The sequence below is a fragment of the Somniosus microcephalus genome, chromosome 3 (genome assembly GCF_052327205.1).
Source record: "Somniosus microcephalus isolate GS21.2 chromosome 3, FLI_Smic_1.0, whole genome shotgun sequence".
Lineage (NCBI taxonomy): Eukaryota > Metazoa > Chordata > Chondrichthyes > Squaliformes > Somniosidae > Somniosus > Somniosus microcephalus.
In genome coordinates, this window is record NC_140989.1 from 287,910,426 (window position 1) to 287,982,514 (window position 72,089).

Consider the following 72,089-nt stretch of genomic DNA (forward strand, 5'->3'; position numbering starts at 1 on the left):
TCTGCTCGTTCATTTATACGCATGCCTGGAAATGTCATCATGTGGACGTCAATGGGCGGTTGAGTTGTCTTCCCCCCTCCCCTCTGAGTTTCAGTTGCAATTTCTGACTTCCCGTTTTTCAGGCAAGATATGAGTGGCTGCTAATTGAAAATCACACCCACAGTTTCATGAATTCAGTTCATGGGTGACTCACGCAAGTTGCTAACAGAAAATGTTCTTGTGATGCAACTTTTAAAAATGTTGTACTCAATACAGTAACATGCTAAAATACTTGGGGGGGAAAATTCAGTTGATTTGCGCCTAAGAGGGCGTTAACGGGGTGCAAAGCAACTAGCGCCTGGATGTGGCGCTGCTAATGCCTCCCGCAAAATTCAGCGGGAGGTTAGCGGCGGTGGTAACCATTAGCGCTCCGCGGTGCTGCGCCTCCGGCGATGACGTCATCGCTGTGCGCAGCGCCCCACTCATGCCCCGCCTGCAATTTTCAGTAGCGCCCCCTGACTTACCACCAGACGCTATGTCCGACAGGGCCAAGAGGGCCTACTTGTGGCTGGGGCGGCGCAAATTAAAGGGGAGGTGCCGGGCAGCCATTTTTGTTGCAGGCTGCCTGCCAGCACCTGCCCCCGTTGCTGTCGCTGTCCTCCTGTGCAGCCCCCCCCCCCCCCACGGGGTGCCGGCTGCGCCCATTGACGTCCACATGATGCAATTTCCAGTAGCGCCCCGCCTCCCTCTTGGGGCGCCACCAGTGAATTTCAGCCTAAAAATAGCACCCCAGCGAAGTTAGCGCCCAAAGGAGGCATGACCCAATTTTTCCCCCTTGGTCCCCTTCAAAGAAATACTGTAGTTTATAAATTCTGCAGACCTATTTGAGGGGCAGAAGAGTGGCAGAGTGGGACTTCTGTCTGCTACTTTGATCTGCTGCTGACCTCATCCCCAATCCAGGGAGAGGGGAAATAGAGTAATTTACATAATTGGAGTCTGCACTGGCGCCACAAAGTTCTTCTGCTCCACATAAGCGGTGGATCTCTGAACAGCACCATGCTGCTCCGAGAGAGAGAACTCAAAGCCTGATTCAGGTCAAAGAGAAAGGTCGGCAAATTTGGAAACATTTTCTTGGGATGGTGTATGATCCCCATAGCAATGGCAATCGGTCCTTCTGAATGCCTCCAACCAGACAGGCCCCAAAAATGTTCTGCAGTATAACTCCTTTCCCTTCTGAGGGAAGTTTATTCATTATTTTATCACTGGGGTGACACAGGGCAGATCAAGGTGATGCCCCAAATTATAGACCCCTGCCAGAATCATGCCCCAGTTGCGACCCCTATATTGTGTAATATCTGCCCTCTTGTCTCGAGCAAACATGCTGGGGGAGAAATTGGGTATGTAGCGCCACCTATTAGCACCTAAAGAGGGCAGTCAGTGACTCTAGCGCCACTGACCGCGCCTCCTGCGATATTCAGCGGGGGCGCTAATGGTGGCGTTAGCCTATTGCACTGCACCGCCACCGATGATGTCATCGGTGTGCTTAGCGCCCTGATCGCAATATTTGGTAGCGAACGCCGCTGTAGTGCCGTTCGCTACCCGCGCCCGGTTCACGGGGCCTTGCTGTGCCGGCAGTGGCGCAAGTTAAGGTGGAGGTGTGGGGCGGCCGCCTGCCAGCACCTCCGTCCCCGGCCTCCTGACCCCACCCCCCCCGCGCCATTGCTGGCTGTTTCCCGAGAGCCCGGCACTTCCCCTCGGTGCCGGGCTCTTTTGCCGGCACTCGCGATCGGGGATCGCGCTGTTGCAGGCCCCTCCCCCTTAACAATGGAAGGAAGGCCTGCAGTACCGCAGCGTGCCGTGCCGCAGCGTGTGGTGCTGTGGCACATTACGCTGCGATATTCAGTTTCAGCGCCCTAAGAGGGACGTGGAGCGCCTCGAGCCTCGCCCCTTCTCCCTCTAGGGGCGCTGAAACTGAATTTCTGACGTTCGTTAATGCTCCGAACGCTGCGCAAAAATCAGCGCCCAGGCGAACTTGGCACCACTTTGGCGCCTCAACCCAATTTCTCCCCCACTGACTTTTAATGAGAATGTTGCAAACTGCAAACAAGAGAAACCACAAACAAAAATTAAGTTTTTGGCACATACCCACAATAGAGTAGCCTACTGAAAGCCAGGTTGACACTTGAAGAGCAGCTTTAGGAACTTTTGGAAATGTACCTCCTGGATCACCTGCTTGAGTTTACAATCCTAATCATGATCCAATACTGCGTGGATGGACGTTGGCGAGTTACTGAGATTTGAAGGTTACTTAGGTTACATTGGGCTTTCCGTTACAAACAACAGTGTATGAGCATGTGAATACATTCAGTATCAATTCCATAGGATAATGCTATAGTTAATGGCCCTGAATTTGTGCATCCTAATGTGGAAATCCCGAAGTTACGGTCAGTCGTTCACTGCTCCAACACTGGCTGCACTGTGAGCCCCCACACAGCCGGCAATCAGTGTAATCTGTCAAATCATAGAAACTGACAAAATCTTTGGCTCTTCTGTGTTAATACTGCTGTTAAATACCCCATTAAAAGTTAGACCCTTTTGGATTAGTTGTAACTGGGGTTTTTACAGCGTATTGACTGCTAAACAAAGTTTCTGAGCCTGAAAAACTAATTTTAATTTTGTGGAGTGTCAAATTTATCAATTTTAATAAAAGTAAAGGGCTGGATATTCCGATCCCTACGGGTGGGTACGCGCTGTGTACTCACCCATAGGGACATTGGAAATGCCGGTTTCAGGCATGCACTGCGCATGCGCTGGAAACCGGCATTTCCGATCTTCGGATGCCTGCCTTGGAGCAGGGCCTCTGCGGGCGGAGAGTTCCGCTTTTTGGAGGCCCTCCGCCTGCAGAAAACACTTACAATTCTTGCGCCTGGTAAAAGCAGGTGTAAGGCCTGCTTTTACCAGGATAAGAGTTGAAAAAAGTAACTAAAAACTTTTTTTGCACTGATTTATCATTTAAAAATACTTTAAAGAAAAGTAAGTTTACTTTTAGCCCTGTCAAAAACTTTAATTATTTTTTTCAAAAATTTAAATTTTTGTTTAAAATAGTTAATTTATGTAATTTCAAGTCATTTTAAAAATGTGATTTTTAAAAAAAAATTATTTGAAGTTTTACTATGTTTTGAGGGTGATCTCCATTCATATATTTGACAGGTCTTCTTGTCAAATGTATGAAGGGAGATTCCCTTCTCTGATTGGCTCCCCATGGCCCGCGTGATCCCAGGGACCCTGCTAACTACCTGCGCCCCTGGGATACGTGGGCCCTGCACACTGGCAGTTTGGAGAGGCCCAGCAGTGGAACTCTGCGCCTCCTGGGAGTCCTCAGGTAAGGTCGCAGATTTTTCCAGATCGCAGCCCTCCGCCCGCGGGAGGCCTGCGGTCGGAATATCTGGGCCAAAAAATGTTTAAGAAATTTTTTTTTTTAAATGATTTTAAAGTTTGTTTATCTTTATTTCAGGTTTGCCTTTCCCCCATGTGAGAGCCCCAATCTTTGTTTTGCTCTCTCTTACATTTTTAAAAAGTTAGAATCAAAGGAGCTTACTCACTTCCTGGTTCTTGGTCTGTGAGAATTCTGCATTTTAATTGGCTGCTTAGACAGCTTGTTGCTGTCACAATAGTTTGCCTTAGGGATTCTCCATTAACTTGCATTGATTTCAATTACGCGTTGGAAACGCCAAACTTCTCGCCACAGAGATCGCATGCTCTTTGTGGGAAGCTTACTTCGGGGCCAGCGGCAAACGCCTTTGCTTCGCTGCTGACCACAAATTATGGGCCAATATTGTTTTGTCAGCTCTATTTGTCTTGTAACCACAAATCATGTGCATTTTTAAAAAAAAAATAAAGGTTAATGTAACATTCTCAATTGAAATATTAGAACTAGTGAGAAGCAATGACAATCCTGTGGCCATGAACCAAAATGAATTACTTTACTGAAAACTGCTTGACAAACCTTTAGTTCGGTGTTTGAAAAATACTACAAGTGATAGCATAATTTGGATTAAAACTCATCATTGTGTCACAGAACTAAAGATACCGTGCCTCCTATATGTAACCTCATGCCAAGAAAGTGACAGACACTTAAATTGTTTTGTGACTAAAATGTGAAAAGCATTTGGTGGGGGTTAATTGGTACTATTTAACAGCTTTTTATGTTCATGGTACTAACATCATGTTGCATTATTTGACAACCAAATTACACTATGAATTAGATCAAAAATATACAGCTTTTTCTAATAAAATTTAGGGGGAGAAATTCGGTTACGCCCCGTTTTGGGGTGGTAACCGAATTAGCGCCAGCCATTTAACGCCCGGTGCAGGAGTGCTGCCCTGGCCGCTAAATTGGGCTTACTGCCCCGGCAAGGAAGCAGAGTGCTATCTCGAGCGTTCCACTTCCTCTCAGGGCGGTGTCTGGGGCGCAAAGCATGGTAGCGCCGGAACACTATGTGGCTGTTCCACGTAGCACTGACGCGTTTCATCGCCCCACCCTTTCTATTAAAGGGGAGGGATGCTGCGCTCTCTGCAGGCTGTTTGACAGCCTCCACTAGCCCACCAGGGCAGCGTGGTGCCGTGGCCGCAGGCTAGCACCAAGACGCCATGCCGGGCTGCGCGGTGGCCACGGCCCACGCCAAAGGCCGTTACAAGGGACCGACCTGGAGGTCGGCCAGAGCAATGAAATGGCTGTGCGGGGCGCAGCCGGGCTTCCCATTTAATTACCGCCTCGCGAGCGGAGTTCAGCCCTGTTCGCAACCTGTGAGGCTGTCGCTGACATTGCCCGCGACAGCTTCGCGGGGCGCAGCCGAATTTCTGCCGCGGGGCAGTAAGGGGCCGTGATGGGGCGCTAAGGGGTTGCGCCACTTGGCGATGACGTCATCACCGGCGGCGCAGCACCGCGGAGTGCTATCGGCTACCACCGCCGCTAACCTCCCGCTGAATTTCACAGGAGGCATTAGTGGCGCCGCGCCCGAGTGCTAGGGGATTTGCGCCCTGCCTGGGGGCGCTAACGAGAGGTGCAAACCAACCCAATTTTTCCTCCTTAATACATAATAGGGTAAAGGTCTACAGGAAAGATAGGGAAAATGTTAGAGGGGTTGAGTAGCCTTAGTGATTAAGGATGAAATCACTTCAATGATAAGAGAGGCTATAACGAGAGGTAAGCAGGCAGCGGAGACTTTATGGGTAGAATTAAGAAATAGGAAAGGATTTAAGACTGTAGTGGGAATTGTGTATAGGCCCCTTGGTAGCAGTTGTGAAGTGGTAGAATGAATAAATGCAGAGATTAGACAAGCATGTAGTAAAGGCAGAGTGGTTTTAATGGGTGTTTTTAGCTTTAATGTAGATTTTGATAAGCAGACTAGCTCATGTCAGGAAAAAGTGTTCATGATTGTTTTCTGCAACAATATGTCCTAAAACCAACAAGGGGGCAGGCCATATTAGATTTAGTAATGAGTAATGAGCTAGAATTAGTTAACAGCCTAACGGTGCATAAACATTTATCTAATATCGAACATAATTTGATCGAGTTCAACGTTGTGTTTGAAAGGGAGAAACGCGAAACAGCGATTAAGATTCTAGATTTGGGTACGGCTGACTTCAACGCGATGAGACAGAGACTATCCACAGTAAACTGGGTAAATCTGTTAATTGATAAAATGACAGAAAATCAGTGGGAGGTGTTCAAAAAAGAATTTAATGTGATACTGAACCAGTTTATACTCCTGAGGGGCAAGAGCTCTACTTGCCAAAAAATGCAGCCATGAACGACTGAAGAACTGAGGGACAACATAAAACTAAAAGGAAAAGCATACAAAAATGCAAAAACTAGCACAGATCCTGGTGACTTGGAGAGATACAAAGAACAACAAAAGGTGACAAAACAGATAGTAAGGGCTACAAAAAGGGAGTATGAAAAGAAACTTGCGAGGAATATCAAAATTAACATTAACATTATTTACAATTATATTGGGAAAAAGAGGGTGATCAGGAGCAATGTGGGCCCAAGGAAACTAATACTGAATCTTGGGACATCCCAAGGAAACTCATAATGAATCAGGGACGGAGACTCACCAAAATTAATGTAAGCAAAATAACAGTAATAAAGAAAATAATGGCACTAAAGAGTGACAAATCGCCAGATGATTTCCATCCCTGGGTTTTAAAGGAAGTAGGTGAGAACATTGCAGATCCCCTAACTATAATCTTCCAAAGTTCTCTCAATTCAGGAACCATTCCTCTAGATTGGAAAATTGCGTATGTCACACCGCTATTTAAGAAAGGTGAGAGAGGGAAACCAGTGAATTATAGACCGGTTAGCCTAACATCTGTTGTCGGGAAATTACTAGAGCCTATAATTAAGGATAGAGTGACTGAACACCTTAAACATTTTCAGCTGATCAGAGAGAGCCAGCATGGACTTGTAAAGGGTGCGTCATGCCTGACAAACCTAATTGAATTATTTGGAGAGGTGACTAAAGTAGTGGACAGTAGAATGTCTATGGATTTTATACATATGGACTTCAAGAAGGCATTTGATAAAGTCCCTCATAAGAGCCTGTTAACTAAGGAAAAAGCCCATGGAATTGAAGGCAAATTATTGACCTGGTTAGGAAATTGGCTGGGCGGCAGGAGACAGAGAGTAGGGATAATGGGCAGGTGCTCTAATTGACAGGATGTGGCTCTGTGTTGGGGCCTCAACTATTCACTATATTTATTAACAACATAGATGATTGGATAGAAAGTCACATCCAAGTTTGCCAATGACAGAAAGATAGGCAGCATTGTAGGCAGTGTAGATGGAAGCATAAAATTACAAAGAGATATCAATAGATTAAGTGAATGGGCAAAACTGTGGCAAATGGATTTCAATGTTGGGAAGTGTGAGATCATCCACTTTGGACCTAAAAAGGATAGAACAGAGTCCTTTCTAGATGGTGAAAAGCTAGAAACAGTGGAGGTCCAAAGAGACTTGGGGGTCCATGTACATAGATCATTAAAATGTCATGGACAGGTACAGAAAATAATCAAAAACGCTAATGGAATGCTGGTCTTTATATCTAGAGGACTAGAATACAAGAGGGTAGAAGTTATGCTACAGCTATGCAAAGCCCTGGTTAGACCACACCTGGAGTACTGTGTTCAGTTCTGGGCACCACACCTTAGGAAGGATATATTGGCCTTGGAGGGTGTGCGGTGTGGATTTACCAGAATGATACCCAGACTCCAAAGGTTAAATTACGAGGTGAGATTACACAAACTAGTGTTATATTCCCTGGAATTTAGAAGGTTAAGGGATGTTTTGATCAAAGTTTTCAAGATATTAAGGGGAACTCATAGGGTAGCTGGAGAGAAACTATTTCCGCTGGTTGGGAAGCCTAGGGGACATAGCCTAAAAATTAAAGCCAGATCTTCCAGGAGTGAAGTTAGGAAACACTTCTATACACAAAGGGTGGCAGAAGTTTGGAACTCTCTCCCACAAACAGCAGTTGATGCTAGATCAATTGTTAATTTTAAATCTGAGATTGATAGAGTTTTGTTAACCAAGGTATTAAGGGATATGGGGCAAAGGTGGGTATATGGAGTTAGGACACAGATCAGCCATGATCTCATTGAATGGCAGAACAGGCTCAAGGGGCTAAATGGCCTACTCCTGTTCCTTTGTTCATAGGAGGGGTGTGGGCGATGGGGGGTGGAGGTGTAATTCAACTTCTGCGGGGGTGCAAAACTGGCAGTAGTGGATCGGCCACCCGTTATTCACCCTGCCTGATTTTTCTTTCCAATGACTTCAGTGGAAAGGAAAGTTGGATGTGGTGTATAATGGGCGGCCGACCCGATCCGATATCGCCTGTTTCATACCCCCGCAGAAGTTGAATTTCACCCAGATGGTCTCTCAGTTCTCATAATTTTCTAAAAGACCAACATGGCCAGTGGTGTAAATGTTTAATAGCCCAGTGGCTCAGTGGGTAAATACACCATCTCATGTTGCACTGAACCATGCAATGAAGGTCCTAGGTTTGATCCCTACTCTGCACTGAATTAGCTGATTTCAGCCAGAGCAGTGATAAGTTACAGTTGGCCTCAGTGACCCTTGGATAAGGTGGTGGGCTGGGGTGTGGGTGGAAATCAGTGAGGGTTCGTCCTTCTGATCACTATCTAGTAACTGCTGCTGGAAGTACGTTTGTTTGAGTGCTATATCAGGCTTTACTGTAATATTCCCTCTAGGAAAATAATCTGCTAACAACCACTGTACAGGCTCAGACATGAAGAATAGCTAATTGCAACTGTACCTCAAAAAAAGTTATTGCTTTCAGGAGAGTTGCAATAAGGAGGGAAAATCAAATGCAGGGGTGGGAGCATAAAAGGTATTAATTAAATATTTCCAATCAGACTCTGAGATTCTTCTGGCTCCTTCCCCATCCCCAAGGTTAATCTAAACCAGGTTCTCTGACATCACACAGCATAGCAGCAAAACCTAAAACACATTTATAATTTTTGTTTTTTGAAGATTGTAAAGGTCGTGAAAGGTGTTATGTAAATGTAAGTTTGTTCGTTTCTTTAAAGATACCCTGCAGTTGGAATACTCGTAGGAGGTTGAGCTATCAGAGCTGTCATGTCAGAAACAAAAAGATTCTATTAACGCTGCTGTCCCACTGTAGTTAATAGAGCTATTTGACGTGTACTTTTGAGGCTGAAGTACAAGGATGGGCAATATGTCGCAATTTCATATTTATTTGCAAATTTGAATATTATAATTATAAATTAAATCAAAATTCAGAAATTGATGACCACGGCCATCATTCAAATTTATCCTGAAGCAAATAGAAGTTTGATTATACTGAGAAAATCTTACATTTATATAGTGCATTCATCAGGATGTTTGAAAATGCTTTATAGCCAATAAATGTTTTGGAATGCCATCATTGTTGCTTTGTATGGAAATGCAGCAGCCAATTTGCACACAGCAAGGTCTTGCAAACAATCTGATAAATGACCAATTAATCTGTTTTGGTACTGTTAGTTGAGGGATAAATGTTAGCCAGAACAATAGGAGAACTATGGGGAAAGAGCAGGGGAGTGGGTCTAATTGCATAGCTCTTTCACATAGACATGATAGGCCGAATGGCGGCCTCCTGTGCTGTATCATTCTCTTGCTCATAGAGTAGTGCCATACAATCTTTCACATCCACCTAAGCAGTCAGATGGAGTCTCACTTTAACATCTCATCCAAAAGACATCACTTCCAACAAGGCAATAGTCTTGTCAGCCTAGATTATGTGCTCAGGTCCTTAGAGTAAGGCTTGACTCATTAACCTTCTGACTCAGAGGTGAAGTTGCTACCACTGAGCCAAGCTGACAAAGTAAAGGTCATTTTTGCATAGACTGAGCACACCCTGCTTAAAAACTTCCAGTTTCGATGTACTGCTGAGCTTCTGAATCCCTAAATAGGTTGCACTTTAACATCTAGCCAGGTAAAATTGCTAGGTGTTAAACAGCAGCTAGCTAAACTGGAGGCTTTTTATTTAACAACAGATGGGAGACTCAGTGGCTGAGCCCAGTAAACATTTTAAAAGCTGTCACCAGATCAGAAATAAAAAGTGAATCTGAGAGCAGCTCGTCACTCTCCCAGCACAGGATTTTGGCCTTGTGGCTATTAATCCCGGGTCGCTGAATCAGCCCTATTTCCAAGATGGTTTTGTAATGTTTTAAATCATAGATGGAATATCGGTGGTGTGGCGGGGGGGGGGGGGGGGGAGGTGGTAGCGTGGTGGAGGCAGCTGAGGTAATCTTCTGGAAGCTGCACAAGGGCACTTTTTGTGTAAGAATTCATTTATTATAAAGGAAATGTCACATGAATAAGTCATAAATAAAAGCAAGCTTACAAATTAAAATAAAATAATTTTGCTGCAGAATTTCAGGATTTTGCTCCAATAAAATTAAATGTGTCCACCCCAATAACCCAACCTACTTTAAGTGTTTTTTTGCTTTCTCTTGCTGGAAAGTGAGAGAGAAAAAGGAAACGAGCACTGCTGAAACCACTAACAAGAATTGATATCTGTGACCAAGCAGGCTGAGAGAACAGAACTGATAATGAAGCAGTCAATGCCCACATGCAACAAGATCTGGACAACATCCAGGCTTGGGTTGATAAGTGGTAAGTAACATTTGCGCCACACAAGTAGCTAAGCAGGCAATTAAAATGGCCAGTGCGTCCCGGTTACAACATGGACATGCAACACTATCATTTAAATTAGGTTCCAGATCATCTGGGGCGGGCAGACACCTGTGCCTGAAGTCAGGTAAGTATAACTGATTGGGGGGGTGGGATGTGGTGGTGGGAAACTGTCACCAACCTCCCCCTCCTCCCCCACCCACCAGCAATCTTGCCCCTCCCACCCTAAAATCGACCCTAAAGACTTTATTAATTTCCTACTTGGTAGAGTGTTTACTTTCAATTCATTTTTTACCCAGATGGCTTTAATTAAGGTTAAAAGATTTATTTCTCATTTGGAAAATGTAATATTGCAAAGGAAATACATGTACTTGTTGGCTATTTAAAATAATGACCTCATGTTGGAGGTATTGCGCCAGAGTGGGATTTCCGCCTGACACCCCAACCTTGCCGTGACCTGGACCCATTTTCGTGGGTCAGGGGTCGTTAAGTATGCAGCTGGATCACAACGATCCACCATCACAAAGAAGCCTGCCACTACAAGGCTAAATAAACCAGACAGTACTGCAGTGAAACTGACATGGCAGCACCTGAAGAAGTGGAGGCTATTTAAAGAGATTGGTAGAGCCCCAAAGAGGAAGAAAGGGATTTATTTTCTTTTTATGGCCTCTGACTTGACTAAGGCCTAAAAGGTATGTATTTGGTGCTTCTATGGAGGGAGAGGAGAATAGGCCCTCTCCCTCCATCCAGTGACTTAAGGGGCTTGTTGTTATTACCCCAGGGGCTACTGCCATCTTTCTCCTGGCAGTCCCTGGTGTCGGTGGAGATGGCAGCAGTAAGTAGAGAAATTGGATGAGTTGCGAGGTCTCGCCTCCTCACCAGCATTTACATCTTTCAAGTGGTGAAGGGACAGCTGTCAGCCTACCCAGCCGGGGCAGGGGTGGTATCTTATGGTTAGGGCAGGATGTAACAATGGGCCTTTCTGCCCAAGTTTCTGTGCTATCCCGCCCAATGTGTGGCAAGGTCATGGAAGGAACTCCAGCCCGATATGTTTGTTACCCGAGATGATCTAGACCAAGATGGAGCATTATAAACTTTTTAAATATATTGTTGAGAAACTTGGGTGAAGTGCCAAGGCCCAAACTGCAGGACACCACCATGGTTGGAAAGAGTGGGAGAGATGTGATAAAGTAAGTAATAATTAGATGATGTCTTGCTTGGATTTGCAAAATGCAGATTGTGAGAGGAAGGAAAGACCAAGGAAGTTGAAGAGTTCTGGGAAATAATCATTTTCAATCAGAGAAAGTACAAGAAGTCTTGATTTGAACACAGTGAGGAGGATGTGTGTGTTGGAGTATGCATTTAGAAATTTGGGGAAACAAAATAGGAATGTGCAAAAGAGCAATAACCATAATAAATAATTTGACTTGAATATATGTTGAATGTGACTATTTCAAATGTATCATGCTGACTGTCACTTCTTATCATGTATAGTAAAACATAAGGAGCATCATCATTTGAATTTCTTCATATACTGTAGATCATGATTCATAGTCATCTTAAAAATAAGGCTGAAATCATCTCACACTTTATCAGGTATTTATCTCAAAGGGCTTCCCAGTGGCTCAAGTTGTAAATTTAACACACAGACCAGGAATATTACAGTTTGATCCCCACTCTATTCTGAGTGAACTGATCTCAGTTGGAATGGTAGTAAAGGTATTACCTTTTGCCTAAAGGCTCCTAGGCTAGGGAGAAGAACAGTCAGCAAAAGTTAACCCATTTCCAATTGCAATAGAGTGATCCTAATTTGAAAGGGTGCATGTATGGATGTTGGTTGAGAACAAGACTGAGCTTGGCAGTAATGCCCTCGGTCACCACTCGCTGTTTGGGTTCACACAGGAAGAATGAACACTTAAGCAAGATACCAGGGGGGAGAAATTCAGTTGGTTGCGCAACCCGTTAGCGCCTTAAGAGGGCGATAAGTGGGGCACAAGGCGGCTAGCGCCCGGGCGCGGCGAGACCTGCGCCTCTCGTGAAATTGAGCGGACATTTAGCGGCGGCGCAAAACCGCCACGCCTGCTCAGCTGCACGCGCAGCTCCTGACGTCATTTCATGGTGCAACGCCCTTGGGGCGCCCCGAACCGGAAAATCAGTGGCGCCCCCCTCCTTTCCGCCTGTCGCTCCCATTGACTGGAATGGTTCCCAGTCGCTGTGGGGCTGGGGGGCGCTATTTAAAGTGGGCTCTTCCTGGCTTCTTTGTGGTAGCCATTTTTGGACCACTCCTTCAGAGAGATAGAGAGAGAGATTTGCAGAGAGACAAAGGGAGAGAGGTTTCTGCATTGAGTCAGCGCTCACAGAGGTACTTTTGGCTTGGGTCCAGAACTTTGTAGTTGATTTGCTTTTTCACTGGCATAACCTTGAGTGGCCACACACTATGGGGGCTGCAATGGGTGGAAACGTTGGGCTTCTCCATTACATTGAGAGGGCTCAGAGATGCCGAGAGAGAGTGCCAATCATGGCCAGACGGAGGAGGGCCAACAGGCGTCAGCACACGAGACCTTACCGTCCCAGGGTTTTCCGCCAACAGTTCTCATACCTCAACATGTCTGAGGAGCAGTGTTTTCGGAGGCTGTGATTCAGCAGGGAGGTGGTCACTGAGCTCTGCCACCTGCTTCAGCCAGATCTGCAGCCTCAACTGAGGAGCAGGACGTCTCTGTCGGTGGCAGTGAAGGTGACAGTGGCTCTCAACTTTTATGCCACCGGCTCCTTCCAATCCGCTACTGGGGACATTGCCAATATCTCCCAGTTCGCGGTGCATTGCTGCATCCGTCAAGTCACGAATGCCCTCTTTAAAAGGAGACGTCAGTACATTTCCTTCCCCATGACCCTGGACAAGCAGCAAGAGCGTGCAATGGGATTTGCAAGAATAGCGGGCTTCCCCATGGTCCAGGGCGCCATTGACTGCACGCATGTTGCTTTGCGGGTGCTGCAAGAGAATGCCGAGGATTACCGCAACCGGATGGGTTTCCATTCGTTGAACGTCCAGTTGGTGTGTGACCACAGACAGCTGATACTCGCTGTCAATGCCCGCTTTCCAGGCAGCAGCCACGACGCCTTCATCCTGCGCCAGACTTCTGTGGCAGACCTTTTCGAAGCCCCGGCTCACCCAGCAGGCTGGCTTCTCGGGGACAAGGGCTATCCTCTGTGCACCTGGCTGATGACCCCGCTCCATGCGCCCAGCACCCCTGCTGAAGAACGATACAATGAGAGCCATCAAGTGACCAGGAATTGAGCACACAATCGGCGTGCTCAAGCAATGGTTCCGCTGTCTGGACCATTCCGGGGGAGCCCTTCAGTACTTACCTGAGCGAGTCTCCCATTTCATTGTAGTGTGCTGCATGCTGCATAACCTGGCAATCCTCAGGACTCAGCCACTGCCACCAGACATTGGAACACCAGCAGAGGAGGAGGAGGAGCACCAAGACGGGAGGGAGGCACAAAGTGCAAGGGCCGTCAGTCAGCGGCTTATTGCAAGTCGGTTCTAGGCCCCCTCTGAGGGAATGGCTTCTGCCATTCAAAGAACATTAATGGAACTGTTCCGCTACCCCTAAGCCGGTCAAGGCAACAAATAGTTCAAAGAGCAAACATGCACATTCTGAATAAAGACACTTCTTTATTTAACAAACTGTGTACCCTTCCCGCATGACAAAGTAATAGAGAGAAACCCCCAAAAAAGCAGTCAGACACATAACTGGCTCTCACAACCTGGAGACAATGAACAAAACAGTAACCAAAAAATGACCACGATCCTCGGCCTTCAATAAAACATTTAACAGCATTTTGCCACACCTCCTACTTTTTGCCCTTCGAGGGTGGTCTGCTTCACTTGCGAGATTCGCCCCTTCCCACCCTGCAGCTCCTCCACAATGGGACCCCAGTGGCTGCAGCAAGGCTGGGGGAAGGCTGCTGAATGTCAAAAACTGAGTCGGCAGATGCCCTTGAGGGACGGCCTGGACCAGCTCTGGGCCTGGAGGGCCCGGCTGCTGACTGCTCCAACTCTGCATGGGCGACAGCAGTCTGTCCTACAGGTGGTGGCAGCTGCAGTGGAGAAGTGACAGTGCTGGCAGCAGGAATGCTGCCATCCTGACAGAGGACAGAAACTCTCTGGTTGGACGACACACTGGCACTCCCATGGGGCAGCACTGCAGCATGCGGAGCAATCTGCTGAAGCACAGACTGCTGGCCTGCTGCGGCGCGGCGAGGGCCCCGGCGATTCTTGCCCGATCCAGCGAGGGTGGCAGCAGTCAGTGCTCGTGTGGCCTCAATCTGCGTCTGCATCAGACCAGCCACTGACTGCATTACACCACTAAGCACTTGCGTGGAAGCCGCCTGTGCTGCGCCGAAGTCCTGGAGACTCCTTGCCTGTGCTGTGCCAAAGTCCTGCAGACTCCTTGCCAGTGCTGCGCCGAAGTCCTGGACACTCCTTGCCAGTGACTCAATGGATTCGGGCATCCTTGCCACTGCAGCCATGAGCTCAGTGTGCCTGTGCTCCGCCTGGGCGCTCATTTCAGCGAGGAGCCGCACCTCTTCTGCGCTCACTGTAGCAGGACTCGAGAACAGACTCTCCCTCCGGGGAGAAGGCCGCCAAGCTTCCCTACACCCCCCGCGTTGCTGCAGCCCACTGGGCCCTGGAGCTTCACCCTCCTCAGACCATTTCCCCTGCTCCCCTCCAGGGAAGACGTGTCCCCATTATGGCTATGGGCTGCCTCGGCTGAGGGTGGCACTGATGGTCCGGCTTCCTCTTCCTCCTCGCCTTCAGAGTCACTCACAGTGGCAGCTTGAGGGTCCGCCTCCTCACCTGGCAAACCAGCATCTGAAAGCAGGGAGGTACAAGAGTGGCTTTAGCGTGAGGACAGGGCAGCAGCGAGGGAGGCATGAGTGCTGCAATGCACTGTATTGGTTCGATAGTGGCAAAGGATGCTGGTGTGAGGCACAACATAAGAACATAAGAAGTAGGAGCAGGAGTAGGCCATACGGCCCCTTGGGCCTGCTCCGCCATTCAATAGGATCATGGCTGATCTGAACCTAGACTCACGTCCACTTCCCTGCCCGCTCCCCGTAACCCCTAATTCCCTTATCAGCTAGGAAACTGTCTATCTCTGTTTTAAATTTAAGTGGAAGGAGAGAGGTCAAAAAGGTGATGACCTTACCATTGCTGTCCAGAACGGGGTCGGCATCTCCAGTGGTGATGGGGCCAATCATCCGGCCTGCCATAATCCGCTGGACTCGCTGCTCCAGATTGGTGAGGGCTTGAAGGTGAGGCCGGCCTCCCCCGGTCCGTTGCTGCTGCCTCCTGTTATGGGCCAGCTTGCCCTGCAAGAGAAAGGATGGGCTCTGAGTACAGTGTGAAGCCCTGATCTTGGCTGCACTGCCCCCCATGGTCGAATAGCCCTTACAGTGTGTAAAGTGCTGAATGTGCGTGTGAGTTTCATGAAAGGCCCATAGGTGTTGGATGAGGGCTGGGCATTGGGGTTTTCAGGACCCTTTGGCTATAAAGTGAGGTGGACATGCAGGGATGAAGAGGATACTGAAAAGGGTACTCACCCTGACAACCCGAGTGAGGTTGTTGAACTTTTTCCTGCATTGCACAGGAATCCTAGGCACCATGCTGCTGGGGGTCACTCTGTGAGCCACCTCCCTCCAAGCTTTGCGATAGTCGCTGGGCAGCGGCCTCCTGCCACTGTCCGGGAACAGGATAGATCGCCTGCGTTCCACCGCGCCAACCAGAACCTGCAAGGCCCCTTCACTGAACCGCTGCGCTCGCTCCCTGGCCCTCTCCATGGTCCTAGGTGTTAAAATGTGGCAGCAGGTCTGTCCAGGCCGAGAATCAGGGCTCCGATGCGCAGGGTGTGGCTGCAATCCAAGATCGAACCTCCCCTTTAAGAGCTGACCGGCGCCAGCGTGTCTGCATGCAATCGCTAACTGGCCACACCTGCGCTGCGCCCGCCCTCGGTGGTAGTGCCTCGCTTCTCCGGCTTAGCGCCTTAAGACAGTCGTGCAGCGCCTGTTTTAGCGCTCCAAGCGCCTCCTGGGGCGAAGCAGGTCAATTTAGCAGTAGGTGCCGATAATTTGCACCAGGCGCTAAATTTCGCGCCCGCTCGAGTATTACTCCCCAAACGTGGCGATACTGAATTTCTCCCCCCAGGTGTCTGACGTACATGGAACTGTGCACCAGCACGAGTCATAGAAACATAGAAACATAGAAGATAGGAGCAGGAGTAGGCCATTCGGCCTCTCGAGCCTGCTCCGCCACTCAATGCGATCATGGCTGATCATCCAAATTCAGTACCCGGTCCCTGCTTTCTCCCCATACCCCTTGATCCCTTTAGCCTTAAGAAATATATCCAACTCCTTCTTGAATATATTTAATGTATTGGCCTCTACTGCCTTCTCTGGTAGAGAATTCCACAGGTTCACCACTCTCTGGGTGAAGAATTTCCTCCTCATTTCTGTCCTAAATGGCCTACCCCTTATCCTTAGACTGTGACCCCTGGTTCTGGACTCCCCGACCATCGGGAACATCCTTCCTGCATCTAGTCTGTCCAGTCCTGTCAGAATTTTATAAGTTTCAATGAGATCCCCTCTCATTCTTCTAAACTCCAGCGAGTACAAGCCCAATCGACCCAATCTCTCCTCATACGTCATTCCTGCCATCCCAGGTATCAGCCTGGTGAATCTTCGCTGAACTCCCTCCATGGCAAGAACATCCTTCCTCAGATAAGGCGACCAAAACTGCACACAATACTCAAGATGTGGTCTCACCAAGGCCCTGTACAACTGCAGCAAGACATCCTTGTTCCTGTACTCAAACCCTCTCGCTACAAAGTCCTTGTGCACCAGTCGCTGAAGGTAAGCATGCAGGTGCAGCAGGCGGTTAAGAAGGTAAATGGTATATTGGCCTTCGTAGCGAGAGGGTTTGAGTCTAAGGGTACATTTTAACCATTAGGTGGCTGACTGGCAGAGTGAGCTGACCAGTCACCCGATAGCGCTGACTGGAGTCCCGGTCCATTGGGAGGGCAGGGCCTCATTACCATATGGCCAACATATGGGCACCAGCTCCAGGCAAGAGCAATATTGAGCAACCCAGAGGCTGACTGGCCAGAATCAAATTAGGTCTGGGTGGGAAGGGGGGTGTTTGCAGAAGGTGGCGGGGAGGAACCTGGTGTGGCAGCAACACACATTATTTTTGTGGAACCCAGAGAAACTCCTGCTCCTCCTGGCCCCACAAAACATCATTAAAAATGCATTTTTTGGCTCTTTTTCGGTTGGACCGCCAGGTGAAATTAGGTGGATTCTGCAGAATGCACACTCAGTCCGTGACCCAAAATGGGAAAATGACATGCATAGGACCACCATTTACATATCAAAAGGGCCTACCGGCTGAATCAGATGGGTGCTCCGCCGCCCAGCGGTCAGCCCTGAGAATGGCGTTGGCCGATTGAGAGCGGGAAAGAGGTGGTAATCTTTTCCCCACCACTTATGGGGCGCCACAGCCCTATTTCTGTCCAACGGCACCAATGGGCACCAGTGAAAATCTCCCCCTATTTCTTCAGGAGAGGAGGAGAAATGATTAGAGGTGCAAATCAAAAACATTTCACCGCAATCTTCACTATATTGTAATTTTTATTTCGTATAAAATGTACAATCTCAAATTACAGGCAGTTTCCCTGTCTGTAAATATTTTCACAAATAATGTTCAATAAGGTTTGGTGCTGAGGCTTCAATGTACAAAAATTATGGTGTGCAGACAAGCACAAAGACCAGCACAGGTTGTAAACACATGCTCTAGCACATACACATACAGAAACAAGCAGGCACATAAAACTGGATACAGCACAACACAAGCAACTACATCATAAACTTATGGGAGCAATTCCCAGGTAAGACATAAATTTAGGATTAATGCTAGAAACATAGCAGGAAATTATAAGAAATTATTTCAGACAAAGGGTTATTAAAATATGGGACAAAATACCACAATCGCTATTGAAGTTGATTTGCTCATAACTCTAAAAAGACATTAGATGAACAGTTGAAGAAGAAAAATATAAAAGGGTATGGGAAAACAGCAGGAAAATAGGACTAGGTACAGGAATGATGAGCCAATTGTCTCTGCTTGAATTTCTATGATTCTATAGCCTGGATTTTCTGATTGGCATTATTTTAATTTCTATGGTAATGGATTACTGCTGGCTTTAAAATAACATTGATTGGAAAATCTAGGCTTATGATTCCAAATGTAGAATATAAATAGGTTCAAGAGACAACTAGATCGATTTCCAGACAACACATGCATTAATGGTTATAGTGAGAAAATGGGTTAGGTGCAATTGAGATCCATCATTAAACGACAAGCTGGTTAGACAAAATGGTGCTTTTTCTTTTCATACTTTAAAAAATATTTTTAACTAGCTACTATTATGCCAAGCTATAACATAAAACATTTTATCAAGACACATTGATAATGTATTGTAAAATATTTATACAGAGGTTAAAACCCAATAGATTATACACAAAAAGGCCTTGTGAAAATGTTTGCAAAATTAAAGCTGTTTTAATTTTTTTCAAATATGCTAAGCACCTCAGTTGGATCATCTTTCAACCTTATAAACGCAAGGAAATGCAAACCAACTTTATGTAATCTGTTCTTATAATTTTACCCTTTAAGCCCTGGTATCATTCTGGTGAATTCCATTCCAAGGCCAATATACCTTTGCTGAGGTTCAGTGCCCAAAACTTTTTTTTATTCGTTCATGGGATGTGGGCATCACTGGCAAGGCCAGCATTTATTGCCCATCCCTAATTGCTCTTGAAAAGGTTGTGGTGAGCTGCCTTCTTGAGCTGTTGCAATCCTTGTGTTGAAGGTTCACCCATAGTGCTGTTAGTAAGGGAGTTCCAGGATTTTGATCCAGCAACGATGAAGTAATGGTGATATATTTCCAAGACAGGATAGTGTGTGACTTGGAGGGGAACTTGCAGGTGATGGTGTTCCCATGCCCCTGCTGTCCTTGTCCTTCTAGGTGGTAGAGGTCATGGGTTTGGGAGGTGCTGCTGAAGAAGCCTTGGCGAGTTGCAGTACATCTTGTAGATGGTACACACTGCAGCCACATTGCATCGGTGGTGGAGGGAGTGAATGTTTAAGGTGGTGGCTGAGGTGCCAGTCAAGCGGGCTGCTTTGTCCTGGATGGTGTCAAGCTTCTTGAGTGTTGTTGGAGCTGCACTCATCCAGGCAAGTGGAGAGTATTCCATCACACTCCTGACTTGTGTCTTGTAGATGGTGGAAAGGCTTTGGGGAGTCAGAAAGTGAGACATTCATCCCAGAATACCCAGCCTCTGACCTGCTCTTGTAGCCACAGTATCTATGTGGCTGGTCCAGTTAAGTTTCTGGTCAATGGTGATCCCCAGGATGTTGATGGTGGGGGATTCGGTAATGCTATTGAATGTCATGGGGTGGTGGTTAGACACTCTCTTGTTGGAGATAGTCAATGCCTGGCACTTGTGTGGCACAAATGTTACTTGCCATTTATCAGCCAATGCTTGAATGTCGTCCAGGTCTTGCTGCATGTGAGCACGGACTGCTTCATTATCTGAGGAGTTGCGAATAGAACTGAACACTGTGCAATCATCAGCGTACATCCTCACTCCTGACCCTATGATAGAGGGAAGGTCATTGATGAAACAGCTGAAGATGGATGGGCCTAAGACATTGCCCTGAGGAACTCCTGCAGTGATGTCCTGGGGCTGAAATGATTGGCCTCCTACAACCACAACCACCTTCCTTTTGTGCTAGGTATGACTTCAGCCAGAGAGTTTTCCCCCAATTACAATTGACTTCAATTTTACTAGGGCTACTTGATGCCACACTCGGTCAATTGCTACTTTGATGTCAAGGGTCATCACTCTCACCTCAGACCAAAACTGACCAGAGTACTCCAGATGCGGTCTGACCAAGGCTCTGTACAACTGAAGTATTGCTTCCTCACTTTTGAATTCCAATCCTCTTGAGTTAAAAGCCAGCATTTCATTTGCTTTTTCGATTAATTTTTTATGTACATGGACACCTAAATCCCATTGCACGGCCACAGCTCCTAGTCTCTCACCATTAAGAAACTTTTCCAATTTGTCTTTCTTGGATCCAAATTGGATGACCTCACAATTCCTCACATTGAACTCCATTAGCCAAAAGTTTTGCCCACTCGCTTAGTCTGTATGTCCCTTTGTGAAAAGTGTGGCCATTTGTATCACCCTACCACCATTCTTAGTAAGCTCAACACAGAGCAAAATTGAACCTAGGAAGTTCCAGGTCTGTATGGCTTAACTATTCACTGGATAAACCTACTGAGCTACTGAGAGGATCAGCTCAGCTTTTCTTAAACCCAAGAGTCAGTGGCAGAATCAGGGCTCTCTATTTGAGTCCAAAAGCAAGAAATGAGCAAGGGCGCACACACGCATCTGATATTGTGAGTGTAGAAGCACCTGATGGAGGGGAGGAATGTCAATTAAATGGTAGCAAAAATAGACATTAAACATTATGATGGAATCAGTTGCAAAATATTTGCTGTAACTTTGACATAGTTTAATTCTATCTTTCCTGTGATTGTTTTAAATATTTTTATTTAAATGGAGTTCTAATTCCATTATTGGCAGCAGAGTGCTGGCTTGGATTAGTTAGTGAGCTCCACCAGTGTGAAGGAGCTGATTTAACACCAGCAGAGATACAGTCATTAACACAGCAGTGGTATCATTTCAACTATGTGTATTAATTCATCTACCTTAACTGTCGATGCATTATGTTCCTTTTAGCCAGTTCCTTGGATGATGCCATTAGCAGTCACTGTTATAACAAAATTATTTCTACAATTGGCTTCAGTATCTTTGGACTTGAAAGGAGAAGGTTAGCTGGGATTTCCATTCCTGATGCCTGTCCGGTGATCCCTCCTGGAAAGCACATATGTGTTGACATCATGTGAGGAGTGGTTGGACTTCAACGCTACAAAGTAGTTTGCAGTTAACTCCAACCGCTGCTCATGTGATGTCAACACATATGTGCTTTCCAGGAAGGACGACTGGACAGAAATCAGGAATGGCCTGATTCATAGTGTAGGTTCATGCATGTAGAATGGATACTTGGGAGTGGCATTGCTGCTTGTGGAATTGTATCCCAAATTGAATCTTGAGAGAGGTTAGGAGCAATTGGAAAACAACAAAAAAAGTCAACAGAAACATACACAAAAATTCTTCATTTCTTAATTTCTCAATTTTTTGTTTATGTTTAATGGGGATCCTAACAGTAAAATTCTCTGTTTAACAGTATCACACTGTGTGACAAACCTGCTGCACTGATACTTGACACATTCCTTATTCTGGTTTTTAATTGCTAATAATCTAAAGGTTCTAAATAACTGTGTAACTGATAATACTTTACAATTGAGTTGCCAGAATCCCACTCAAGAAAGAATCATTTAGTCATTATTAAGGATTAGGGTTGTTTTTGCTTGAAGGTAGGAGGGAATTGCATCAGTGAATTAAGATTTATAACTTTTTAATAATTCTAGTATTCCTACCAAGTGTTTCCCCAGTGGCTTGGGTGATGGAAGGCGGCTGAGCTTCCATTGAGGACACTTCAGATAGCCATAGTGAGCGACCTCAGGTAGTTCATAGAGTCATAGGCCTAGAAATTCAGTATAGCCACGTTTGGGGCGCTACAGTCGGGCGGCCGCTAAAGTTTGCGCCCGGCGCAAGTTCGCGCCACCTTCGCCGATATTCAGTCGCATCGCCCCAAGAGGTTGCTGCTGCGCTAAAACAGGTGATGCACGACTATCATTAGGCGCTAAGCCGGCGGCCCGGGGCGATACCCCCGAGGGCGGGCGCAGCGCAGGTCCGGCGAGTTGCTGATTGACGGCAGACACTCTGGCGCCGGTGAGCTCTTAAAGGGGGAGGGTGGATTTGTTTGCCTGCCATGTCCTGCACACTGCAGCCCTGAAGCAAGGCCTGACCACTGCTGCTTCATCTGTACAATGCCCAGGACTATGGAGAAGGCCAACGTTTGCACCCATTGCAGCCCCCATTATATGTTTCCAATCAATGCTATGGCTCTGAAGTTAAAGACAAGTGCAAAGCTGTGGCCTGAAGCCACAAGTACCTGTGCGAGTGTTGAGCCAAACCAGAAAGCTCTCTACCTTTGTCTCTCTGCAAAGATCCGTCTCTCACAAAGAAGGAGTGTTACAAAAAGGCTGCCTTTTCTACTGCAGGAGGAGTGCCCTTTAATTTGCGCCCCCCGCACCCCGCATCGACTGAGAACCGTTCCCCTCTACCAGTCGCTAGGGGCGCCAGGCGCACAATAGGGCGGCGCCACTGAATTTCCGGTTTGGGGCGCACAAAGGGCGTTGCACGATGAAATTACGTCAGGATCTACGCGCGCAGCTGAGCGCGCGCAAAGGCTTTGCGCCACCGCTAAATCTTTACTGACGTTGGGGAGAGGCGCAGATCGCGCTGCGCCCAGCCGCTAGCCGCCTAGCGCCCAACATCTCCTCCTCCTAAGGCGCTAGCGGCTGGCGCAAACAACTGAATTTCTAGGCCAAAGAGTCATAACGGCACAGAAGGAGGCCATTCAGCCCATCGAGTCCATGTCGGCTCTCTGTAGAGCAATAGTTCTGGGCCTTGAGGGCCTGGTTGCAGACTACAGTATTTTGGCATAAGCTGGGGCAGTCTGGTCCAGCCGGCTACATGGCACGAACAAGGACACTGGTGGAGTGGGTGGCGGGAGGCACAGGCCTCCTGTCATCCTGAGAGAGGATGGCAGGTGCCTCTTCCATGGAACCATGTTCACTTTCTTGGGGCTGCACCTCAGCACTCCTCTAGTTCTGCATGGGAACAGAGTGCATCGGAACAGGAGTAGGGCATTTAACCCCTCGAGCCTGTTCCGCCATTCAATGAGATCATGGCTGATCTGTGACCTAACTTGCTATACCTGCCTTTGTCCCATATCCCTTAATACCTTTGGTTCACAAAAATCTATCAATCTCAGATTTAAAATTGACAGTTGATCTAGCATAAACTGCCATTTTCAGAAGAGAGTTCCAAACTTTTACCACCCTTTGCATGTAGAAGTGTTTCCAAACTACACTCCTGAAAGACCTGGCTCGAACTTTTAGGCTATCTCCTCTAATCCTAGACTCCCCAGTCAGCGGAAATAGTTTCTCTCTATCTACCCTATCAGTTCCCCTTAAAATCTTGAAAACTTTGATCAAATCACCCCATAACCATCTAAATTCCAGGGAATACAACTGATGTTCCCCCTAATTTTTTTTTTGGCTGCATGGCCCCTTTAAGGGGCTGCGCGGCCCATTCACAATTTCATACATGCGCAAAATTTAACATTGAAAAAGCCGGTCCCGGACCGCACAGCTTAGAGGGAATGTTGAATACAACCCTAGTTTGTGAGAGCTCTCCTCATAATTTAACCCTTGGAGTCCAGGTATCATTCTGGTAAATCTACGCTGCACTCCCTCCAAGGCCAATATATCCTTCCTAAGATGTGGTACCCAGAACTGCTCACAGAACTCCAGGTGTGGTCTAACTAGGGCTTTGTATAGCTGTAGCATAACATCTACCCCCTTGTATTCCAGTCCTCTAGATAAAAATCCCAGTATTCCACTAGCCTTTTGATTATGTTTTGTACTTGACATTTTAATAATCTATGTGCCTGGATCTCTCTGGACCTCCACTGTTTTTAGCTTTTCACCATTTAGAAAGTACCCTGTTCTATCATTTTTAGGTTCAAAGTGCATGACCTCACACTTGCCTACACTGAAATCCATTTGCCACAGTTTTGCCCATTCACTTAATCTATTAATATCTCTTTGAAAGAAAGACTTGCATCTATTGTCGAAGTGCCTTACTTCTTAGCTCTGGGTAATGACTCAATACACTCTTGGATTCGTCAGACGGACAGACCTTTTATTTCTCTTGCAAGGGGAATCAGCACCTCTACTCAAGGGGTGAGGCTACTATTCCCATGATACAGCGTAAGCGTTCCATATTTATAAAGTGTAACAAACAAGTTTGATTGACATTCCTTTGTTCCTCTATCAGGATACATATTAGATTAATCATCAGGTCTTATGACATATTGACAGAAGGATCCTGGACACATAAGTCAACCGTTAATCTATAACAGGGCATGAATCGTGTAACCGGAGGTCCTCTTTAATCTTAATCATGTATTGGGAGGCTAGGTTTGCTTACGGTCGCAAGTTATCAGGTCACTGGGTACTTCAACGGAACCCATTGTTTCACTTCTACATTCTCATTAGGTGGGCAGACATCTGTTCTTGGCTGTAATCCAAGTACGTGCAATAGCTTTAGTTACACATCGACTCTTGACCGGTGTCAAGTCTGAAAACTTTTACCCAGCAAGCACTTGAAATTAACCCCTTATATCATGTAGATTTCCTCATTCCCCCCTTTTGTCCTTACTAAGGACAATCTATTTCGCTAAGTTTAAGAAATTCTACATCAAAGGTCTCACCCTTAATATCCTCATATTCAGACATCATTGGTACTGGAGGAGTTGACGTCAATAAGGAAAGAACTTTTGTACACAATAATTTTAAACAACCAATCAATAAACTAATTAGAATTATTATCATCACTAAGAGCATCAGCAGTATCATTGGCTATTTGTTCCAACACTGCTGCCATGTTTATAGATTCTCTTGCTAACTTCCCTGTTCCATACCAGGGAAATGCTACAGCAAAGAACCTTTCAGTTTCTGTAATGGCTCGTTTTGCTCGTGTCCCAGGGTGGCTATCCAAAGATGAAATATGATGTATATAGGGCACTACATATCCCAAATAACATGACCCAGTCCAATTTTGTGGTAACCAAGGGTATGCTCTATGCCCACAGATGAAATAGGTGTTATTATAGGCTTCAAATTTGTTCCATATCTGGTGCATCATTCCTATTCCTTGTTCTCCTTTCCAGGTTTTTTTGCTAGTCAAATTTTGTACTGTGGACAGGTTCCACCGTCCCCAATAGGGCCATTCGACTGCACCCGGTGGTTTAGTAATAGTTTTAGTCAAAGTGTAGTTACATTTGCACTCACTCCATCCAACCATCAATCCTCCTCCATTGTCGTTTACCAGACAGACTTCTCCTTTTGTTTTATAAAGAAATCACTGTTTAAAAGTACACATTCTTCTATGCATGGTTTGCCCTTCAGGGGATCTGGGTAAATCAATATGGCAGTTTCAATTATCGTTAACAAAAGGAACAGTCTTATTAGAGTCCAAATCCAGTTCATCTTGACAGTGTATCGTCTTCAACTGATGCCTTCTTACAATGGGACGCGTGTATCCACGTTGGTCGCTCCTTTACTTTTACAGCGGTGTTTGTGGTCAGGAGTACTTGGAAGGGTCCCTCAAATCTGGGTTGAAGGCCATTCTTTCGCTTGAAGATTTTTATGTAGACCTTATCTCCTGGCTCGAAAGTATGGCACTTTCCTTCAGCGGGATCGACCTGGGCTTCTTTTACCTGTTGATGGAAACTAGAAATGCATTTGGTTAGTGCAATACAATAACTCAACATATCTTCCTCCATTTTATGAATGTCCATTTGTTTAGCTGTTAAAGGTGCCGAAAAGGGCAATCTCTGTGGTCTTCCCATGACGATCTCGTAAGGCGACAATCCTGTAGTTCTGTTGGTAGCAGACCGCATTATCATTAAAGCTATGGGCAACAAATCAACCCATTTAAGTCCAGTTTCTTTACACAGTTTTGCAAGCTTGTTTTTCAGCATCCTGTTATATCTTTCCACTAGTCCAGCCGACTGTGGATGATAACTGCAATGGAGGTGCTGGTTAATCTGTAAGGCTTTGCATAGTTCCTTAATCACTGTTCCCGTAAAATGGGACCCATTGTCACTTGACAGTTTTGCTGGTATCCCAAAGCGAGGTACAATGTCCTTCAATAAACATTTAGCAACAGTAGTGGCGTCACTCTTTCTACAAGGAAACGCTTCAATCCATCTTGAAAACATATCAACAATAACTAATACATATTTAAAGCTCATACACACAGGTAGTTCAATAAAATCCATTTGCAAGTGTACAAAAGGGCCCATGGGGTTTGGATGGGATGCGGGCTGTACCTTCTTTATTTTATTTTCCTGCATTCATGGTCTGGCAGATAATACAATTTTCACAAATTTGTTTTGCCAATTTTGAGATTCCTGGTGCATACCAGGTCTTAAGGATATAGTCCGCCATCCCCCCTTTGCCCGCATGGGTGAATTTATGAACACATCGGGCAATTGGTGATAGTAATGATTTGGGTGCCACCATGCGGCCGTCATGATGAACCCATAAGCCGTCAGTGTTTTTAAAACAATGATTAACAACCCATTCCTTTACTTCATCAGAACTGGCCCTATCTTGATGGGTCAGCACATCATCTAAGGACGGGGGCTGCGGTATCTCTGGCTTTTCCCTAACAGGGAAGGCTGAAACTTGTCGTTCAGTACTTGATATAGCTACTGACTTAGCAGCGCTATCTGCAGCAGCGTTTCCAAGCGCAACCTCGTCCAAATGCCCCGTGTGCGCTTGGCACTTAATAATGGCAATCTGCTTAGGTCTCTGGATGGCTAATAAAAGGTTTTGAACCTCGTGCATTTTTTAAATTTGGGTAAATAACCGCGAATCTTCCAAATCTGTCCATAATCATGAACTACTCCAAAAGCATATCGAGAGTCAGTATAGATATTTACAGACTGCCACATAAATTCATAGAGACATCTCCTGATAACAGAAAGGAGTGTTCTTCCTCAAATTCTTCTACTTTTACTGTGAGGGGAGTCAATTGATTCAAGCGTTGTAGTATTCCAGCCAATCCAGCTATCGGGGTCTTTTTCCCATTAATAGGCATTCCTTCAGAATATCCTTTCCCTAACACCGAAAAGGTTGCTCCTGTATCTACTAAAATGACATAGGTCTCCCAGCTATTTGCATTTTAATTTCAGGTTCGCTGCGTGAATTTAAAGAAACAACGGGCATTTGGTGGTCTGTGGCGCCTGGGGCTGCTGGTGTCAGTCAGTAATTCTGATCTCTATTTCTCCTAAATCCCTGTCCATTTGTAGGGTAACCTCCTGACTGGTCCGAAAAAGGGTTATGGACAGTGAAATTAGGACCTTTATTCTCTAACGGAGGTCCATTATTGGAGGTTTTGTTCTGACGATTTTTCGCAGGGCATTGGTTTGCCCAATGTCCGGGTTGTCCGCAATTGTAACAATTACCAGATCGTCCATACCCTCTTACTCTACCACGTCTTCCTCTATATTCCCCTCTATTCATCCTTCTATAGTTACCTTGTTATCCTACCATAATAGAGGAGAAAGGTGTTTCTTCGGGGTAATTAATTTTTTTTTTTTCTTCTGACTCAACAAACATAGAGGCAGTCTTTTTATCTGGCTGTTCTCTATTTCTCTCTTGTCCATTAAACATTCCTTGAGGCAAGTAATTCTTTCTATGTTAAATGAACCATCTGAGGGAAAGGGTCTAGTCTTATTTACAGTCCATTTGGACCAATTTGGTAGGTGATCAATGGATGATTGACCAGTTTTTTTTAACATAAAGGCTGCTGGCGTGCCTTTCTCGGGTGGCTTACTGGTGCTAGCACCCATTTTAGCAGCTTAAATGGTTCACTTAAAACAATCCAAACTCCCGTGACAATCCGTGATCTGCGTTGTACGCCCCTACAGATCAGATTAATAAACTATACATACGTATAAAACTCGAGGGTTCTCAACCCTCGTGGAAGGTATTTCTAACTGGGGAAAATACTGAATCCACAATAGCTTAGTGGATCATGTAAAAGACATCACTATTTTCTCGACAATACATTCCGCCGCGGGACTCACTTCCCCGGCTTGGGTCTTTTCCAACCCCTTCTGCAGTTTTTTTTCAGCTTAAATATTTTAGTTAAAACATACAATTCCGTAACACTCTATGATCTGCGTGGGACGCTTCTACAGATCAGACATGACTAAACATTAATACATATAACAATAAACAATAAACAATACACTTGTTAAACAACAACCAAAGTGTCACTAAATCCCCAACCTATGCAGCCTTACTGGACAAAGTTGATTGATAATAACAAGTAGTTAAATACTCACTCTCATAAACATTAAACATTGACACTGTGTTTCAGACAATCGCCCACTCTTCTTCCCTCTACCCTACTCCCTTTGGCCAAATTTTTAGCAAAAAGGGCCTTCAATTTGTCCCAACTAACTTCACCCACTCTCTCTCCTTCTACCCTACTCCCTTTATGGAACCTTGCTAGTTCAATTTCCAGTAAATCGCTAGCTCCTCAGTTAATCAAATTCCTGACTTAACCTTCTCTCTCTGGTACCTTTAGTCCTTTTCTGCACGATCCTGTTCGCGGGGCGTCAGCGCCTCATGGCTGATCCTCTGTTCCGTTTCTGAAAGGGAAACAGTCACAACGGCAGTTTAACCTCCGAACCTTGTAAGTCAATTACCCGATGGCAGTACTGTCCAATGGAATAAACAGACTATGCGCAGCTATGCTTCTGGCAGGGAAAGTCCCAAAAATGTGGCAAAACACCACCTTCGACCGATGGGATTTTCCTAACCGAGCAACGTACTCGGCGTCTGTTAACTCACCAATTGGTACAGCAAGCCATCTCGGTGGAACCTCCAAATTGTCGAAGTGCCTTACTTCTTAGCTCTGGGTAATGACTCAATACACTCTTGGATTCGTCAGACGGGCAGGCCTTTTATTTCCCTTGCAAGGGGAATCAGCACCTCTACTCAAGGGGTGAGGCTACTATTCCCATGATACAGCATAAGCGTTCCATATTTATACAGTGTAACAAACAAGTTTGATTGACATTCCTTTGTTCCTCTATCAGGATACATATTAGATTAATCATCAGGTCTTATGACATATTGACAGAAGGATCCTGGACACATAAGTCAACCGTTAATCTATAACAGGGCATGAATCGTGTAACCGGAGGTCCTCTTTAATCTTAATCATGTATTGGGAGGCTAGGTTTGCTTACGGTCGCAAGTTATCAGGTCACTGGGTACTTCAACGGAACCCATTGTTTCACTTCTACATTCTCATTAGGTGGGCAGACATCTGTTCTTGGCTGTAATCCAAGTACGTGCAATAGCTCTAGTTACACATCGACTCTTGACCGGTGTCAAGTCTGAAAACTTTTACCCAGCAAGCACTTGAAATTAACCCCTTATATCATGTAGATTTCCTCACTATATAGCACCTTTCACGACTACCAGATGTCTCAAAGCACTTTATCGCCAATGAAGTACTTTTTGAAGTACAGTCACTGTTGTAATGTAGGAAACACGGCAGCCAATTTGTGCACAGCAAGCTGCCTTGTGATAATGACCAGATAATCTGCGTTTTTGTTATATTGATTGAGGGATAAATATTGGCCAGGACACCGGGGATAACTCCCGACTCCTCTTCAAAAGAGTGCCATTGGATCTTTTACATCCACCTGAGAGAGCAGACGGGGCCTTGGTTTAACGTCTCATCTAAAAGACAGCACCTCCGACAGTGTAGCACTCCCTCAATACTGCACTGGAGTGTCAGCCTAGATTTTTGTGCTCAAGTCCCTGGAGCTGGACTTAAACCCATAACCTTCTGACTCAGAGGCAAGAGTGCTACCCACTGAGCCACAGATGACATTAAATTGTAATTTTATGTTTCCATGTATACTGCTGCCTATCTTTGTGTCATCGGCAAACTTGGATAAGTGGCTCTTCATCTAAGTTGTTAATAAATATGGTGAACGCTTGAGGCCCCAACACAGATCCCTTTGGGACACCATTAGTCACATCCTGCCAATTAGAGAACCTGCCCATTATCCCTACTCTCTGTCTCCTGCCGCCCAGCCAATTTCCTAACCAGGTCAATAATCTGCCTTCAACTTTAACTAACAGTTTCTTATGAGGGACTTTATCAAATGCCTTCTGGAAGTCCATCCTTTGTTTTTATTTGTTCCTGGGATGTGGGCATCGCTGGCATGGCCAGCATTTATTGCCCATCCCTAATTGCCCTTGAGAAGGTGGTGGTGAGCTACCTTCTTGAACCACTGCAGTCCATGTGGTGAAGGTACTCCTACAGTGCTGTTAGGGAGGGAGTTCCAGGATTTTGACCCAGTGACGATGAAGGAACAGCAATATATTTCTAAGTCAGAATGGTGTGTAACTTGGAGGTGGTGGTGTTCCCATGCGCCTGCTGCCCTTGTCCTTCTAGGTGGTGGAGGTCATGGGTTTGGGAGGTGCTGCCGAAGAAGCCTTGGCGAGTTGCTGCAGTGCATCTTGTAGATGGTACATACTGCAGCCACGGTGTGCCGGTGGTGCGGGAGTGAATGTTTAAAGTGGTGGATGGGGTGCCAATCAAGCGGGCTGCTTTGTCCTGGATGGTGTCGAGCTTCTTGAGTATTGTTGGAGCTGCACTCATCCAGGCAAGTGGAGAGTATTCCATCACACTTCTGACTTGTGCCTTGTAGATGGTGGAAAGGCTTTGGGGAGCCAGGAGGTGAGACACTCGCCACAGAATACCCAGCCTCTGACCTGCTCTTGTAGCCACCGTATTTATGTGGCTGGTCCAGTTAAGTTTCTGGTCAATGGTGACCCCCAGGATGTTGATGGTGGGGGATTCAGCGATGGTAATGCAGTTGAATGTCAAAGGTTGGTGGTTAGACTCTCGCTCATTGCCCGGCACTTGTGTGGCGCGAATGTTACTTGCCACTTATCAGCCCAAGCCTAAATGTCATCCAGGTCTTGCTGCATTCGGGCATGGACGGCTTCATTATCTAAGGAATTGCGAATGGAACTGAACACTGTACAATCATCAGCGAACATCCCCACTTCTGACCTTATGATCAGAGGTGGGGCAGAGGTGTTCAATGGAGGGCTTTCTGCTCCTTGGCAGGAACAGAATCTTCCTTCTCCTGTCCATCGCCTGCAGCAGGCCCTCCAGTATGGCATCAGAGTGCGCTGTGAGGACCTCATCAAGCCACCCTCTTCAATCTGAGCAATTTCTCTACTGCCTGCTGGCAAAGTGCACCTTCCTTTTACGAGGTGCTGGCTGCCTTTATGTGGCATCAGAGATGCCTGATTTCCCACCCCCCAAACAGGCTTGCAGCCAATGAATAGCGTGAGTAGCACTAGTTGCATGCATGAATCATTTTAATGAGGTTCCAGCATGAATTTTAGATGCTGCCTGGGACCACATCTGCTCCCTACATGCCCGTGTTTGGGCTGGATCAGATTTCTAGGCTGTTATCTCTCTATCATCTGTTATAGAATTGTGTGGGGAGAGGAGATTTTGAATGAATCTACATAGGGAAAGAAAATAACTTACATAATGAGAGAGTTAAATTATAAATTATAATGCTTTTTTTTATTTCTATGTAATCTAGCCCTTGTGTATAATGTGGATCAAAGCCCTTTTTTTGGAACTAAATAAGAACACTTCAGTAATAATGATCTGAATACAATAATGTCCTTTAGGGTTCACTGAGTACTTTTTGCAATGGCTCTGTGTTCATAATTTAATGATTATTGATCTTTGAAGGAGGGTTAGCATATTCTGTTGATGTTGAAACTATTGAATGAATAGAAAATGTGTGCTCCTACTTTACAAAGTACTCTAAATGAAAAATAGATTAATTTGCATGATTAGTATCTTTTTTTACCAGATAGATATATCGGCACATGGATTGTATTTGTTTCAATCCCATTTATCAAATTAAATTAAATTAAAATTAATTATACTGCTCTGTTTGAAAAAGGCAAAAAATATACACATATAACAAAATTTGGGATTTATGTGGGTACCTCATTAAAATAGATTTAAAGTAATTGGTAGAAGGATTAGAAGGGAGTTGTGGAGAACTTTTTTCACCCAGAGGGTGGTGGAGGTCTGGAACTCACTGCCTGAAAGGGTGGTAGAGGCAGAAACGTTCATCACATTTAGAAAATTATTTGGATGTGCACTTGAAGTGCTGTAACCTACAAGGCTACGGACCAAGAGCTGGAAAGTGGGATTAGGCTGGATAGCTCTTTTCGACCGGTGCAGACACGATGGCCTCCTTCTGTACTGTAAATTTCTATGATTCCAAACGTATTAAAGGCCACAAGAAAATTAGGAATGTTAGAAATCTGAAATAAAAACTGGAAATGCATTGCAGATTGAACAGCATCTGAAAAGGAAAGATAATTTATGGTGATCTTGCACCCCAGAGACAGGACTTCCATCTGCCGATTACCTACAGTGCAGATTCCACTGTAAAACGTGGTGTCAGCTCATTTGAATACCCAACACCATGTCTGTAGATCAACTCCTGTGGAACATGGGAGTAATATCCTGGACAGGGGGAGGGGCGGGGGTTAGGGTGGAAGCTTTTAAATAACAAGAAATGGCTAACAGCTGCGGTAAAAGACTACGAGAGTAGCAGGTAAATATGCAAGACTGAGCTGACTCTGGTAGTTGTAGAGGATGACTAAAGGGTGGAGGGTGACTAGAGGGTGGCTAAAGGGATGGTGCAGGGGGGGAGGGCTTTAGTTTCCTGGATCACTGGGTCTGCTTCTGGGAAAGGTGGGACTTGTACAAGTCAGACGGTTTACACCTGAACCAGAGGGGAACCAATATCCTTGCGGGGAGGTTTGCTAGCACTGCTGGGGGGGGTTTAAACTAACTTGGCAGGGGGATGGGGTACAGAGTGGAGCTATAGTAGGGGGTGATTTACAGCCAAATACAGGGGGAAAAAACAAGTCAGCTGGGAAGGCAGAGCAAATATGTGAAGGCAAAAGGGAATATGGCAGGGCTGGAAGGCATTTATTTTAATGCAAGGAGTCTTGCAAATAAGGTGGATGAACTGAAGTTGTTGTTGAACACATGGGAGTACGATATTGTTGCCATCACGGAGACATGGTTGAGGGAGGGTCAGGACTGGCAGCTCAATATTCCGGGGTATAGAATCTTCAGGCGAGACAGAGGGGGGTGTAAAAGGGGAGGGGGTGTTGCAATATTAATTAAGGAGTCAATTACTGCTGTAAGGAGGGATGATATATTAGCGGGTTCCTCAAATGAGGCCATATGGGTAGAACTTAAAAACAAAAAGGGGGCAAGCACTTTGCTGGGAGTGTACTATAGGCCCCCAAACAGTCAGGGGGAGGTAGAGGAACAGATATGTAGGCAAATCTCAGAGAAGTGTGAAAATAATAGGGTAATAATAGTGGGGGATTTCAACTTCCCCAATATAAATTGGGATAGTCAGAGTGTGAAAGGCTTAGAGGGTGCAGAATTCTTAAAGTGCATCCAGGAGAGCTTTTTGAGCCAACATGTAGAAAGTCCTACAAGAGAGGGGGCGGTACTGGACCTAATTCTGGGGAATGTAGCCGGGCAAGTGGTGGAAGTATCAGTAGGAGAGCATTTTGGCGACAGTGACCATAATTCGGTGAGATTTAAGGTGGTCATGGAAAAAGACAAAGACGGCCCGGAAATAAGGGTTCTAAATTGGGGGAAGGCCGATTTTAATATGATAAGGCAGGATCTGGCCAAAGTGGACTGGGAGCAGCTACTTATAGGAAAATCCACATCAAAACAGTGGGAGACTTTCAGAAGGGAAATAGAGAGAGTACAACGCCAACATGTTCCTGTAAAGGTCAAGGGTGGGACCAACAAGCAAAGGGAACCTTGGATGACAAGGGATATACAAAAATGCATTAGAAATAAAAGGGGGGCTTTTGGCAGTTACAAAAGACTAAAGACGGAAGAAGCCCTAGAGGAGTATAAAAAGTGCAGGGGCATACTTAAAAAAGAAATTAGGAGGGCGAGGAGGGGCCATGAAATAACACTGGCGAGCAAAATAAAGGAAAATCCTAAGATGTTTTATAAGTATATTAAGGGCAAGAGGATAACCAGGGAAAGGGTAGGGCCCATTAGGGACCAAAGTGGCAATCTGTGTGTAGAGCCAGATGATGTAGGCGGGGTTTTAAATGAATTTTTTGCATCTGTGTTCACTATGGAGAAAGACGATGCGGACATAGAAATCGGGCAAGGGGACTGTGACATACTTGAACATATTAGCATCGGGAGGGAGGAGGTGCTAGCGGTTTTAGCAGGCCAAAAAGTGGATAAATCCCCAGGCCCGGACGAGATGTATCCCAGGCTGCTGTGGGAGGCAAAGGAGGAGATTGCAGGGGCTCTGACACAAATTTTCAGAACCTCTCTGGCCACAGGGGATGTACCAGAGGACTGGAGAACAGCTAATGTAGTACCATTATACAAGAAGGGTAGCAGGGATAAACCAGGGAATTACAGGCCAGTGAGCCTAACATCTGTGGTAGGGAAATTATTGGAAAAAATTCTGAGGGACAAAATTAGTCTTCACTTGGAGAGGCAAGGATTAATTGGGGATAGTCAGCATGGCTTTGTCAAGGGTAAATCATGTCTGACAAATCTGATTGAATTTTTCGAGGGGGTGACTAGGGGGGTGGATGAGGGAAATGCTGTGGATGTGGTTTACATGGACTTCAGTAAAGCTTTAGACAAAGTCCCGCATAGGAGACTGGTCAAGAAGGTAAGAGCCCATGGGATCCAGGGTGCCTTGGCGCGTTGGATCCTAAACTGGCTGAGTGGCAGGAGGCAGAGGGTGATGGTCGAAGGTTGCTTTTGTGACTGGAAGCCTGTGTCCAGTGGGGTACCTCAGGGATCGGTGCTGGGTCCCTTGTTGTTTGTGATCTACATAAATGATTTGGATGAGAATGTAAAAGGTATGATCAGTAAGTTCGCAGATGACACGAAAATTGGTGGGGTGGTAAATTGCGAGGAGGAAAGCCTCAGGCTACAGGACGATATAAACGGGTTGGTCAGATGGGCGGAAAAGTGGCAAATGGAATTTAACCCTGAAAAGTGCGAGGTGATGCATTTTGGACGGACAAATAAGGCAAGGGAATACACAATGAGTGGTAGGACCCTAGGAAGTACAGAGGGTCAGAGGGACCTTGGTGTACATGTACATAGATCCCTGAAGGCAGCGGAACAGGTAGATAAGGTGGTTAAAAAGGCATATGGGATACTTGCCTTCATTAGCCGAGGCATAGAATATAAGAGCAGGGAGGTTATGATGGAGCTGTACAAAACGCTGGTGAGGCCACAGCTGGAGTACTGTGTGCAGTTCTGGTCGCCTCACTATAGGAAGGATGTGATTGCTTTGGAGAGGGTGCAGAGAAGATTCACCAGGATGTTACCTGGGATGGAGCGCCTCAGCTATGAAGAAAGACTAAACAGGCTGGGGTTGTTTTCCTTGGAGCAAAGAAGGCTGAGGGGGGACCTGATTGAGGTGTACAAAATGATGAGGGGCATAGATAGGGTAGACAAAGAGGAACTTTTCCCCTTAGTAGGGGGGTCAATAACAAGGGGGCATAGATTCAGGGTAAGGGGCAGGAGATTTAGAGGGGATTTGAGGAGGAACTTTTTCACCCAGAGGGTGGTTGGAATGTGGAACTCAATGCCTAAAAGGGTGGTAGAGGCAGGAACCCTCACAACATTCAAGAAGCATTTGGATGAGCACTTGAAATGCCATTGCATACAAGGCTATGGACCAAATGCTGGAAAATGGGATTAGAATGGACAGGGATGGATGGGCGGCGCAGACACGATGGGCCGAAGGGCCTCTTTCTGTGCTGTAAAACTCTATGACTCTATGACTCGTGAGATTTTGTGGTGTTTTTAAGGAATATCTTCTCCTCGATGACTGGGCAGAGGCACCTTGAGAAGGGAGCAGGGCATTGGAAGGAGGTAGAAAATTTTAATAAGGTCAATCTTCAGAAACTCCTGGATGAAATAGAAAAAAAGGAAGAAAAACTTGCACTTATATAGCGCCTTTCATGACCACTGGACATCTCAAAGCGCTTTACAGCCAATGAAGTACTTTTGGAGTGTAATCACTGTTGTAATGCAGCAAAGGAGAGAATTACTTGCGTATCCAAGGGTGGAATCCTCAAAAAAAAAAGTGCCATGTATGAGGGAGGTGGCAGTGACACTTAGGGCTCGATTATAATGGACCTCAGAAGGCGGGTTTGGAGGTGGGTTGGCAGCGAAAATCGGAAAAAATGGCGGTTGGCTGCGACCCCGCCACCACGCTAATTTCATAAGTGTCGGGTCAGCCGCTCCCGAACTGACCTGACAGCAAATAGGTCTGTTAACTGCCTTGCTAATCCTATTTTAATCTGCGATTCCGATTTTGGTGCTTTTGGCTCCTGTTTCCCGTCTTCCGAGAAACATGCCAACTGCACTGAGTCGGGTTTCTCGAGGACATAATTTGTTGTCGATTGCTGTAGCCACTTAAAAGCGCTCCTGCAACACGGCTGACATTCAAATGCCACAACTTTGTTGTTGGAGGTTTGGGATAAGATTTTGCAACTCTACTGACTGTTCAAGCTGACAGCCATCTGCAGTGTGACCTGATTGGAATAATCTCAGGCCACTTTGTGCGCTTGCAAGCTTCTTGCCTCAACTGAAATCTATAGCAACGGGATGGGAACCATTTACATCCTCTCACCCTGGTCATCAGATTCGGAGGAAGAGCAGCCGCAGCAGCACCACAACCCGCCACAACAGCAGCATCAGCACCAGAAGCGCCAACCTCCTCTTCACCCACTTAATGCTGCATAGGGCAGAGGGCGTCAGCGCAGAGCTGCACCTCGCCACAGGAGATACCCCCAACACAGGGTTTACAGGCAGAGGATCAGCTTCCTCAGCATAACTGAGCAGCAGTGCCAAAGGAGGCTGAGATGTTCGAGAGACATAGTTGCTGACATCTGCACAATGCTGCACCAACACCTGGAGCCCAGAGAGGCCAACAAACGAGGCTGAGGAGCGATACAATGTGAGTCACTTATCCAGCAGAAGCATCATCGAGAAAACCATTGCCTTGCTCAAAATGCACTTCCAATGCCTGGACAGATCTGGTGGAGCCCTGCAGTATGCACCAGCCAGGGTGTCCAGAATCATCATGGTCTGCTGTGCCCTGCGTAGCTTAGTGCTGCCGGACGAACAAGTGGCTCAGCACACACACTCCTCGGAAGAAGAGGAGGAGGATGAGGAGGAAGATGGGGAGCCACACGTTGCGGGGCTGCATGTGTCCAATGCAGCCTCATGCGACCACATTGCTGGTCGTCTAGCAAGGGAAGCACTCATCCATGCCAGATTCGCGTAAGCTTACGCTTCAAACACAGGTGGCTCGCAGATAGAGATGAACATAAGGCCGACATTCTCAAATCCTCATGCATCATCTGTCCAATAAAAGGTGGTGTCCACTCACTCTCACCTCCATCATTATAAATGGAATTAGCCCTGAGCCCTCACTGTTGAACTTCCATTTCCCAGAACACATAGGCCAGAACATCAACTCTTCGCCATCACTTTTGTTTAATTACGTCACAAAAGGATGACTCTCGATATTTAACAATACTATAAAACACCCAAGTGACTACCTTTGTGACTATTAGTGCTTTAACTTCCGATTATGCCTGCTCCTATGTGGCACTTCCCCTGTGGCATCAGCAGATGTAGAGGCACCTTGCTCACTTTGGTGCTGCGCCTGCTTAGACGCCTTTGGCAGGCGTCCTCTGGGTTTGGGAGTCTGTGAGGGCTCATCCACAGTCTGCTCTTCCTGCGGCTGTGCAGGAGCTGAGACGGCCATCTCAGTTGGGTGAGGAACCTGGGGCTCTGACCGAGGGCTCCGCAGAGGCATGGTCGTGTGAGCGCTTGGAGAGGAGCCCACACTTCCTTGTTGTCTGCCACCAACATCCCTCTCATGGGTCACCCGCACTTCACTGCGAGCAAGTGGCTGGAGAGCAACCTGCTGCACCTCAGTGGGGCCATGGGGACCTGTCTCAGTACTGACAGTCCTCATAACAGGGACATCCATGTACCTCTGGTGTCTATCCTCAATAGATGCCCATCTCTCCTCCATAGCAGACCATCTATTTAGAAGAGTCACCATGCTCTGTTGAGTGTGGTGACTTATGTCCTCCAAGGAGATTGCCACCCTCTCCATGGCGGCACATTCATGCGCCATTGCCTCCACAAAGGCAGTGCTCATATTAGAGATGGACTCCTCCATTCTCTCCACACTCGCAGCTACTCTGGATACAAACCCTGTCAGAGACTCCTGCACTTGTTCCTGGAGTTCCAGCACCGCTCTCTTTCTGGATGGCCCCAGAGGCACAGGGCTCGATTTTGCCATTGGGGTGGGCTGGGGGCGTGTCAGCCGCTTTTTGTGTTAGCCACCCGACTCCAATTTGATGTGGGAAAAATATGCGATTTTCACCTGTTGTTTTGCACACTTTGTACAAAAATAATAAATTGCAGGACAACGGAGTATTACAGTTTAAACTCTTTTAATGAAGCATCAGGTCTGTAAGCTTTCTCAATCAATACAGCACCGTGTGAACCAGATGGAGTCAGGACCCCTGGGTCTTCTAAACAATAGCAGTCCTTACAGATGCCTGCAGGCCAATGACAACTCAGCATGTGATCACATGTGAATATAATAGGTATTCCTTACAGATGCCTGCGGGCCAATGATAATTCAGTATGCAAATGTCACATCACCTAATTTGGCAATTGATTTCCAGCATGTGGTCTTTCCATCCTGAAAGTCACCTCCGATGACATCAGCAATGCTGCTGGATTTAAGGCCTGCAAGCAGCCTTGCTTATTCTGCAGACTGCAAACCTTATGCCTTTTGCTGTGATAGATTCCTCCAGCCAATATGTCCAGCAGTAGGCCAAAGTCTGCACCAAAGTTCAATGACACCGCCCTGCAAGCTCTGGTGGAGGGAGCAAGAGGAAATAAGGAGGTGCTCTTCCCTTCCTCAGGGAGGAAGAAGCCTCCCCAGCAGACGAAAGCTGTGTGGATGCAAGTGGCCCAGGAGGTCAACTTCTATGTGCCGCAGAACCTGGCTGCAGTGCAGGAAGAGGTTTCATGACCTTCTGCGCATTGGAAAAGTGAGTATGACTTTCCCATCACCCTCAATCTGATCCCCATTGCCTCTCACCAGCACTCAGCTTTGACAAACTCTTCCTCCACATCTCACTTGACACTGACATCCCTGCACCCTTACCCATTCCCTCTCTCTCTATGGTCACATTCGCCTAACTATTCGACTATGCAGCCCTCACACTCCCTATCGCTGTGATGCTATTATTATGTCCATGTGTAATTGAGACACGGACTGCAGAAGTTGGTTACAACAGGTGTTTACTGAGTGGAGACAAAACTGGAACTACTATGCAAAGTTACTACACAGGCTTATATACAGGGGTGGTCACTACTGGTACTGCAGTATACAGGGGCTGCAGAATATAGTTCCTTCTGCAAAGTACATACACTACAATTCCTCCCCTTTTAGCTAAACAGTACATAACATTCGATTAATAATTAAATAACATATTTACAATTACAGTTGCTATATACATTAGCTGAAGTTAAGCAATTATAAGTTCAGTCTTTGAGGAGGCTTCATGATTCTGTCTGGATAACGCCTCTTTGGGGTATCAGGTTCTTCTGGCAAAGTTGATTCGGAATCAACGTCGTTGTTTGGTTCGTCTGCTTCCAATATCACCGATTCTGAGGTAGATGCAATTGGTACTTCGGTTTCATCACCAGGTGTATCGGATCGTGGTGTGGAATTGACATTTTCCAGTGACTCTAGAATCTGGTCAGCATGGCGTCTTACAATGCTCTCTCCAACGTCCACGGTATACATTAGAGGTCCTTGCCGTGTGCAGATCGTTCCTGGCTGCCATTTCTCTGTGCGGTAGTCCCGGGCCAAAACTGGTTGACCTATCTTAAAACTCCTGGTCGGCCTTTCATTCATATTCTGAAACTGCCTGTTCTCCACATCTCTTCGGACGTTTGGCTTAACCAAATCCAAGTGGCATCGTAGTCTTCGATTGAAGAACATCATGACTTGAGTTTGGTTGGTAACCGCATGTGTCGCATATCCACCTTGTGTTGTAGGGGTATGTCTTCATTACACATTGCCTTGATAGCCTTCTTGAATGTTTGAACGAACCTCTCAGCCAATCCATTGGTGGCTGGATGATATGGGGCGGATGTGTAATGCTTAACACCATTGTTCTTTAAGAACCTCCGGAACTCTTCAGACACAAACTGTGGTCCATTGTCAGAGCAAATCTGTTCAGGCAGCCCATTTCTGGCAAATATGGTTCGTAAGACTGTGATAGTTTTTTCTGTGGCGGTTGAGGACATTTTTATTACCTCTGGCCACTTTGTGCATCCACCGCAATTAAAAACATCGAGTCCATAAATGGACCAGCAAAATCAATGTGCACCCTTTGCCATGGAGATGAGGGCCACTCCCATGGATGTAGAGGGGCTTGTGGTGGGGCGTTTTGGACCTTCTGGCATCCTGTACAGCTCTTGGTCATCTCTTCGATTTCTCTATCGATTCCCGGCCATCACACAAACGCTCTGGCTAAGTTCTTCATTTTTACCCCTCCCAGATGACCCTCATGAAGCTCATTGAGCACTCTATCCTTCAATTTGGGTGGAATTACTACTCTGGATCCACACATCAAGGTTCCTCTGCACACTGACAGCTGTTCTCTTCTCAACGAGAATGCTGGCAACAGTGGTTCGCCATGTGCTGGCCATCCCTTCACCATTAAATCATAGACCCTGGAGAGTGTCGGGTCATTTCGTGTTTCCTTTTCTATGTTTGCATTCGTCACAGGTAGACATTCGACTATGGTCGAGTGGAATATCTCCACAGGATCCACTGCAGGTGCTTCTTCCACCGTCGGCAACGGTAGGTGCGACAATCCATCAGCATTCCCATGCTGTTTAGTTCCTTTGTACTCGATGTCATATTGCTGTGCCCCTAGGAAAAGGGACCACCTCTGTAGCCGTTGTGCTGTCATTATCGGGACGCCCTTCTGAGGGTTGAAAATGGAGACAAGAGGTTGATGATCAGTTAGTAGAGTAAATTTCTGACCGTGCAGGTAGTGATTGAACTTCTTCACTCCCCACACCAGGCTGAGGGCCTCTCTGTCAATCTGGGCATAGTTACGCTCGGCTGAAGTTAACGAGCGTGACGCAAAAGCTATCGGCCTCTCTGAACCATCAAGGAATTTATGTGACAGTACCGCTCCAATGCCGTAGGGAGACGCATCGCATGCCAGCCTTATCGGTAGTGATGGGTTGTAGTGAGCCAATACTCCTCTTGAAGTGATTAGGTCTTTACTCTTCTGAAAGGCCCACTTACATTCATCGCTCCATTTCCATGCTACTCCAGTTTGTAGTAGGGCGTTCAGTGGGTGCAGAATTGTGGACAAACTCGGCAAAAACTTATGGTAGTAATTCACCAATCCGAGGAATGACCTCAGTTGCGACACATTTTCAGGTGCTGGAGCCTTAACTACCGCTTCAATTTTGTCAGGGGATTTATGTAACCCCTCTTCATCAATCACGTGGCCACAATACGATACCTGTTTCTTAAAAAACTCGCACTTGGGGCGATTGGCTCGTAGCCCGTGTTCTCTTAGTCTAGTGAGCACCTGCTCTAGGTTGGCAAGGTGTTCACTGTCATTTTCACCTGTCACTAGGATGTCGTCCAAGTAACACTGAGTCCCCGGAATCCCTTGCAGGACTTGTTCCATCGCTCTTTGCCATATCGCCAGAGCTGATGCTACTCCGAATACCAGTCGATTATACTGGTAAAGACCTTTGTGAGTGTTTATCGTGAGATACTTCCTAGAGGATTCTTCAACCTCCATCTGCAAATATGCTTGTGCTAGGTCAATTTTTGTAAAACGCTTCCCTCCAGATAGTGAGGCGAAAATATCTTCTATCCTCGGAAGAGGATATTGTACTGTGTGAAGGACTGGGTTCACCGTCACCTTGAAGTCCCCACAGATGCGAACCTTCCTTGGCTCCTCAGACTTATTGTTTAACGTTTTTTTCATGACGGGAACGATGGGTGTCGCCCATTCGCTCCAGTCTACCTTAGATAACACGCCTGCATTCTCCAGATTCTAAGCTCTGCCTCGACGGCTGGGCGAATTGCATACGGTACCGGTCTTGCTTTGAAAAACTTGGGAATTGCATTCTCTTCTATTTTTATCGAGGCGGTTACGCCTTTAAGAGTTCCCAGTTCTTGTTGAAATACCTCTTTAGCGTTAGCTAAGATTGTTGACAATCGTCCAGGTGTGACGTCGTCATCCTTTTTACCAGCCACAGTCAGTGCCTGAATGGAGTGCTAGTCTAAACTTATCTTTCTGATCCATTCACATCCCAATAACGGTGGTCCACCATCTTGCAGTATGTACAGATACAATTTCTGTATTTCTTTGCCGTTGTATTCGACAGGCACCCTTATTTTCCCTCTGGGGTATACTTTCTGCCCCGTATACGTCTTCAAGACAGTGGATGTCTCTTTCAAGGGTATGTGTGAGAATAGCCGCTCGTAGTCTCGTCGATTCATGATGGTCAGGGCTGATCCTGTATCCAATTCCATTTTGACTCGGGGCCCTGCTATCGTGAGGGTGACCCAAATGGTTCGGTGATCCTCTTTCGCGATTACGCTGTGACGTTTGAGACAGCTTAGTCTCTTGTTCCCGGATTCACTATCGCTCTTCTGGTCTTCGGAACTACTGTCCGTCATCTTTTGTACTTTCCTGTACAGTTCCTTAGTAGCCTTTTTGTTGTCATTAGTCTTCTTTCCAGACCTGCAAACTCGTGCAATGTGTCCCATCTTTCCACATTGCCTGCATATTTTGTCCTTGGACCAGCAGTCCTTCTGGTCATGGGTTGTTCTGCCGCAGCGATAACATTTTTCAAATCCCCGTGTCATTTCATGGGTGCCGTATTCCTGTGGCTTTTGCTGTATTTCCGCAGCTCCCCTTGCTGCTGCTTCGTACGATACTGCCACGCTGAAAGCCTTATCTAGCGTCAGCTCTTTCTCTGAGAGTAACCTCTTCTGGGTTCCTTCACTCGGGAGTCCACAGACAAATTTGTCCCGTAGAGTATCTGTCAGTCCTACTCCGAACTGGCAGTGCTTTGATAGCTTGCGTAGTTCCGTAAGGTAATCAGCATTGCTCTCATCTTTATGCTGATTTCTCCTGTGGAATTTAAATCTTTCTGCTATCAGCAGCGGTGTAGGATTTAGGTGTTCCTGTAGGATATCAACAATTTCGTTAAAACTCTTCGCCATCAGTTTGGCTGGAGTGATCAGGTTCCACAATAGGTACGTTCTTGCGCCCATTAAGTTTAGTAGTACCGATGCCTTTTTCTCATCGGCTACTTCATTTGCCTTGCAATATACTTCGACTCTTTCCACATACATGGTCCAGTCCTCTAATGTATTATCAAAGGCAGTGATATTGCCAGTCTTCGGCATCTTGGAAATCTAAGATGGCGCCTCCCGTGCTTTGCCTTCTTCCCCGATTGAACAAAATGGCGCCTCCCGCGCTTTGCCGCCTTCCCCGCTGGATTAAGATGGCGCCTCCTGCACTTTCTGTCTTCTCCGCTGCTGCTAGCGCTGTTGCTGGCGTTTTTATGCCTTGATGGTGACGCCCTATGGTCTTCGCGCACTTCCCCACCCCCCGCGTTGCTGCTAACGCCGCTCTCCGCGGTCCCCGTGGCAAACTGCAGCTCCTCGCGGCTTCCTGCGCTTCTAATTTCTTTTATTTTCCTGTCGTCAGGGCAAACCCTATGGGACACTTTCCTCCCTCTTCTCGGGCCTGTACGCTGCCCGGCTTCGTAGCACCGGCTGCGCCCTTTGTGCTCCACCCTCTCTCTCTCCTCTTCCCGACAACGCTGCTCGGCCCCGTTGAAAAGGCACCCGATCGAGCTCTAGCCTGCCGCAGCCCAGGAAGGATCAGTGTACTACCTGCCACCAGCCCGATTAGCTGGAACACCATAGACAGGATAACCAAGCCCCGCTCTCGACAGCCTCTCCTGCAAATCTTCAAATCCGATGAATCAGAGGCGGTTGCCCACGGTCAACGCCCGTTTCTTCTGTTTGTTTTTTTTTCTTTCTTCCTTCTGGCCTCGACCTCTAACAACTTCGCTTCAGGGATGGATCCCCATGAGGTGGTGCAGAACTGTAGGTAAGTTCGGATCTGCTCGTCGCCAGTATTATGTCCGTGTGTAATTGAGACACGGACTGCAGAAGTTGGTTACAACAGGTGTTTACTGAGTGGAGACAAAACTGGAACTACTATGCAAAGTTACTACACAGGCTTATATACAGGGGTGGTCACTACTGGTACTGCAGTATACAGGGGCTGCAGAATATAGTTCCTTCTGCAAAGTACATACACTACAGCTATGAAAACAACTTACAACACACAGGGAGGGCCCTTGGTCTTGCCACCTCACTCCATCTTTGTCTCCTTCTAACCATCAATGATATGGATTCTCTACACTCATTCCTTCATTCTCACTCAAACTCCACTTGTCGCCCTCATTGCAGGAAAAGAGAGCTCACAATAAAAAGGAAAGAGCGAGGACAGGAGGAGGGCCACCCTCAGTAGCCCAGCTCACCCCTTGGGAGGAGGCGGCTCTGGAGATCGTGGGAGTGGAGGAGGATGCGCAAGTGGGGGACGGACAGACGGGTGCATCAGAGCAAGCTGGTGACAGAATAGTTTATCATCTCTGTTGTGTCTGTGTGTTGATAGAGACACTGAAGACAGGAGTTGGTTTCATAGGTGTTTACTAAACAAAGTCTGAAGGGGAACTAACTGATACAACACAATATACAGGCTTATATAGCATGAGTGGCCATTACCGGCATTACAGTACACATGGGGCTCTTAAAGGCACATACACTACAATTCCTCCCCTTTTAGCCAACCAGTACATAATATTTTAAGTAATTATTAATTACATGTTACAAGAAAAATAATCTACACATTGCTGCAGTTAATTAATTATAAGTCAGTCTCTCTGGAGGCTTCCTGATTCGGTCCGGATAACGCCTCGGTGGTGTAGTAGTTTCTGGTGGTGTAGTAGGTTCTTTTGGCAAGGCTGATTCGGCTTGAATGCCAGTGTCGGGTTCATCGGGTTCCAGTATCACCGGATCGGAGGTAGATATGGGTATCTCTACTTCATCGTTAGGCGTATAGAGTTGTGGTGTAGGTTGTCCCTTTTCGAATGACTTTATGATTTGGTCAGCATGGCGCCTTATTATGCTTTCTCCGATGTCCAAGGTATACATCAGCGGTCCTAGTCGTGTGCAGATAGTTCCAGGCTGCCATTTCTCGGTACGGTAGTCCCGGGCCAAAACTTGTTGACCTATCTGGAAGGTTCTAGTTGGCCTTTCATTCATGCCTTGAAATTGCCGGTTCTCCACGTCCCTTCTGATGTTGGGCTTGATCAAATCCAGCCAGCATCTTAGGCTTCTATTGAAGAACATCATGGCGGGAGTTTGGTTTGTAACCATATGTGTTGCATTCCTGTATGCGAACAAGAAGTTATCCACCTTGTGCTGAAGTTTTATGTCTTCATTACCCATAGCCTTTATGGCCTTCTTGAAGGTCTGGACAAACCTTTCAGCCAATCCATTGGTGGCGGGATGGTATGGGGCGGACGTGTAGTGCTTAACCCCATTGTTTTTTAAGAACTTCCTGAATTCTTCGGACACAAATTGCGGTCCATTATCAGAACATATCTGTTCTGGCAGCCCATTCCTGGCAAATATGGTCCTTAATACTGTGATGGTTTTTTCCGTGGTGGTGGAGGACATCTTTATTACCTCCGGCCACTTGGAGTGTGCATCAACCGCGATTAAGAACATTGAGTCCATAAATGGACCAGCAAAGTCGATGTGTACCCTTTGCCAGGGAGATGAGGGCCACTCCCATGGATGTAGAGGGGCTTGGGGTGGAGCATTTTGGACCTTCCGGCATCCTAGGCAGCTCTTGGTCATTTCTTCGATGTCTTCATCGATACCTGGCCACCATACAAACGCCCTGGCTAGGTTCTTCATTTTCACTCCACCCAGATGCCCCTCGTGAAGCTCCTTTAGAACTTTATCCTGGAGTTTGGGTGGAATCACCACTCTGGATCCACACATCAAGGTTCCTCGGCACACTGACAGCTGTTCTCTTCTTTGCGAGAATGCTGGCAACAGTGGTTCGCCATGTGCTGGCCATCCCTTCACTGTTAAATCGTAGACTCGTGAGAGAGTCGGGTCATTTCTAGTTTCCCTTTCAATGGCAGAATTTGTTACTGGTAGACATTCGACTATGGTAGAGTGGAAAATCTCCATTGGGTCTACAGTAGGTGCTTCTTCTACCATTGGCAACAGTAGGCGCGATAACCCGTCAGCATTCCCATGCTGTTTTGATCCTTTGTATTCTATGTTGTATCGGTGTGCCCCTAGAAAAAGGGACCACCTCTGTAGCCTTTGCGCTGTCATAATGGGAACACCCTTTTTAGGGTTAAATATGGAGATGAGGGGTTGATGGTCAGTCAACAAGGTAAATTTTTGTCCATGTAGGTAATGGTTGAATTTCTTCACTCCCCATACCAGGCTGAGTGCTTCCCTGTCGATTTGGGCATAGTTACGCTCAGCTGAGTTCAATGAGCGTGACGCAAAAGCCATCGGCCGTTCCGAGCCATCAGGGAATTTATGCGATAATACTGCTCCTACGCCGTAAGGGGATGCATCGCATGCCAATCTGATTGGCAGTGATGGGTTGTAATGAGCCAAAACTTCTTTGGATGTGATTAAGTCTTTGCATTTATGGAAGGCACGTTTACAGTCTTCGCTCCATTTCCAAATTACTCCTGTTTGTAGCAGTGCGTTAAGAGAGTGTATAAGAGTTGATAAGTTCGGTAAAAATTTATGATAGTAATTTATTAATCCCAGGAATGACCTTAATTGTGAAACATTTTCAGGTGCTGGGGCTTTTATGACCGCTTCAATTTTTTCAGGTGACTTATGCAACCCTTCCTTATTAATTATGTGGCCACAATATATTTGATTTTGGAAAAATTCGCACTTGGAGCGATTTGCTCGTAGGCCCCGTTCTCTCAGCCTAGTGAGCACCTGCTCCAAATTGGCAAGGTGCTCATTGTCGTTTTCTCTTGTTACAAGGATGTCGTCTAGGTAGCATTGAGTCCCCGGAATCCCTTGGAGGACTTGCTCCATAGCTCTTTGCCAGATAGCTGGAGCGGATACTACTCCGAAAACCAGTCGATTGTACTGGTACAGACCTTTGTGTGTATTTATCGTGAGATATTTTTTAGAGGCCTCTTCAACCTCCATCTGTAGATATGCTTGTGCCAAGTCAATTTTGGTGAAACGTTTCCCTCCGGATAGTGAGGCGAAAATATCTTCTATCCTCGGAAGAGGATACTGTACCGTGTGAAGGACCGGGTTTACAGTCACCTTGAAGTCTCCACAGATGCAAATTTTTCTCTGTTCTTCAGATTTATCATTATTCATTGCTTTCTTCATGACTGGAACGATGGGTGTTGCCCACTCGCTCCAATCTATTTTGGATAATACGCCTGCCTTTTCCAAATTCTCCAGCTCTGCCTCAACTGCTGGACGAATTGCGTATGGCACCGGTCTTGCCTTAAAAAACTTGGGAATTGCTGCATCTTCCACTTTTATTGAGGCGGTGATGCCTTTCAAGGTTCCTAGTTTCTCTTGAAACACTTCTTTGGCGTTGGCCAAGATGTCTTTTAATCGTTCAGGTATGACGTCATCATCGTTTTTTTTCTTACTGGTCACCGTCCGTGCCTGAATGGAGTGCCAGTCTAAACGTATTTTCCTGATCCATTCACGTCCCAACAGCGGTGGACCACCATCTTGTAGAATGTATAAATACAACTTTTGTATTTCCTTGCCGTTGTATACAACAGGCACCCTTATTTTTCCTTTGGGGTATACTTTCTGCCCCGTATATGTTTTCAAGATAATGGATGTGTCTTTTAAAGGTATATGCGGAAATAGCCGCTCGTAATCCCATCGATTTATGACGGTCAGAGCTGATCCTGTATCTAGCTCCATTTTAACTGGGGACCCTGCTACCGTGAGGGTAACCCAAATGGTCTGGTAATCTTCTTTGGCAATTACATTATGTAATTTGAGACAGCTTAGTCTCTTGTTTTCGGAGTTGCTATCGCTCTTCTGGTCTTTGGAGCTACTGTCCGTCATCATTTGTACCTTTCTGTACTTTTCTTTATTGATTTTTTTTTTCCTGTCTGTGGATTTTTTTTGTCTAGATTGGCATACCCGTGCAATGTGTCCAATCTTTCCGCATTGCCTGCATGCTTTGTCCTTGAACCAGCAGTCCCTCTGGTCATGGGTGGATCTGCCGCAGCGATAACATCTCTCGAAACCCTGTGTCATTTCATGGGTGCCGAAGTCCTGTGTCTTTTGTTGTATCTCTGCAGCTCCTCTTGCGGCTGCTTCGTATGATACATCCATACTGAAAGCCTTGTCCAGTGTTAAATCTTTTTCAGAAAGCAGCCTTTTCTGTGTTCCTTCACTTAAGAGACCGCAGACGAATTTGTCTCGAAGATAATCTGCTAGCCCTGCCCCGAATTGGCAGTGTTTTGATAGCTTTCTTAATTCGGTGAGGTAATCAGCGTTACTTTCATTCTTGTGTTGATTTCTCTTGAAGAATTTGAATCGTTCCGCTATCAGCAGTGGTGTTGGGTTTAAGTGCTCCTGTAGGGTATCAACAATTTCTTTAAAATTCTTGTCCTTTGGTTTGGCTGGAGTGATTAAATTTCGTAACAGCCCGTATGCCTTTGCGCCCATTAGATTTAGCAGTACTGAAGCTTTTTTTTCTTCATCTATTCCATTTGCGGTGCAATATACCTCCACTCTTTCCACATATGTGGTCCAATCCTCTATCTCGTTATCGAAAGCATCAATATTGCCAGACTTAGGCATCCTAGAAATAAAATGGCGCTTCCCGCGCTTCCCCGCCGCTGCTGCCGATGACAACGCTGTTTCCTGCGGTTTCCGTTCTTTTTATTTATTTGTTTATTTACAGTTGGAGACTCGTTCCCGCCGGACTCTCTCTCTAGGTCTGAACGCCGATCTGCTTGCAGCGCCGGCCGTCTCCCGAGTGCTCCCTCCCCGTCTGTTACTGCTTGCCTCCGATTTCGCTGCTTGGCCCAGCTGTAGAGACAGCCGCTGGAGCCCCAGCCCGACGCCCAGGAAGGATTATTGCAGTACCTGCCACCAGCTTGGCTAGCTGGTGAAACCACAGCTTTTTCTTTTTCTTGATTTTTCTTCAACTTTGGACGCCAGAGGAATCGATGTCCTTGAGGTGCTGCCGAATTGCAGGTAAGTCCGTTTCCAATTCGTCGCCACTGTTGTGTCTGTGTGTTGATAGAGACACTGAAGACAGGAGTTGGTTTCATAGGTGTTTACTAAACAAAGTCTGGAGGGGAACTAACTGATACAACACAATATACAGGCTTATATAGCCTGAGTGGCCATTACCGGCATTACAGTACACATGGGGCTCTTAAAGGCACATACACTACAATCTCTCTCATTGACATTGCATGAGTCACTGATAATGATTCTGATGCTCTAACAGATTGACTTTTGATCATCTGCAATATTTATTGTGCATGTAACCTTGGCCTCACATCTTTGACTCCTTTACTCCCCCACAGGACCATCGAAAGCTCCCGTCCCCACTATCCAGGAGGAACAGCCTGAGCCTCCAGACTCCTCAGAGGAAACTGCAACCTCTGAGGGCGCAGCATCAGCAGAATTCAGCGCACCCAGCACCAGCGCAGACACTCATACCTCAGTGGTACCTTCGCGAGATAGAGTAGTGTTGTCACCTGGTGTATCACAGCTCACAGGTGAGCATCAGCAGATGGTGGAGACAGGGACAGCAGTGGAGAGTTCTAGTCGGAGGGCGCAGGATTCTGCCAGCTCGGTTCAGCTGCATGTCAACCCTCTGCCTCCGGGTCCATCCAGAAGAAGAGCGGAGCTGGAACTCTAGGAAGAGGTGCAGGAGCCTGTGGCAGGTTTTGTCTCCAGGGTCGCTGCGAGTGTGAAGTGAATGGAGGAGTCCATTGCTAACGTGAGCAGAGTCTTGTGTGGAGACGTTGCCGCATGAACGCATCACCACGGAAAGGATGGCAACCTCCGTGGAAAGGATGGCAACCTCCGTGGAAAGGATGGCTACAGTAGAGGAGAGGATGGCTACGGCCATGGAGGAGCTTAGTCGCCAGGGTCGTGAAAACATGGTTATTGTTCAGAATAGACTGACATCTCTTGAGGAGCGATGGTCAGCTATTGAACAAACAAACCAGACCTTCAGGCAAGTCCTCAGGACTAGGACTTCCAGTACAGAAATGGGTCGTCATGGCCCCCCTGAATTGCAGCTATCTCCAGCCAGGCTGCCTTCGTCTGTTGAGGAGGCTTCCTGTGGCCATCGGCAGGGAACAGGATGTCCCTGCGCCCTCTTACTCCCTCTACAAGAGCTTGCAGGGAGTCGTCATTGAATCTAGGAGCAGCCTTCTTGCCTGTGGCAGCACTCCTGGTGATCCTGGCCCTTTACAGCAGCAGCAGCAACAAGAAATGAGAGGCTGAGGCTACATGGAGCCCTTAAAAACAAATGCAGCAGAGACCTCTTCAGTGCAGACCAACAGACCCGCTGCAACTCATTGCAGCAGGCAACGTGCACGACGGGACTAATTGGACCAATTAACTCAAAATGGGACACTGGGAGTGGCTGAAAGCAGCAGCAGATCGGAAACCCGCCCACCAGGCAACCCGACTCCATCCCGCCGCCTCCATTAAAATTGAACCCTTAATGTCACACCTCTCACCTCCAGAACTGCAGACCAGTGCTGTAAAAAGTTCAGTGACTTGACAATGGCAGGCAAGGTAATTGACTGGTCACTCGTTTCTCTTTCTTGGGCACCGTGGTTCATGGTTCACTAACTCTATCTTACAGAAGTGTTGTCAACTCACCTAACAGAAATTACTTGCATGTATAAGCATGAAACCCTTTCCTCCACTTTAACAGGATAGTACCAGCAGATCTATAATCACAGACATACTGCACATGCAAGCGTTCACCTCGTGAAGTTAATCTTGTTACAGGAGAAATGTGTACGCCACGCATGTGAAAGGCAGGGGGTCAGAGGGGGCATACCGGAAATTACAGAGTTGACTCACTTTGAGGAGCAGGCCACAAAGCTGATGGGAAGAGACTCCACTCGTGCCATGAGAGATAGGACAGTGCAGGCTGCAGGTTAGTGGGTACAGACCTAGAAATTCACTATGGCATCCCTGAAAATCAACAGAAGCCTCCTCACTCTTCATTGGCTCCTTCACTTCAAGGGTTATTGTTCCTTGATTCTTAGGGAAAGTAGCTAGTGTAAGTGAGGATGTGGCACTGAGTGATTCACAGCACGAGGAAGCTGGAGGAGTAGGTAGTGGGTGAGAATGTGCCAGCTTCCCAGTGGAAATGGCTGTTCCTGGCTTTGGAGACCTGGAACCCAGATCGCAAGAGCACTTAACTAAAAAGAAGGATGTTTGAGGAACATCACACCTATGTGCAGGCTCTGAGGTATGTATCCAAGGATAGTAACATAAGCCCCAATTTTAACTCTGGGTGAGCGGCAATCATGGAGCCAGTGGGTTGAGCATCAAGCGAACCCAGTGTCAATGACATGAGGCCGGCGGGTGGGAGTGGTGTAGTTGCCCACCACCAGGGATCTGCAGGAACATTCCACGGCAATAAGGTAAGTTGCGGAGGTGGGGGAACAGAGGGGATCACAGTCGGGGGGATGGGAGGGGAAAGACAAGGTCTGGCAAGGCCCACGGTTACCTTGTGGGATCTGGAGGAGTATTCCTGCTCTTCCTGGCCCACAAGTTAACCACAAAAAAAATTGATTTTCTCGGCTCTCTTCTAGACCTATTGCTCCTTGGTGCCAATTTTCGCTGGTGAGGCCAGCACCAGGCACTGACCTCACTGGAAACGAGTCAAAATGCCTCTGCCTGGGGTGAGGGCCTCATGCTGTCCAAAACACACCTGTTAAAATGGCGTGTGATATCAACAGGAAGCCAGTGAGTTGCATGCTGTCAATATTTTAACCCTCGCATGCCCCGTTCTCGTCGAACATAGGGTTTAAAATTGGGGTTATAGTAACAATTTCAGATAGGACAAGACTATTGGTCCATTTATCCTTCCTATCCACAATACTCTCTTGGTAAATTTCTGGTAACCCTGAATGCAATTTGTTGATGAGAAGCTGTCTAGTTCTTTCTTGAAACTCAGTAAGGTTTCTTGTTCCATCACCCATGTGGACAATCTGTTTCATACACTCGCCACCCTTTTAATAACAAAGTTCCTCCTGTATTTTATTTTGTTGCCCTTAATTTGTAAATATGACTCCTTGGGGACTAAATTTGGTTGATTTGTGCTTCCCGTTAGTGCCCTAAAATCAACTAGCGCCTGGGCGCGGCGAAATTCAGTGGGAGGGTAGCGGTGGCGCTAACCGTTAGCGCTGCGCAGCGCTGTGCCGCCGGCGATGGCGTCATCACTGTGCACAGCGCCCCGGCTGTAATATTGGGTGGTGCCCCCCGATTTACCGCCGGATGCTATGTCCGTCGGGGTCAGGGGGGCCTACCTGTGGCCGGGGCGGTGCTAGTTAAAGGGGAGGTGGCGGGCGGCCATTTTTGTTGCTGGCCGCCTGCTAGCACCTGCCCCCGTTGCTGCCCCCAGCCCCCATGAAGCCCCCCCCGCGGGGTGCCGGCTGCTCTCCGTGAGCCTGGCACTCCTCTTGTGCCGGGCTCGTTTGCCGGCACACCCAATCCCTGGTGGCCCAGCTGGGCGCCGGGATGCGCTGCGCCAGGCCCCTCCCCTTTAATAAGGGGAGGAAGGCCTGCAGTACCGCGGCGCGCTAGGGGGCGCCACCCAATTTTTACCCCCTTGTGCATAAATTCTGCACATGGCAGAAATGCTTACCTGGATTCAATTTGTGCAACCCTTTTATATTTCTAACCATTTCTATTATATCCCTTCTCAGTTTTGGAATTCTCTATTTTCAAAAGAGTAAAGACCCCGGGTAGTCAATCGTTAATCGTATGTCATTCCCTTAAGTTCTGGGATCAACCATGTAGCCCTTCTCTACGCCCCTTCAATAACTGAATATCTTTTTTGAAATAGGGAGACCAAAACTACAACAGTACTCCAGATGTGGTCTCACCAGGGCCAAATAACATTTTAAAATGACCTCTCTGGCTATGTATGTTATAGCTCTTGCTATGCATCATTCTGTTTGCTTTTTTTTTAAACAGCCTGCGAACATTGTGCTGATAGTTTTAGTGACACTAAAACCCCAACGTCTCTCTCCTGCTCCGATACTCAAGTATATTCCTATTTAGTACGTATTTCACATCAACCTCCCCTCTACCAAATCTCATAACCTTACATTCCCTTGTATTAAATTGTATCTTCAATTTCTTTGCTCACTGATCAAGCTTGTCCAGATCCTTTTGACTTGGCGTGCGTTGATATTCATCATTTGCCATTGCTCCCAATTTGGTATCATCTGCAAATTTGGACACTTTTTGGACACAATTCTGTCCTCCTAAATCATTTATAAAAGTTATAGACATAAATGGAACTCCACTGATTGCCAACCAGATACCTACTACTTGTTGGCTACCAACCAACCATTTGGCAATTTATTTTGATAAATGTCCATTCATCCCATGGGCTTGGGCCTTGTGCAATAGCCTATTATGTGTGACAGTGTCAAATTCTTTCCTGAAATCCAGGCCGATAACATCCACCGTCACTCTCTTATCTACTAGGTCTGTCTACTCAAAGAAATCCAATAAATTAGTCAAGCATGACCTCCCACTCCTAAAACCATGCTGACTGAATTAGCACATGCCCCTCAGCATCCTCCCTTATATTATTCCTCATAATAGATTCAAACACTTTCCCAACAGTGGAAGTAAGGCTTACAGGTTTATAATTTGATAGATCATCCATCAAACTTTTTCTTTTAGATAGGAGTCACATTTGCTATTTTCCAATCCTCTAAGATTCAGCCTCAGTCCAGTGAACACTGAAAAATATCCACAAGGGTTTGAGCGAATTCCTTCAGAAACCTGAGATCAAAGTTATCAGAGCGAGGAGCCTTATCTACCTCGAGCTTCAACAAAATGCCCAAAATGACCTATCATGATTTTGAAATTTTTCAATCTGCATTCACATTTAAGTTCTTCACCCAATTCTGGCATTTATTCCTCCTCTCCCATTTCTTTTTTGAAAAATAACGGTGAAGTACTTCAGCACTTTCTCTATCTTCAGACGCCACGCCCCATTGTCATTTTTTTAGTGGATCAACTTCTCTTTACTCCCTTTGTTTACTCCTTACATACTTGAATAATGCTTTACAGTTTTGCTTTATGTTTCCAGCTATGTTTTCCCCATTATGTCTGTGCCAGCTGAATGAGCTATCCAGCCTATTCCCACTTTCCAGCTCTTGATCCATAGCCCTGTAGGTTACGGCACTTCAAATGCATAGCAAGTATTTTTTAAATGCGATGAGGGTTTCTGCCTCTACCACCTTTTCAGGCATTGCGTTCCAGATGCCCACCATCCTCTGGGTGAAAAAAATTCTCCTCAACTCCCCTCTAATTCTTCTACCAATTACTTTAAATCTATGCCTCCTGGTTACTGACCTCTCTGCTAAGGGAAATAGGTCCTTCCTATCAACTCTATCTAGGCCCCTCATAATTTTGTACAACTCAAATAAATCTCCCCTCAGCCTCCTCTGTTCCAAAGAAAACAACCTCAGCCTATCCAATCTTTCTTCATAGCTAAAATTCTCCAGTCCTGGCAACATCTTTATAAATCTCCTCCGTACCCTCTCTAGTGCAATCACTTCTTTCCTGTAATGTGGTGACCAGAACTGTATGCAGTTCTCTAGCTGTGGCCTAACTAGTGTTTTATACAGTTCAAGCATAACCTCCCTACTTAAATCCCTCTTTGCAGCCCTTATTAGTTTCTTGGCATTTCTCAGCCTATCTTTATAGGTTTCCCTATCCTGTTCCTTTCCTGATGACATTTTTGTATGCTTTCTCTTTCTCCCTGATGCCCTCCCCTTCACAACTCTGTTAATACACCAAGCTAGCCTTGCTCTATAAGTCCGATTTTAACTTGGGGGTGTGGGAGCCAAAGCGAGTGGCAACCTGTCTGGTCCACCAAAGCGTGCTCCTCCTGGCCCACAAGGAATCTTTAATATTTTTTTAAAGGGCTTGCCTGGACCTGGATCTTTGCTGCCACAAGCTTTTGTTGGCAGGTCAGATACCATGTGAGCAATAGTCAAAACGTGATACTGCTAATTAAATTAGGCTCCTGTGGCGGAGCCACCAAAGGACTCAGATCGTTTGTATATAATTCCTTTAACAACATGTTAGCTACAGCCTGAGTCTGTATCTTTATTTATGCTGTTTAACTGTACAGAGCATGGTTACTTTAACGGCGCGGCTAAAACGTGATGACGTCACTCCGTTCATCACGTGATTCCCCACTGGTGGGAAAATGTGATGACGTCATGACGTCAGCCACGGGACTGCAGGGGCAGTCCTCATGGAGCCTCCAAAGAGAGCAGACCTACATTCGATGTTATCCTGCAGTTTCTTGTTAAAACCTGTTTGTTTCATTAAAGTTCGTTTTGTTTGATCGCCTGAGTAGAACTCAGTCTTTTAGTTAGGAACCCACGTTTCTACATTGGTGACCCCGACTTTCGCGAACGGTTTTTGCGGAAGATCTTCAGCATGGAAACGAACTCCGTGACTCTGAAACTGCCACAGTTCTGGGAGCAACAACCAGCCGCGTGGTTTATCCAGGCTGAAGCCCAGTTCGCCATCAGGAACATCGTCGCGAATCAGACCCGTTATTACTACGTGGTCTCCGCCCTCGATAGCGCCACTGCCTCGCAGATCGTCAGCCTCCTCGGTAGTCCTCCTACTGACCGCAAGTATGATACGTTAAAGACGCGGTTGCTACAAGTCTTCGGGCTCTCGTTGTCAGAACATGCTCGCCGGCTCCTCGCTATGCCCGGCCTCGGGGACTCCAAACCGTCCGAGCTCATGAGCCAAATGCTCACGCTCTTAGGTGCCGAACTGGAATGCTTCCTCTTCCGGGAGCTATTCCTCTGCCAACTGCCGGAGCAGGTGCAGGCTGCCCTAGCCAGGTCCGAGGTCACAGACTGCGCTGAGCTTGCTGCCGAAACAGATAAGATTTTCACAGTAACCCAGCAGTGCTGCGCTGCCACGAGACGCCCATCCCCCACAGACGCAGCTCCAGCTCCTCTTGCAGCTGGCTGGTGCTCCTACCACGCCCGTTTTGGCGCGAAAGCACGACGCTGCCGCTCTCCCTGCAGCTTTTCGCCCCCCAAAAAAACAAAGCTCCTGCAGCATTCCTGGCAAAGGAGGACCGGGTCTAACGGGCGCTCTGTGGCTGCGATGGCCATCGGATCTTTGGGGAAACTTCTTTACATCACCGACTCCCTATCGGGTCGACGTTTCCTTTGCGACACCAGGGCGCAGTGTAGCATCCTACCTGCGTCGAATCTCGATATGCAAGCTGGGGACCACGGCTTTTCCCTCGTGGCGGCTAATGGCGCAGCCATTCGAACTTTCCGAAAGCGGCAGGTCCAAGTGTGTTTCGGCGGTCAGCGCTTCCATTGGGAATTCGTCACGGCCACAGTCTGGCAGGCCATCCTAGGGGTGGATTTTCTGTGTGCCAACGGCCTTCTCGTCTATGTCCGGCACCGCCGGTTGATCAACGCGGCCACCTTCCACTCGATTCCGTGCCACCACGGTACCGCCGTGTCGCACTCTATCGCCTGTGCGTTCCCATCTCCGGATGACTTCACTCGGCTCCTCGGAGAGTTCCCGGAGCTGACCAGGCCCACTTTCTCCTCCTCGGCCATGAAGCATGGTGTTGAACATCATATCACCACTACTGGCTCCCCGGTTTATGCACGGGCTTGAACCCAGCAAGCTCGCGGCTGCGAAAGCGGAGTTCGACACGATGGAGCGGCTGGGGATTATTCGCCGGTTGAATGGTCCCTGGTCTTCGCCTCGCCACATTGTTCCGAAACCGGGCGGCGGCTAGCGGCCATGCGGTGACTATCGACGCCTGAACGATGCCACTACTCCTGATCGGTACCCGATCCCGCATATTCAGGATTTCTCGGCCCATTTGGCGGGAAATTCTACCTTTTCAAAAGTCGACCTCGTCCGGGGGTATCACCAGGTTCCCGTGCACCCGCAAGACGTCCTGAAAACCGGAGTCATCACCCCTTTCGGCCTTTTTGAGTTCCTGCGGATGCCGTTTGGCTTGAAGAACGCGGCACAGGCTTTCCAGCACTTGATGGACTCCGTGCTCCGAGACCTAAACTTCATCTTCGTCTACCTCGACGACATTCTCATCGCCAGTGCTAGCAAGGAAGAGCACATCTGCTATTTGCGTACCCTCTTTACACGCCTCAGTCAGCATGGTTTCATCATCAACCCGGCCAAGTGCCAGTTCGGCCTGCAGCGGATCGATTTCTTGGGACACCGCATCACATCAGACGGCGCCGTCCCCTTACTGACGAAGGTGGAAGCTGTTACCTCTTTCCTGCGCCTGCCAACCGTCAAGGCCCTGCAAGAGTTCCTCGGGATGGTCAATTTCTATCACCGATTCATCCCTAAGGCAGCTTAGCTTATGCAGCCTTTGTACGGGGCCCTCAAGGGCAAGTCCGGTAAGGATCCAATCAGCTGGACGGCCGAGATGGACCAGGCATTCATCAATACCAAGAGCGCTTTGGCCAATGCAATCATGCTGGTGCACCCACTTCCAGGTGCCACCATCGCCCTTACCACCGACGCGTCAGACTACGCCATCGGCGCAGTGCAGGAGCAGTGGGTGAACGGCACATGGCAACTGCTGGCGTTTTTCAGCCGTCAACTACGGAGAAACTAAAGAAAATACAGCACCTTCGATCGGGAGTTGCTGGCCCTTTTTCTAGCCATCCGCCGTTTCCGGTTCTTTTTAGAAGGACGTCCCTTCACGGCTTTTGTTGACCACAAGCCTCTAACGTTCGCCATGGCCAAGACCGCCGAACCGCGGTCAGCTCGTCAACAACGTCACCTGACGTTTATTTCTGAATTTACCACGGACATTCAACATGTGTCTGGTAAAGACAACCTGGTGGCGGATTGCCTCTCCCGCGCGACGGTCCATGCGGTTCACCTTGGGATTGACTACACCCTCATGGCTGCAGATCAGGCCTCGGACCCAGAGGTCCAATCATACAGAACCGTCCCCTCTAGTTTCCAAGCGACTGACGTCAGTTTCCAGGCCACAGGCACCACGCTCCTTTGCGACGTCTCCATGGGCGTTCCCCGACCTATCGTGCCAGTCGCATGGCGCCGGAAGGTGTTTGACGCCATACACGGGTTGTCGCACTCTGGTATGAAGGCTTCACAACGGCTAATGTCGGCGAAGTTCATCTGGAAGGGTATGCACCTCGATGTCCGTGACTGGGCCAACACCTGCATGGTCTGCCAGAAGGCCAAGGTCCAGCGTCATGTAAAAGCTCCAGTGGCTACGTTCGCTGTTCCGGAGCGTCGTTTCGACCACGTGCATGTGGAACTTGTGGGACCACTTCCGCCTTCCCATGGTTATACGCATCTCCTCACCATGGTGGACCGCACCACTAGGTGGCCAGAGGCAATTCCTTTGGTTTCCACCACTTCGGCAGACGTCGCTAGAGCTTTCATCTCCTGTTGGGTTGCTCGTTTCGGGGTACCGGCGGATATCTCCTCCAATCGTGGGCCACAATTTTCCTCGGAGCTCTGGAACGCTGTAGCTCAGGGGCTCGGCACCAAACTTCATCGCACCACCGCCTGTCATCCACAGGCGAACGGCCTGTGCGAGCGATTCCACAGGTCACTTAAAGCCGCCCTAAGGGCCTGTCTTCAAGGTGCGGGATAGGTGGACAGACTCCCATGGGTCCTTTTGGGTCTTCGTACGGCGCCCAAAGAAGACCTGCAATTGTCCTCGGCAGAACTCGTTTATGGCCAGCCGCTCCGAGTACCAGGGGATTTCCTCCTCCCACAGAGCCATGGTCCACCTCCCAGCAACTCGTCAGCCACCAGGAAGCGGCCAGCTGCTTCGCTCCGGTGCCTACATCAAATCACGGCCTACAGAGCTCCCACGTGCCAGCTGAGCTGAAGAACGCCGAGTGCGTATTTATCCGCCACGACGCTCACCGGGATCCGCTCAAGCCCCCTTACACTGGTCCTTTCCGTGTCATCGAATCAGGAGACAAATCCTTTTTGGTCGACATCGGAGGAAAGCTGGATCACATTTCGGTGGACCGGTTGAAGCCGGCTCACTTGGACCTGGACCGCCCAGTCGTCATCGCTCAACCGCCGAAACGTGGCCGACCGCCCGCAGCCGCCGTGCCAGATCAACCACAGCCGCCCGCCAGCTCGACCACACTCGCCGCGCCAGCTCGACCACAACCGCCCGCCAGCTCGACCACCGTCCATCAGCTTCCTCTGCAGGGTTACCGAAGTCGCTCGGACAGACTTGTCAGGCCTCCTCGACGCCTCACTTTTGCTGTTAAAGACAATTCTGGGGGGGGTCGGGGGGGCGCATGTGGCGGAGCCACCAAAGGACTCAGATCGTTTGTATATAATTCCTTTAACAACATGTTAGCTACAGCCTGAGTCTGTATCTTTATTTATGCTGTTTAACTGTACAGAGCGTGGTTACTTTAACAGCGCAGCTAAAACGTGATGACGTCACTCCATTCATCACGTGATTCCCCACTGGCGGGAAAACGTCATGACGTCAGCCACGGGACTGCAGGGGCAGTCCTCGTGGAGCCTCCAAAGAGAGCAGACCTACATTCGATGTTATCCTGCAGTTTCTTGTTAAAATCTGTTTGTTTCATTAAAGTTCGTTTTGTTTGATCGCCTGAGTAGAACTCAGTCTTTTGGTTAGGAACCCACGTTCCTACACTCCCGCTCTTCTGGACCAAGTGATTTTCCTGTGCCTGACGATTGGTAAATAAACATAGAGGGGGCAGGAAAGTGGCGTGAACCTCCAGACGGCTGGTCAGCTCTATCCAGGTTAAAGCAAAAAAAAATATGTTCCATAAGCTCTTTTGCAACGACTGCAAACACTTCCCTAGTGTCTTCAGGCTGTAGACTGATGACAGGTATGCCTCTTTTAACTCATTATTAACCCAGTGTGCACTGGAGTGCAAGTCATGAATTTTGAGCATTTCAATGCCAATCAGCCTCATTGTAACATGTTAATGAGATACCAGCAGCATTGGCGGTCTCAGACAGTGACAGCAATGTCAGTGCAGCTATTATAGGAAGGAAATGGGTCCTGCTCCAGAATGCACCCAAAAAAATGCTAGCATGCTCAAATTACACCTGGAACTTGCTGCTAAGTACATGTAAATTTTGGCCCAAATGTTTTAGGTGTTTCATCCCCTTTAAGAAGGATCTTTGCAATATTGTTGAAGGAGAATGAAGGTAGCAGCTCTGTGATGAATTGGTGACATCATGCGTAATGAAGTGACATTTAACAATACAAACATTTTTTGCTCATCATTTATGTTCTGTGCATGTTTATAGGGCACAAAAGGAAGGTTATCATACCCCTTTAATTGTTAACATATAATCTTGCATAAATGTTAGTTTGTGACTAGCTAAATAAATCAGAGTTTACCATTGGAATTGCCTGAAAAAAATCATCACTGAGGCTGGAATGCCACGTGCTCCATGATGGATGTGGTCTCCATGGTAACAGTGACGTCAAAACTGGATCCTAATAATGTTACAATTTCTTCGTAATAGTGAATGATGCTGAAAATCCAAGAAAATTGCTACAATGAGATTTAAAGGTTGATGTCCAAAATTGCTGAGCGAAGTTCAGAAGTATTTATGCTGGTGCACAGATTAACATTTTTAGAAAATAAATTAAATTACTGAAAGTCTGTATTTAAAGTACAGTTTTATATGTAATTCACAAATGTTATTGAAAATTATTGAAATATATTATAATTAAATTGATGAACAAATCTGCACAATTTCACAGCAGTCTGTATCCTAATCATAAGAAATTGTTTCATTTCTGGGAAGAACTGTCAGTAGGTGTTAAAGATAGTATGAATGTGCAATGTTTTCCTTTACATTGTGGTAAAATTTGATGTTGGGTGTTTTTGTGCGAAACATAATTTAAAGAGAACTGTTTTCAGCAGGAGGAATAGAGAAGAACCAAATGGTCATATGCTATTGTTGTTGAATTGACATTATGCTTCAGTGTTATTTGCACAATTTATATCACACAGTTTACAACACTTCTTTGAGAGTTTCAGAAAAAACTAAGAAAGGTCAGTTCCTTTTACATAAAAAATGATGCTACAGTACTTTAATGTTATAGATCACTGAATTAAAAAGGACATTTTTAGATAATGGCCAGCATTTTCTGCAGTCTGTGCAGGCGCAATCTGGGAGGGTCGGGTGGGAAATTTTAAAAAAAGTTGGAGTGAGTTGGGAACCCGCTGTCATCCCGTTTCCATGCGCCTTTCCCTCGGGCAAGTTTGCCGGTGCGGCAGTGACCCGAATGGCAGAGGCGGGCGACCTAATTCAAATCATTATCACCTTGTTGTCAGAACTTTAAGTGCCTTTTTTAGCCTACCTTTCAAATTTCCCTGGCTGCCCACGGGATTCACGCAGCTCGGGAACCATGTCTGACAGCCTGTGATGGGAGTTGAGTGGCCATTGCTCCAGCTGATTAGATGACAGCATGAAATGTACTATAAAAGTTCCCACCTCACAGCTGATCACTTTCCTCAGGCAAAAGCTGTTGCTGACTGCACTCCCAGCACAGATTTAGCTTTTTACAGGCTGCAAGTGTTTGCAGCAAAGTCGCCATCCAGGCTCACCTCATTGGTGGAACCTATCACACCGTTGACAGATAGCTTCTCTCATCTCTACTTGACCTGCCATCTATTCCTTCAGCATGGGTGCCGTTTATACTGTGTCACCTTGGTCCTCTGAATCAGACCACGATGAGCCCCAACACCAGCAGCACCAGGCACACCAGCAGCACCAACAACACCACCGCCAACATTCCCCTCAACCACTTGATGCTGCACAGGACAGAGGGTATCAGCGCAGGGCTGCACCCCCAACACAGGGTATACAGGCAAAGGATGAGCTTCCTTAACATGACTGAGTAGCAGTGTCAAAGGAGGCTCAGGCTATCGTGCCAGGTCGTCGCAGAACTGTAGCACAGAGGAGTGGGTGGACACATTTCACCAGTGGCTGTCAAAATCACCAGCGCCCTCAAATTCTTCGCCTCAGGCTCCTTCCAGGGATCTGCAGCAGATATTTGTGGCATCTCGCAGTCAGCCGCCCACAGATGCATCATACAGGTCACCGATGCCCTCTTTGACAAGTCAGTCAATTATATCAACTTTGTCACTGATGAAGCCAGTGTTACTGAGTGGGCGCTTGGCTTTGCCACTCTGGCTGGCTTCCCACGGGTGCAGGGCGTCATTGACTGCACACCTGTGGCCAACAGGGCACCCCATCATCACCCAGGAGTCTTTGTCAACCGCAAGGGCTTCCACTCCCTCAATGTGCAGCTGATCTGCAAACCATAGGAAGATCATCATGCATGTGTGCGCCAAATTCCCTGGCAGCTGCCATAACTCTTTTTCGTCCTTCGCCAGTCTACCCTCCCTCCACTCTTCGCTGCTCCAAACAGACTTTCCGGCTGGCTGCTTGGAGACGAGGGCTATCCACTGAAGGTGTGGCTCATGACACCCTTGAGGAGACCAAGTACTGAGGCTCAGGAGAGATATAATGAAAGCCACATTTCCACCAGATGTGTCATCCAGCAGACAATATGGATGCTCAAAATGCGCTTCAGATGCCTTGACAGATCTGGAGGAGCCCTTCAGTACACACCAGCCAAGGTCTCCAGAATTGGCATGGTATGCTGCGCCCTACACAACATAGCACAGCAGTGAGGATTACCACTGCATGAGGCGCAAGGCATTGAGTGCACAGTCTCTTCAGAGGAGGAGATGCAGGAGAAGGAGGAGGAGCATCAGATGGAAGACGAGGAGGAGCAGGAGCTGGAGGAACCTGTGGTCCAGAACCCACCAGCACCCAAGCACATTGCTGCCCAGAATTCCAGGGATGGCCTCATCATGGCCAGATTTTCTTAACTTTATGCAATATACCCATATGGCTGCCACATGCTGCGCCAGGTTGGCACCACCCCACAGCAACACCATAAAGGATCCCTACAATGACCAAGCCATTCCTTTCACAATGACCACCATTGCTGGAGGTACCGTTTTGTCTCCCCATTTACGAAGCCACTTCCAAAGGTGCACACAAATTTGTCCGACTGGAAAGTGGTGAAAAAAAAGATTTTTATGGTTGAGATCACATTAACAGAAACTTGATATTAACATTGAATAAAACACCCAAGTGGCTACCCTTATGAATCTACTTGTATGTCATCGTTCTCTTCCACATGCTTCTACGAGGTGCTATCCCCGTGGCTTCAGCAGAGGTAGAGGCAGCCTGCGCACTTCCCTGCTGCAACTGCTTAGACACTCTTGAAGGAGGTCCTCTGTGTTTTGGAGCCTGTGATGGCCCCATCAAAGTCTGCTCCTACTGCGACTGTGCAGGGGAAGACTCGACCATCGCTATCTGAGGAGGCATCTGGGGTTCTGACTGAGGGAGTGGCAATGGGGGAGAAGTGTAGGCGCTTTGAGAGGAGCCCACACTTCCATGTCCCCTCTCACCATCATCCCTCTCATGGGCCACCCGCATGTCCCCGCTAGCAAGGAGCTGGAGAGCACCCTTCTGCACGTCAATCGGGCCATGAGGACCCACGTCTATGCTGACATCCCTCCTAGACAGGAGGTCTATGAGCCTCTGCCATCTATTGTCCATAGATAGCCATCTAGTCTCCATAGAGACCATGTGCTCCTGTGAGTGGCATATTAGCTGCTCCATGCAGGTGGCCATGCTATCCATGGAAGAGCCTACAGTCGCCATCGCCTGCGACACAGTGGTGTTCATGTTGGAGATGGACTCCTCCATTCTCTGAACATTTGCAGACATCGCATTTGCAAAGCCTGCCAGAGCCTCCTGCACTTCTTGCTGCGCCTCCAGTATCGCCCTCTTTCTGGATGGCCCCCAAGGCTCAGCGTCAGCTGAGCAGAGTTGGGAGCATTTTGCACCTTCCGGCGAAGTGTCTCCACTGCTGTCCCTGTCTCCACCATCTGCTCTTGCTCACTTGTGACTTGTGATGGACTAGATGACACTAGTCTATCTCGCGTGGGATCCGCCGAGGTGTGCGCTTCTGCGCTGGTGCTGGGTGCGCTTATGTCTGCTGACGCTGCGCTCTGAGGCTGGAGGCTGCTCTGAGGAGTCGTCTTGCTCTTCCTCCTAGACAGCGGTGGTGGGGGGGAGCGGGTGGGGTGCTCTTGATGGACCTATGGGAGAGTAAAGAGATGAGTTAGGTATGCCATATGAAGAATGGGTACTGATACTATTATGCACATGATGACCATTCAGTGACTGGTGACTTAAATCCCCACATGAGTGACTGATATATGCCATGTAGCTATATGATATGTAATTCTGTCACTAGGTTGCTGAGATGTCCCCTTCTCTCCATCTCCCACCTTCAGCTGCTCAGCCACTCTCGATACTTCTAACGCAGCCTCCTCTGCTGTTGTGAGGATGGCAAATGATGGAGGCTCACCTCCAGGTCTCTCCAACTGCCTCTTATTGTGTGCTCTCTTTTCCTGCAAGGAGGGAAAGAAGAGAAGGTTGACTGAGAGTGATGGAATGAGTGTAAGGAATACACAGGTAACATCTTTAGAGGGAGACTATGATGGATTGGGATGGCCTCTTTGCATGTTGTTAGTTGGTATGATGGCATTAGGATGAGGGTGAGTGTGAGGGGTGGCTACTAAGATGGGGATGTGATAATGTAGCTAGACAGAGAGATGGGTGGATGTGCAAGGTATGTTGGTGTGAGTAAGGATGTGCAGGAGCTGGGTTGAGAAGGCAGAGTGATGGGGATGTGATGCAAGGAACAGCAGGATGAAGTTGAGTGTGTCTTTGTACTCACCTTTCCTGATCTAATGAGATAATTGAAACGTTTCTGGCACTGCACCCAGGTCCTCCTGAACACATCCCTGTAGTTCACCTCCTCTGCAATTTGGAGCCAGGCTCTTTCTGTCTCCTGGGGAAGTCTCTTCCGCCCATTTGAAGGGAAGAGGACCTCCATGCATGCTCTGACTCCCTCCACAAGTATATGGAGGGAGTCATCGGAGAACCTGGGTGCAGCCCTCTGCCTCTGTGCAGTCATGTCTCCAAGTGTTTGGAGCAATCAAAGCCTCCAGTGCAGTGACTGCACAATCCTAGATGAACCTTCAAATGCAATGTGGCCATGGCTACTTTAAATATCCTGGCTGAAAACGCATCATCGATGACGTCGTCAGACCCGCACCATTTAATAGGGCCAGGTAATACGCAGGGCGGGCTTAAAATGCCCCATTAGCACAAAGTCGATTTCTGCAGTGTGATGGAAGCAAGAACGGGGTCGCAACCTGCCACACTAACCACCTTCACCCGTCTCGCCCAGGTAAAGAAAATTCTGGCCAATATTTTTAGAGAATAGCAAATTAGAGAGTCAGGCTTCCTCCTAAGCCCAGATTTTAGAACACCGGTTGACCCCACAATTCCTCCTACAATGAATTACTGCCATCTGAGTGTCACTGTGGGTAGGGTTGGTGGAGGAGATGTCCTTTCCTGCAGGGAAGAAGGGGAAGCCACGGAGAGCATTATCTCCATATTGGTCTCGGGTAGTTTATGTGTGCCACTGAAGGGAATGGTAGCATAGTGGTTATGTTACTGGTCTAGTAATCCAGTAGGTCTGGACTAATAATCCGGTGACAAAAGTTCCAAATCCAACCATTGACAGCTGGAGAATTTAAATTCAGTTAATTGAATAAATCTGGAATAAAAAGCTACTATCAGTAATAGTGATCACGAAAGTACTGGATTGTTGCAAAAACCCACCTGGTTCACTAATGTCCTTTAGGGAAGGAAATCTGCTGTCTTTATCTGGTCTGGCCTATATGTGACTCCAGACCCACAGCAATGTGGTTGACTCTTAATTGCCCTCTGAAATGGCTTAGCAAGCCAGCCAAGGGCAATTAGGATGGGCAATCAATGTTAGCTTGCCAGCGATGTCCACATCCCACGAACGAATAAAACAAAATGGGAGCCCATATCTTCCTAACCAGGAATGGTGTATGGTACAATTAATGCAGAAGAGGAGACGAAGAGGAAATTCCTTTTAAAGAAAATAAATCTCACCACTTTTAAGCTACGTTAGCAGCATCTTGGACTGGACAGTTTAGGATGAACCAGCTTGAGGACATATCTACCTTCGGGAAAGGGGAAAAAACTCTTGACTTCGCTGCGTGCAGCTTAACAACAATGACTTGCAATTATATAGTTCGTTTAATGATGGAAAATATCCCAAGGCACTTCACAGGAGCTTAACAAAAATTGACATGAGCCAAGGAAGTAGATATTAGAACAGGTTTCCAAAAGTTAGGTCAAAGAGGTAAGTTTTGAAGAATCTCTTAAAGGAGAAGAGAGAGGCCAAGGGGTTTAGGGAAGGTATTCCAGGGCTTTGGGCCTAGACAGCTGAAGGCACAGCTGCCAATAGTGGGGGTGAAGGGAAAGGGATTGTTAACATAGAAACATAGAAGATAGGAGCAGGAATAGGCCATTTGGCCCCTAGGGCCTGTTCCGCCATTTAATGAGACCATTGCTGATCATCCAAATTCAGTACCCTGTCTCTGCTTTCTCCCCATATCCCTTGATCCCTTTAGGCTTAAGAAATATATCTAACTCCTTCTTGAATATATTTAATGAATTGGCCTCAACTGCCTTGTGTGGTAGAGAATTCCACAGGTTCACCACTCTCTGGGTGAAGAAATTCCTCCTCATCTCAGTCCTAAATGGCTTACCCCTTATCCTTAGACTGTGACCCCTGGTTCTGGACTCCCCCGCCATCGGGAACATCCTTCCTGCATCTAGTTTGTCTAGTCCTGTTAAAATTTTATAAGTTTCAATGAGATCCCCTCTCATTCTTCTAAACTCCAGCGAATACAAGCCCAATTGACCCAATCTCTCTTCATACGTCATTCCTGCCATCCCAGGTATCAGTCTGGTGCATCTTCGCTGCACTCCCTCCATGGCAAGAACATCCTTCCTCAGATAAGGCGACCAAAACTGCACACAATACTCGAGGTGTCGTCTCACCAAGGCCCTGTACAACTGCAGCAAGACATCCTTGCTCCTGTACTCGAACCCTCTCGCTATGAAGGCCAACATACCATTTGCCTTCTTAACCGCCTGCTGCACCTGCATGCTTACCTTCAGCGACTGGTGCACAAGGACACCTAGGTCTCGTTGCACTTCCCCTTTTCCCAATCTATTGTTGTTCAGATAATAATCTGCTTTCCTGCTTTTGCCACCAAAGTGGATAACCTCGCATTTATCCACATTATACTGCATCTGCCATGCATCTGCCCAATCACCCAACCTGTCCAAATCATACTGGAGTTTCTCTGCATCCTCCTCACAGCACACACGCCCACCCAGCTTTGTGTCATCTGCAAACTTGGAGATATTCCATCTAGTTCCCTCGTCTAGATCATTAATATATATTGTGAATAACTGGGGTCCTAGCACTGATCCCTGCGGTACCCCACTAGTCACTGCCTGCCACTCAGAAAAAGACCTGTTTATTCCAACTCTTTGCTTCCTGTCTGCCAACCAGTTCTCTATCCAAGTCAATACCTTACACCCAATCCCATGTGCTTTAACTTTGCATGCTAATCTCGTATGCAGGACCTTATCGAAAGCCTTCTGAAAGTCCAAATACACCACATCCACTGGTTCTCCCTTATCTATTCTACCAGTTACATCCTCAAAAAATTCCAGTAGTTTATTCAAGCATGATTTACCTTTTGTAAATCCATGTTGACTTTGTCCGATCCTGTCACTGTTTTCCAAGTGCTCTGCTATTACAACTTTTATAATGGACTCTAGCATTTTCCCCACTACCGATGTCAGGCTTAAAGGTCTATAATTCCCCGTTTTCTCTCTACCACCTTTTTTAAATAGTGGGGTTACATTAGCTACCCTCCAATCCATGGGAACTGTTCCAGAGTCTATAGAATTTTGGAAGATGACCAGCAATGCATCTACTATTTTTAGGGCCACTTCCTTAATTACCCTAGGATGTAGATTATCAGGTCCTGGGGATTTATCGGCCATCAATCACATCAATTTCCCTAACACCATTTCCCTACAAATACTGATTTCATTCAGTTCCTCCCTCTCATTAGATCCTATGTTCCTTGACATCTCTGGGAGGTTATTTGTGTCCTCCTTTGTGAAGACAGAACCAAAGTATGTATTTAATTGGTCCGCCATTTCTTTGTTCCCCATTATAAATTCTCCTGATTCTGACTGCAAGGGACCTATGCTTGACTTCACCAATCTTTTTCTCTTCACATATCTACAGAAGCTTTTACAGTCAGTTTTTATGTTCCCTGCAAGCTTACTCTCATATTCTTAATTAATCCCTTTGTCCTCCTTTGCTGAATCCTAAACTGCTCCCAATCTTCAGGTTTGCTGCTTTTTCTGGCCAATGTATCTGTCCTCTCCTTGGATCTTATGCTATGCCTAATTTCCCTTGTTAGCCACGGTTGAATCACCTTTTTTGTTTTATTTTTATGCCAAACAGGGATGAACAAATTCTGTAGTTCATCCATGCGATCTTTAAATGTTTGCCATTGCCTATCCACCGTCAACCCTTTAAGTAACATTCCCCAATCCATCCTAGCCAACTCGCACCTCATACCATTGTAGTTTCCTTTATTTATGTTCAGGACCCTAGTCTCTGAGTCAACTACTTCACTCTCCATCTTAATGAAGAATGCGATCATATTATGATCGCTCCTCCCCAAGGGGCCTCGCACAACAAGATTGCTAATGAATCCTTTCTCATTACATAATACCCAGTCTGAAATGGCCTGATCTCTAGTTGGTTCCTCGACATATTGGTCCAGGAAACCATCCCGTATACACTCTAGGAATTCCTCCTCCACGGTATTGTTACTGATTTGGTTAGACCAATCTATATGTAGATTAAAGTCACCCATGATAACTGCTGTGCCCTTATTGCTCGCATCTCTAATTTCCCATTTAATGCCATCCCCAACCTCAGCATTACTGTTTGGGGGGTCTGTATACAACTCCCACTAATGTTTTCTGCCCCATGGTATTTCTCAGCTCTACCCATACAGATTCCACATCATCAGAGCTAATATCCTTCCTTACTATTGTGTTAATCTCCTCTTTAACCAGCAATGCTACCCCACTTCCTTTTCCTTTTTGCCTGTCTTTCCTGAATGTTGAATACCCCTGGATGTTGAATTCCCAGCCTTGGTCACCCTGGAGCCATGCCTCCGTAATCCCAATTATATCTGTTTACATCTATTTGCGCAGCTAATTCATCCATTATTATGAATGTTCCTCGCATTAAGACACAAAGCCTTCAGGCTTGTTTTTTTAACACTCTTAGACCTTAAGAGGCCAGATTTGGAGGAACACAGAGCTCTCTGAAGGATGTACAGCTAGAGGAGGTTATGGAGATGTTCCATCGAGTTGCAGGAAAGATTGTTCATGGATTTGGGAAATGAAGACATGGAGAGGAAAAGGAAGTTGGAGATAGGGCAGTAGTTTGCAAGGACAGAGGGATCAAGCGTGTTTTTATTGAGTAGGGTCGTGACAGCAGATTTGAAAAAGAGGGGGCAATGCCTGAGATCACTATCACAAGATATTGATGGATGAGGAAGACAATCCAGAGAGACACTAATGTCACCCCATTGTAATATTCAATTGTTTATTCAATTTTTCTGAGTTCGAGCACATCTGTTGGCTGACCTCTACCCTGCAATTTGTATTGTCTTGGATCCTGTTTTCCTCTAGATCTTCCCCTATCTGTCATGTATAAATGATTTTCTGTTACTGCCTCAATGTTCCTCAAATCTTTTTGCCCCTACTTGGTTTTAAATGTAGCCTGTCTCTCCTGTAGCAGTCCTTTTATGTTCTGGAAGGAATTCCAGTTATTTATAAAGTTAGCAATGTTGCACTCATACCATTCTGCCAGCAACTTGTTTACCTGAACTCTTTTTTAGATGTTAGATGAGGCTCAGTGGTAGCACTCTCATCTTTGAGTCAGAAGGTTGTGGGTTCAAGTCCCCCTTCAGAGACTTGAGCACACAAGGGCCAGAAATTCGTGACCAAATGCGTGAGTACGGTCTGGGTACTCACGCATCTGGCCGTTGGAAATGCCGGCGTTCAGCATGCACAGCGCATGCGGGGAACGCCGGCATTTCCAGTCCTTGGAACGAAGGGGTTCAGAGGCACAGCGCGTGCGACTGCACAGGCAGCGCTTGCGCAGTGAACTTCGTCGATTTCATTCATGGATTCAGTGAGGGTAAGTCCTTACAAGTTACACTTGAAAAAAGCATGTGTAAAGTTGTTCCAAGGCTGCGGAGGAAGATATATTTTATCGTGGAGCTTCTGAAAGGCAATATTTTTGTTTGGGAAAGGGAGGGAAGTTATTTTAAGAAATTTTAAGTAAGTTTTAAAGTTAAATTTTTTTTTTTTTAAACGGGTTTTCAGAACGGTAGGTAGAAGGAGCAATTGTGGCTGTGTGAATGGAATGTGAAAATGAGTGTTCTAAAATGAGTAATGTAACATTTCCAGCACTTTTAAGAAAGAAACTTTTCATCAGTAATAAGTAATTATGTATGTATGTCCGCATATATTCCTTTACGTATATGTATGTATGTTTTATATTCCTTTACTTATGTGTATGAATGTATGTTTTTAATTATGATTTTCCAATAAGTTACTTTCTCTGAAAGTCATAATTAAATAATACATTCATACACATAAGTAAAGGAATATATACATAACACGCAAAGGAATATATACAGACATACATACTTTCAGAAGCTCCACGATAAGAAATATCTTCCTCCGCAGCCTCTGGAGCAACTGTACCCATGCTTTTTTCATGTGTAAGTTGTAAGGACTTGACCTCACTGAAAGCATGAATGAAAGCGGCGAATTTTACTGCGCACGCGTTCTGCCTCTGAACCCCTTCGTTCAGAGGACAGGAAATGCCGGTTTTCCCCGCATGCGCTGTGCATGCTGAAAACCGGCATTTCCTCCGGCCAGACGCGTAAGTACCCCGACCATACTCGCGCATTTGGAAGGGAATTACTGGGCCAACATTTTACATGTCAATAAAATGAAAAATTTAACAATTGCACGATTTGCCCCCTCGCATCTGCGACTGAGGGTCCAAGGAGGTGCATTGCGCAAGAGGTCATCGTCGTACGTATCCTCACACTGTTCCCTTTCGGGAACTGTATGAAGTGGTGGAAGGATTTATGGCCGTGATTAACGCTCATTCCGTGACCGTAACCATCTTTGAACCAGCCATTAGGGTGGTTAGTCCTATGGCGTGAGGGTTTTATGGGCTCCCACAAC